This window comes from Pinus tabuliformis, chromosome 1_1, assembly GCF_031772625.1.
Source record: "Pinus tabuliformis cultivar Carrire ecotype Pingquan chromosome 1_1, CPIR1, whole genome shotgun sequence".
In the NCBI taxonomy this organism is placed as follows: Eukaryota; Viridiplantae; Streptophyta; class Pinopsida; order Pinales; family Pinaceae; genus Pinus; species Pinus tabuliformis.
The window spans coordinates 984,096,738-984,168,826 of record NC_142297.1 but is presented as its reverse complement, the minus strand read 5'-3'; the positions used below and the strand labels follow the sequence as shown (position 1 = coordinate 984,168,826).

Sequence of the window (72,089 nt, the reverse complement as noted above, 5' to 3'; positions counted from 1 at the left end):
CATAATTTAGCTTACCTTTCCAGAATCCATCGCTGCTGTTTCATTTTCTTTATGTAGATTCTATAACTTCCAAGGGTTTGAAGCTCCTTGCAGTCTATGATAAATCTACCAGGAGCTGGTCATGGATTGGTCCAGTGGTATGATCATATCTAGCTCCCCAAGGGATGAGTCCATGGAAGTCCAGAGTTCTCTAGAAGCATGGGACATTTCTCAAACTGTGCTTTTAAAATTAGTGGAAGCATTTGCAAATTGGATGAAAAATTGGAATGAAACTCTTCAGCAGATTGTTCTTCTTCCTACCCCACCACCACCATAAATGCCAACAAGTATATATGAAAAGGAAATATTTCAGGACTTTAGAGCTCAAAAAAGTTCAATCACTATCACCCCAAGTTCTGCTGATATGAAAGCCTATTTCTGTAGAGAAGAAGTTCTTCGATACTCTGTTCCTGACAGGGCTGTCTCTTACACTACTGTAGATGGGAGTAATGCAGTTGTTGCTCCACTAAGGAAATTTGGTTGCAAACCTACCATAATGCATACACCATAGTGCATTATGACTCTTATTGAAGGATTGTCATTAGGGAACACTAAAGGAGATTACTCATTGATAATGAGCCAAAATGGAAGTAATAAAATATCCATGTTGAGAGCTATTGCGGGTATGTGGTGTTTTGGTAAAGGAACTAATAGGTTCCATATTAAACACAAAAATAAAGAATCAAATAAATCTACTTTACCATAAGTTGTCAATCATATTCAGCGACTTAAGTCATGTTGTGATCTTGAAGTTACAGTGAATGACAAGGCCTGATCTCAAAATTTCATCTTAAGAATTGAAGGGGACTTAGGGGACAACAATAGCTTGAAACAATGGACATTTTCTTGCCTATCAATCCAAAAACTAAAGTATACATTTTCCATGTGCATACCCATCCTACAATTACTTTTAACAAGTATGAATATGTTCTTAGGAGAGGACACATATGCTCATGTTTTGTAATGGAGGAGACGTATGACCAGTGGCCCATGGAAGAAAATTTCTTTGGGTTTGATGCAAATTTTGAATCTATAAGTATAGGTGCATGCATGGTATTGGAAGCCCTCTTGTGCATCCTTTGGGAGTTGATATGGTAGCAAATTTTGCTTCAATGAAAAAACTTCTAGGAGTCAAGGGTTCGAAGCTCCTTGCAGTCTATGATAAATCTACCAGGAGCTGGTCATGGATTGGTCCAGTGGTATGATCATATCTAGCTCCCCAAGGGATGAGTCCATGGAAGTCGAGAGTTCTCTAGAAGCATGGGACATTTCTCAAAATGTGATTTTAAAATTGGTGGAAGCATTTTCAAATTGGATGAACAATTGGAATGAAACTCTTCAGCAGATTGTTCTTCTTCCTACCCCACCACCACCATAAATGCCAAAAAGTATATATGAAAAGGAAATATTTCAGGACTTTAGAGCTCAAAAAAGTTCAATCACTATCAACCCTAGTTTTGTTGATATGAAAGCCTATTTCTGTAGAGAAGAAGTTCTTCGATACTCTGTTCCTGAGAAGGCTATCTCTTACACTACTGCAGATGGGAGTAATGTAGTTGTTGCTCCACTAAGGAAATTTGGTTGCAAACCTACCATAATGCATACACCATAGTGCATTATGACTCTTATTGAAGGATTGTCATTGGGGAACACTAAAGGAGATTACTCATTCATAATGAGCCAAAATGGAAGTAATAAAATATCTATGTTGAGAGCTATTGCGGGGATGTGGTGTTTTGGTAAAGGAACTAATAGGTTCCATACTAGCAATTGTCCCAAAAGGTACAAAGAGAGGTCGATAGATTTATGAAGTTGGAATTGTTGAATTTTTATAAAAGGTCGGGCCAACTTCTAGGCTGCTATTGATATTGTATAGCTTATTAAATCTGAAATAGAGTAAAAGATATAGGAGACAGAATAGACTGGGAATGTAAGTCCTTTATACTGGAAGAGAAAAAGAGAACAGAGAAACATGTAAACGCAGAACATAAAGAAAACCACAAGAATTTCTGACTGAACATATGTTTATTGGGGTCCAGATTCATTCACATGTATTTAAAAATGTTGACATGCTTGAACCAAAAAATAGGAGAGCAGCAAGGGAGCAGCCAATAGGAATATCAAATGCACAATGCCTTCTTTGTTGGTATAAACAGATTTTGTTTGATGATGGTAATCATGTATTTTCTCTTGCAAATTTTTGGAATTGATTGATGTAGAGCATACAACAGACTTCTATAATCCAGCAAATTGTGATGGGTATGCTCCAGTTGGCAGTAGCTCAAATGCTTAAGAAATATGATGTTGCATTCAACTTTATCTATGATGATTTGTGTCGTTTGATTCATGAAGAAGGATTTTTTGAGGCAATGGTAGATCCAGAGGGTCTTTTTTGGCAGGTTTTTAATGCAGCTTGAAATGTTGGCATTCCTTTGGATAAGTGAAAATGCTTCTTTTTTTCCGTTTAATTAGTCAGGGATACAAAAGTTCTCGATAACGGAAAATTGTTCTTGCTAAAGCTAATTGTGGTATGGAAGTTCTAAAGTTTTAAAGATTCGGGGGAGACCGTTCGAGAGATTCCCGTCTCTCAACTGCTGGATTGTCAACATGAAATAAAACGAGGAGATTTCTAGCTTATCAATCCAAGGAGACTCCTTTCCTTTACATAAGGATCTGATCAATCCAAGACAAAGTGGGAAGGACTACAATGCATAGATGTATGTCATCATCTCGTGACACTCGATAATCATGAAAAAAAACATAAAGAAGCTCATAACATATAGAAATAGAAGAAAGATACTCCTTTACATGAGGAGTTGATCAATCAAGGACTCATGCAGAAGCGCTTTTTAATGCATATTAGACACACACATTGTCAATACACCAATCAGTCAAGAAAACGTGTCAATTAACAGACCACATGCCATGACAAATCTCAATCCCTTACAACATTTAATCAAGAAAACATTTCAATTAGCAAACCAGCCATGACAAATCTCAATCCCTAACAGCATTTAGTCAAGAAAACATGTCAATAAAAGGAAACGGTATATTTTTATGTTCAGATTGTTTTGTGAAGTTTTAGAAATTGTGCTGAGGATCGTTCCTAAATTTTAAAAATTATTACTCTGGCAAGTAGAGTGGAACTTGATCTGAGGTTAAAAATTTAATAGAAAGAGGGAGACTTAATGTTTAAGGGCTAAACAGTGAGGATTTAACGGAGGATTTTAACGTGCTCAAGTTTAATATGCAAAAACATTAAAGCACAAACACAAAATATGAGGAGATCCCGTGAAAATGGGTTGGGAGTATCAGAACGGTCTAATTGCACTGCTGAATCTGTTTTGAAATTCCAATCTCCAATAAATCTGGAAAAATAAAATAAAAATATTCAATTCTGAAAAAATAATGTATAATCTAATTCTAAAAATTTAAATAAAAGCATCCCATTCTGTAAAGGTAAAGTAAAAACATCTCATATTTACTACTAACGATAGTTTCCAACTGTTACATGTGTTTCTTCTAGTTCTGCCATCGTAGAGTTGAGAGTTATTTCTGTGTCGTTTTTCAGGTAATTCTGTTTCATCTCCAGTCAAACTACCGTGCCAATGTCGTGGTATATTTCCATTGATACGTGAAAGCCAATAACTGCCGTGCCCGATTTTTCAAGTGGACTATACTCATTAAGCACAACAGTTCTGCAAAGGCCAAGCAAGTAGCCAATTCTCATGGAATAATTACCACACAGAGCACCAAGGGAGCAGACAATAGGAATATCAAATGCACAATGCCTTCTTTGTTGGTATACACATATTTTGTTTGATGATGGTAATCATGTATTTTCTCTTGCAAATTTCAGGAATTGATTGATGCAGAGCATACAACAGGCTTCTATAATCCAGCAATTTGTGATGGGTATGCTCCAGTTGGCAGTAGCTCAAATGCTTAAGAAATACGATGTTGCATTCAACTTTATCTATGATGATTTGTGTCGTTTGATTCATGAAGAAGGATTTTCTGAGGCAATGGCAGATACAGAGGTTTTTGTTTGGCAGGTTTTTAATGCAGCTTGAAACGTTGGCATTCCTTTGGATAAGTGAAAATGCTTTTTTTTTGTTTAATTAGTCAGGGATACAAAAGTTCTCGATAACGAAAAAATGTTCTTGCTAAAGCTAACTGTGGTATGGAAGTTCTAAAGTTTTAAAGATTCGGGGGAGACCGTTCTAGAGATTCTCGTCTGTCAACTGCTGGATTGTAAACATGAAATAAAACGAGGAGACTCATAGCTTATCAATCCAAGGAGACTCCTTTCCTTTACATAAGGAGCTGATCAATCCAAGATAAAGTGGGAAGGACTACAATGCATAGATGTATGCCATCATCTCGTGACACTCAATAATCATGACAAAAAACATGAAGAATCTCATAACATATAGAAATAGAAGAAAGAGACTCATTTACATCAGTTGTTGATCAATCAAGGACTCACGCAGAAGCGCTTTTCAATGAGTATGAGCCACACACGTTGTCAATACCCCAATCAGTCAAGAAAACATGTCAATTAACAGACCATATGCCATGACAAATCTCAATCCCTTACAACATTTAATCAAGAAAACATTTTAATTAGCAAACCAACCATGACAAATCTCAATCCCTAACAGCATTTAGTCAAGAAACATGTCAATTAAAGGAAACGGTATATTTCTATGTTCAGATTGTTTTGTGAAGTTTTAGAAATTGTGCTGAGTATCGTTCCTAAATTTTAAAAACTATTACTCTGGCAAGTAGAGTGGAACTTGATCTGAGCTTAAACATTTAATAGAATGAGGGAGACTTAACGTTTAAGGGATTAACAGTGAGGATTTAACGGAGGATTTTAACATGCTCAAGTTTAAGATGAAAAACATTAAAGCACAAACACAAAATATGAGGAGAGCCCACAGCCTAACATTGAATACAAAACTGCCTTAAAAGAGTAAATACCTATATACACCCCAGCTATAAAATTCAAGGATTTTAACGTGCTCAAATTTAAGATGCAAAAACGGGTACAAGAAGAACAAGAATAGTGATAATTTAATATAACCAGTGATTGCCAACAACCAGAGAAGAAGAACAGCAACAACAACCGGCAGACCAAAGAAATGATTAACTCTGAGGGCAAACAGCCAGGGAAAAAGAACAACAACAACAACCGGGAGACCAAAGAAACGATTGACTCTAAGGCCAAGAGTGCAAGAAGATGGGGATGAAATATATGACTGTAGAAGATTTCACTAATAGCAGATCGCTTCCGTGACTGATGTGGCTTATATGACTGTATTATGCATTTAGTATGCAAACTATGAACACACATAAAATAGTAAAAATTGTTTGTTGTATAGTATGCAATTTAGAATGGCAAAGATGGAAAACGCATATAAAAATCTACAGCGGCTGCTCTTTCCTTGGTTGTTTGGTGGTGTTCCATGCAGAGGTAAAGCTGGATATTTTCTGTAACTGCCTAAAACACAGATCCTTCTATGTCGCTATGAGATTTTATGTAAGTTCCGGAAGCATGAGGGTTACGTGGACCACAGGTATTTAATTATTGCAGGCGGACAAAAACTACATCGGTTGCTGTTTCCATGGTTGTTTGGTGGTGTTCCATGCGGAGGGAGATAAAGCTGGATATTTTCTGCAACTGGCTAAAACACGCATCCTTCTATGGCGCTATGAGATTTTATGTAGGTTTCGGAAACCTGCGGTGCCACCTAATGAGGGTTACGTGTGCCACCTAATGAGGATTACGTGGACCATAAGTATATAATTTTCGCAGCGGAAAAAAATGGTAGGAAACCATGCCAGATGTCAACAGGAAATTGAAAGTGTTGACGACTGTGTTGATGCATAGGAAGGCCTATCGGCCTAATTAAACACAAAAATAAAGAATCAAATAAATCTACTTTACCAGAAGTTGTCAATCATATTCAGCGACTTAAGTCATGTTGTGATCTTGAAGTTACAGTGAATGACAAGGCCTGATCTCAAAATTTCATCTTAAGAATTGAAGGGGACTTAGGGGACAACAATAGCTTGAAACAATGGACATTTTCTTGCCTATCAATCCAAAAACTAAAGTATACATTTTCCATGTGCATACCCATCATACAATTACTTTTAACAAGTACACATATGTTCTTAGGAGAGAACACATATGCTCATGTTTTGTAATGGAGGAGACGTATGACCAGTGGCCCATGGAAGAAAATTTCTTTGGGTTTGATGCAAATTTTGAATTTATAAGTATAGGTGCATGCATGGTATTGGAAGCCCTCTTGTGCATCCTTTGGGAGTTGATATGGTAGCAAATTTTGCTTCAATGAGAAAACTTCTAGGAGTCAAGGGTTCGAAGCTCCTTGCAGTCTATGATAAATCTACCAGGAGCTGGTCATGGATTGGTCCAGTGGTATGATGATATCTAGCTCCCCAAGGGATGAGTCCATGGAAGTCCAGAGTTCTCTAGAAGCATGGGACATTTCTCAAAATGTGCTTTCAAAATTGGTGGAATCTAAGTCAGATGATCTTTGGTATCATAGAGATTTGTTCCTTTCACTTCTTCATAGGCACCTTACTAGCTAGTGCCAGTGAGAAGTATCAGTGAGTTCTGAGGGAGCAACATATCTTTTCTTACTATGCCAACTATATGCCCTAGACTAACGTAGAGGAACGTGTCAGTCGACCTGTGTGGTAATGTTATACATAATGCAGAGGAACAAAGTCTTATACATCGTGAGCCATATGAACTGTGTAGACCCAAGAGCCATCGGTAATAGATTTGGCAGTAACAACATACCACGCAGCTCTGCTATTGTTGTTTAATGAAGCTACGAAGCTGAGCTGTGTAGAAATTAAATCTCAACTAAATTTGGAAGATGAAGATCTTATTTGACTTCTGTATTTAGTTTCATGTGGCAAGAACAAGATTCTTCTAAAGGAACCTAGCACTACAACAATATCTACAAGTGATAATTTTGAATTCAATCCTCCCTTTTCGAACAAGTTGAAAAAAAATTAAGATTACACTTACAGATATGAATGCAAATGAGATGAATAGAGTGATTGAAAATGTAAAAGAAGACAGACATTTCTAAATAGATTCAACAATAGTTCTCATGATGAAGGCTAGAAAAATCTTACCTCAGCAACAACTACTGAGTGAGTGTGTTGAACAGCTCCAAAGCACATTCAAGACTGAACTTAAAGCAATAAAATCCAGAATTCAGGGCTTGACCTCAAAGGAGTACCTGGAACGTGACAATGAAAACAATAATTTATTGAGATATATAGCCTAATATCGTTGATTGAGATGCAAGTCAAAAACAAATCTGAAATGCAACTTATGATTAATTTTGTTTTATTTTAGAGAAATAAAACATATCACAGATTGGATTTTCCATGTGAGTTCGACTAACTAACATAGAAATACTCTGTTTTGTGATAGAGGATGAAGAAGATTTCTAGGTCACTTGCAAATCACTCACCCAGTTCTACCTTCAAGAGGAGGGACTTGTAAAATCTGCTGTTGTTTGTATTATGTAATTATGTAAAAATCTGCTGTTGTTTATGTTCTGTAATTAGATAAAGAAACATTTCAAAATTTGGTAAATCTAATTTCTAATTGCTAAAAATCTGTTGTTTTTATGACATAATACAAATAGCAGCAGTTTTTACCAATTAGAAATTTCTATTTTCTAAAAATAACATTTCTCTTTTTAACATCAGCATATTTTTATATAATTACATACAAACAGCAGCAGACTACTAGTAAAAATTTACCAATTAGAAATTAGAAATTAGAAAGAAATCTATAAGTATCTTTGGAAAGAAAAATCTACTAGTAAAAATTTATAAAATATTACTAAGGGACTAAGAAGGTGTTGTTCCTAGAAGGAAGAAGTCTATGCTCGAGAGTTGGTGATGCCTGCATGTTGGTTGGGAGGAACAAGCACTCTCCAATAGATTTCCCAAAGGAATTTGTAAGTTTTTATTTGTGCTTAATAACAGACTTAAGATTCTTTTGAAGTAGTATATTGGTTTGTTTTGACAACAAGGTTATTTTGGTCAAATCATTGTTGCGGTATTTAAAATTATATGAAACTTATATGAGTTTATTATCTGCATTAGGATTCCTTGGAAATCTACCCGTGTGAAAACCTTAATGTTGTAATATCTTCCCATTCTGACTTGAATTAATGTTTGGATCTTCATGCTGAAATGACACAGTTGTGTCTTTGCCTAAGGTGACTAAGGTGACTAAGGTTTCTATAAGCACTGATGTGGGGTCCCATAACCACCTCATGGATGGAGACTAGAATAAATAGTCCTTGTTTATTACTAAGATTGATAGAGTATATCTGCAATTGTAAATTAAAATAATGGATAATGATTGATTGATATGAATTTATTAAGGATGATATCGACATTGGGCCTCTTGACTGTGTATAGATATACAGTGATTGGTCACGAGGTGTGTGGCCTTTGACTTACGAATTGTTGTAAGTTAGGGTTTCACAGGATGTTTATTAAATTCACCATTTCCACAAAATGCAATGAGTAATCTATATCATGGCCATATCCTGGAAAGATCAGAATCCAAAACAACAACCCATGAATCCTGAAGTTAGGACCAATGGATACAGAAATATAGATCATTTACTCTTTCTATCCTAAAAACCTACTAAATTACTACCTGGAATCAGTGAACACACAAATTAGTCCAAAGAAACTGAAAGAAGCTTTTTATTGCGTTTCTTCTCAAAAAGGACTATAGTAATAATGTAACATACTTGTAACATGTAGATTATGGTGGGGTCATCAGCCTCCATCTGAGATCCTTGCAGGGTCATCAGCACATCCATCACCTGAAACAGACCATTTGACATCAAACTATTCACATAAGAGACATCAATCACTTTTAGAAGTTATGTTCTGAGGGTTTAAGAGGGGGACTGAACTAACAAAATTCAATGAGAAACCAAAGTTGGGTCTAAATTAATCCTTAATTCTAATGTTCCATTTCCATCAATTTTTTGTCCTTTCCTTTAGGTAAAAAAAAACAGTAACAAAAATTAAATCAACTGAACAAATAACTCATAACAAACCAAATAATGTCAAACACATGAAGAGTCTAGACATATTTCTTTGAAAAGATGCACCAGCATAAATCCATCATACCCCTGGGATTTATTAAGAACTAAGTGGGATAAAAAAAATCGAGACCCAAACCTCTCAATGCTTAAAAGATCTTGGGTAAAAATGGATCTATGATGGCATATTTTCATGTTACATTATTTTACATTGGGATAATGATCCAATTGCTTTTGTTAGCCCTTTTTTTAATATTGCAAACAAACTTCTTTTGCATTTTCATTTGTAAACAGTAAACATTATACACAGGACACATCTCACCCATACTGGGCTTTAGACTGCAACGTGAAAACAAAAATAGCAAGCAAGTCATTCTTTCTATTATTCTCATTTTATTTCCTGAGCTCCCACCAAAGCACACTTGTCTACTCTGTCCTGCTCCATAAAGGATACACCCTAGTCTATCTAGAAGAGATATCTACATGAAATCAGTGAGCTAACTGCCTTGCATTAATATTACCTCTTTAGCATCATTTCTGAATTTCTCTTTTCCCACGGCCATTCCAACCAGGCTAATGCATTCCATAGATTTGGCACGCAGCATACGGTTAGATTTGTCAGTGGCATTCATTAATATGGACTTCAGATAAGGCATAACTGCATCATAATACTTCTGAAAGTGCTCCTGTGGACCAGAAAATAACAACCTGAGGATCAGTTCTTCTAATAGGTTGATAACAAAATTGTCACAATGGAAGATATGCTTAAGTGTCATTGTGAAGCTTCTAGAAGTACCTGTGAGGAATCGGCAACAGATGCTAAAGCTGTTAAAGCACCCTCCTGCACCATCTGCCTTCCATTTTGAACAAGCGGAAGAACCAATAAAGTTTTTCATATAATTACTTGTCAAAAATGTCACAACTACAAGCAAAGAAACAAGTTAATACCTGCAAAAGAACAAGTAGCTTGCTCACTATACCATCCAAGTACGGCGTCAAAATTTCAGGTGTATAATTTTCACTGAAGTTGAGCACTGTTGAAGCTGCATGTGCCTGCACGGTTAAAAAAATACATTAAACTTATTGCATGATGTGAAAATTGACAGATACAAGGAATGATAAAATGGAGCAGGTGATGAATGCAGAATATTTTTGACAATGATAAAATGCAAAATTATTGACATCCATGAAAAATACTACAATGTTAGAAGTTTCAATAAGGAATCACCTTGATATTTGCATCATTACTAACAGCATAATTGTAAATGGTGCATCATATGTATTGGAAGACAGAACAAGGCAGGAAGATAGAATGAGTGTATTCAAACTAAGACAAAGTTGACTCGGACTCAGCCAACATGGTAGAATTGACCACTGCCCGTATTGACTTGACTAATAGATTCAGTTCAGAGTTGGTTTGGTACTGAACCAGACTAGTGGAAGTTAGACTCAACCAATTGAATAACATACTAGCCCTTCTTGGCCAAGTAGCTACTGAACCCCACTATCGCTTGAATCAGCAAGCAAAATTCAATTTTTTATATCAAGAAAAACAATAAAATATGAAAGCCTAACACATAAATCTGGCAATCACTGGTAATGTTATATTCTGAAAGGAAATATCATCTTTTACTTGAATTTTCAACATTGCCATTTAATTGTTTCAGGATGCTTGAGAGTCGTTCCAACCTCATCAGACTTCAAGGGGAAAAAGTAGAGTTTCATATCCCATTCAAAATTCAGTAGACTTGAAAACTTTCAGAATTGGTAAGATTGCAACATTTTCATTGATTCTATCACATATGTGGGTATGGGATTGGCATCTAATCAAAATCACCAAGCTCTTTATGTGCCTTGATGTTCGTAGTATTGATTGTTGAACTCCTCTGTCATGGCATTAGCAAAAAATGTACCCTTCACTCAAACCAAAACCATTGATTAGGCATGTTAAACGTTCTCTACTGTATCATAACGTTTGGATTAGGTAGTTTCACCAAGATGTTTGAAAGTCCTTCCAACCTCATCAGACTTGATTTTCAATATTTCCTAATCTGACAATTACTTTCCAATGAATCTTTAACCAATTCATCTCATGTCACATCCATCATTAAGCAATTATATATAGAAAATCTCAACAGTAAAACAATAATGACAGTAGGATCATGAAGAGCCAACCAAACACAAGAGAAACAAATTTTTACCTTAGGAAAACCCTAACTAGGGAAAAACAGAGCAACCTTTTCATTGATTCTATCACATATGAGGGTATGGGATTGGCATTTAATCAAAATCAGCAAGCCCTTTATGTGTCTTGATGTTGATAGTATTGACTGTTGAACTCCTCTGTCATGGCATTAGCAAAAATGTACCCTTCACTCAAACCAAAACCAATGGTTAGGCATGTTAAACTTTCTCTACCGTATCATAACACTTGAATCAGGTAGTTTCACCAAGATGTTTGAGAATGGTTCCAACCTCATCAGACTTTGATTTTTCCATATTTCCTAATATGACAATTACTTTCCAATTATTCTTTAACCAATTCATCTCATGTCACATGCATCATTAAGCAATTATATATAGAAAACCTCAACAGTAAAACAATAATGACAGTAGGATCATGAAGAGCCAACGAAACACAAGAGAAACAAATTTTTACCTTAGGAAAACCCTAACTAGGGAAAAACCCAGCAACCTTTTCTTAGAGAAATTGTCCAACTCAACAAGATATACAATTTGACTTTTCCAGTCAAATAAAGTAACTAGCCAGCAAACAAGCCCAGGTCAAATCTGGTCAAACAATGATATTTTCGGACTTCTGTAACAGCTGGTCAGCTTAGGTCAAATAGGCCAAATTTCAGCCTCCTGGAACTGCCTCAGAAACCCTAGTCAACTGTGGTCAAACTTCATGTGACCTGCAGTCAAACTGCCTCAGGCCTGCAATCAAACACCATTCGAATTTTGGTCAAACTATGCCTCAGACCTGCGGTCAAACATCCTCTGAGATCTGGTCAAACTGCTCCACAGAAAACTCAGTCAAACTAGTGGTTAACGTGAGTCAAATGCTGGTCAAGCTTCACTAGTCTGAACTCAGTCAAACTGTTTGGTAACGTGAGTCAAATGCTGGTCAAGCTTCACTGGTTAGACTAGGTCAAACTTCAATCTGCTTCTCTCCTCTTTCCCCCACACATGTGAACAGAAATCAGAAGATCTTGAGGTGATCCCAATTACTCCAAATGGGTGAGGATGAATGGCAATATATATTTGTTTAAGGAGCCGAATATTAAATCCTAGCTGCCCGATGCTCAACATACACTTTTAAAAACACAAAAAATTATGCTGCCAAACAATCCATCAGATCAAATATCAGAGGTGGACCCACCTAGTGGCTCTAAAGAAGAAATTTTAGCTGTGACTGTTGGCTTAAACAGAAAGAAATATATGGTGCACCTTAGAAGAGCAGCAAAAGAATACTTGTAGATTCCAACAGTACCCATAACTGTATAGACATCAACTAAGCTAATCAACTGAACCTAATTGTGTACCCCACTCCATAGTTAAAATCATTGATCGATAAAAGGTCAAGACAATAAAAAGATTCCATAAAGTCATGGTTCAAATACAAGAATTGGAACATTTAACACAACTCTATGCTCTTCAGCTCAATGAGATGGGTAGGGTACTAGGTGTTGAATAGTTGATGCAATGGGGTGCATATAACATTAAACTTGAAGAATAGTTCAAGTAATTTAACTAGAAAAGACAAAATTATGAACTATATGGGTTGAAAGTTCCCATCACAAATGATCTACAACTAATAGAAAGGGGGCAAGAAACACAGACAAACATATAACCACAAAGAAAGTATGTTACCATGGATTATCAAGGTTTCACATTGAATAATTAGGCCAAAAGACTTTAGAATATGATGTGCACACTGCAAAGGAACCTCACCATCACTCAAATCAAGAACTGAGTCAAACTCCCACAACTAAATAAAGATGATGCTACCAAGAAAGCATGCTCAGCAAGAGAAAATCTCATTTACTATGCTTTGAGGACAAAACATTCTTAAGAGGGCGGCAATGTAGTAGGAACAATACTAATTATGCCAATGAAAGGTGGCAGCTAGGATTTAATAACTTGCCATCTGGAGATGCAATTGCTGCATCGAACTACATTATGATGGAACCAAATCCAGGGGTTGAGACAGACATAGTAGCTCCAATATTGGATTTTGTGGGAAGTGATATTTATCTTGAATGTTACCCTGCAATGTTAATCACTCATAATGATGTTGTATCTAGCAAACATCAGTTCATCTTTGGAGACAGTAAGAATCATCCTTTATCTTATTCTCAACATCTAAAATGGCAATGTCCCTTTGATCTTAGAGACCCCATGCTCCTTTCCAAGAAAACACAGTGGGTATGGACAAGACAACATGGGAGGTATTTATTTCCTGTTGAGATTCTAAGGGTCGAAGATGTAATTCTTTTACCCGCAGTTGTTGTGGCTCCCATATATTTCACTGGCAAAAATAAAATTTTGAGTAATAAATTAATCCTATTTTGTTCCCAATCACATGTTAGGGGATTTCTCGATAATTATGCACTAGATACCTTTCATGGATTTCTTAGGCAAGTGCAGTGATATTATGGACCAAAGAAATAGCCTATTGGTAGAAAACTCAAAACCAAAGGGAGATTGTTTGGATATTGATCAATGTAATGGAGCTAATGCTTTTGAAGTTTGCAAAAACCTTTTAACAATGCGAACACCATAGTGCATTATGACTCTTATTGAAGGATTGTCATTAGGGAACACTAAAGGAGATTACTCATTGATAATGAGCCAAAATGGAAGTAATAAAATATCTATGTTGAGAGCTATTGCCGGGATGTGGTGTTTTGGTAAAGGAACTAATAGGTTCCATATTAAACACAAAAATAAAGAATCAAATAAATCTACTTTACCAGAAGTTGTCAATCATATTCAGTGACTTAAGTCATGTTGTGATCTTGAAGTTACAGTGAATGACAAGGCCTGATCTCAAAATTTCATCTTAAGAATTGAAGGGGACTTAGGGGACAACAATAGCTTGAAACAATGGACATTTTCTTTCCTATCAATCCAAAAACTAAAGTATACATTTTCCATGTGCATACCCATCCTACAATTGCCTTTAACAAGTACACATATGTTCTTAGGAGAGGACACATATGCTCAAGTTTTGTAATGGAGGAGACGTATGACCAGTGGCCCATGGAAGAAAATTTCTTTGGGTTTGATGCAAATTTTGAATCTATAAGTATAGGTGCATGCATGGTATTGGAAACCCTCTTGTGCATCCTTTGGGAGTTGATATGGTAGCAAATTTTGCTTCAATGAAAAAACTTCTAGGAGTCAAGGGTTCGAAGCTCCTTGCAGTCTATGATAAATCTACCAAGAGCTGGTCATGGATTGGTCCAGTGGTATGATCATATCTAGCTCCCCAAGGGATGAGTCCATGGAAGTCCAGAGTTCTCTAGAAGCATGGGACATTTCTCAAAATGTGCTTTTAAAATTGGTGGAAGCATTTGCAAATTGGATGAAAAATTGGAATGAAACTCTTCAGCAGATTGTTCTTTTTCCTACCCCACCACCACCATAAATGCCAACAAGTATATATGAAAAGGAAATATTTCAAGACTTTAGAGCTTAAAAAATTTCAATCACTATCACCCCAAGTTCTGCTGATATGAAAGCCTATTTCTGTAGAGAAGAAGTTCTTCGATACTCTATTCCTGACAGGGCTGTCTCTTACACTACTGTAGATGGGAGTAATGCAGTTGTTGCTCCACTAAGGAAATTTGGTTGCAAACCTACCTTAAAGGCTCATGACCATTTTATGTTGAAGCCTGATAGGCCCCCGCATATGACAATACTATGACTTGTGAGAGATGCAACTGCTAGATTTCCTAGGAGCATCGACACAAGGGAAAATGTTTGTACACTTATCAGGGATTCCCAGTACATTGTAGAAGATGTATCAGATGCACAGGTTAATCAGGTTATTAGTGGAGCATTGGATTACCTGCATTATGAGTGCGATCCTTGTGTGAAATTTTATGGACATAGAAAATTGTGGGTTTACTTACACTCTGAAAGAGTTGAAGAATATTTTGTCAATAACTATGTGATTCAATTTGATTTTAGTTTTGTACTATTCGATGTATTCTGGAGTACAAAATATCATGGAGAGTTCTTTTATACTCTAACTATCTAAATCATCATCGACAAAAACTCTAGTTGGAAATGATAGAAATCAATTTGCATAAACAAGAGGTAGTCTTAGAATCAGTTATACCTGAACAAGGGAACATATCCCACTGCCTCCCTGACCCGTGCACCTTCCTTCTCTCTTGCCACCAATATCTTCAATAACTTCAATCTAACGATGATCTGGTATTGCTGGCCCTTTTTCGTTCCCATCGCGTCCTTTTCTGTTTTTGGTAATCCTCCCAAGTCCCCTCCTTCCACCTTGTTTCCTATTTCAAATCAGGGTTTTCCCAGAGCGAATGTTCTATGGTCAGCATATTGAAGATGGAGGAGATCCATAGGTTCCAGCGCTGGCCCTTTTTCGTTCCCACCGCGTTTTTTCTGGTTATCCTCCCAATTCCCCTCCTTCCGCCTTTTTTCCTGTTCGAAATTGAGGTTTTCTGGAGCGAATCGGAGTTTCCTGCCGTGAATGATCTACGAAGTTTTCTGGAGCGAATCAGCGTTTTCGTGTGCGAATGATCTATGATCAGCACATCAAACATGGGAGTGAGATCCATAGGTTCCAGCACTGGCTTTTTTTTCATTCCCGCCGCCTCTTTTTCGGGTTATCCTCCCAATTCCCCTCCTTCCGCTTTCTTTCCTATTCGAAATCGGGGTTTCGTGGAGTGGATCGGTGTTTTCTGGAGTGAACGCTCTGGTCAGGCCATTGAACATGGAAATGAGGGGCGGATCGGGGTTTTCTGGAGCACGATTACCAGCTAATGAAGAAGCAGTTGAGGCCAGTGAAACTACACCATCCAACCCCTATCCTGTTGCAGTTGAGTAACCAAATGATCCGCCCACTAATTAAGAAGCGAGAGATTTCACACACCCATAAAGATATGGTATCGATGCACTACTACCGGCATCCGAGCATCCAGGTAAGAGTGGTTAACCCTCTCACGCATCCAAGCCTCCTGCTATAACCGCCTCAGAAAGAACTCTTTCTAAAGTTCATTTGTTAATAATACGCCTCCTGCTATAGCCGCCTCACAAAGAACTCTTTCTAAAGTTCATTTGTTAATAATACGTATAAAAATATATATATATATATATATATATATATATATATATATATATATATATATATATATATATATTGTTTTTGTCTGTTCTTTTCTTTCTTATTTCATCCTCCCAATTCCGGTTAAGTTGTTAATACGTATATAAGACATCCTATTAAATATATCATCTAACATATATTGAATATGCTGAACATGTATGACATGGTAGTATAATATGTTCAACATTTAATGTTCGCTAAATATTGAAATATCCATAGGATTCAAACAAGGCTATGTTCTTAATGTACATTCAAACTAGATAGGCAACTTGATATCCATGTTAAAAACTAGTATATATCCAAAATTCAATAGATATGACCCTAATAATCAGAAGTGTAGATCTGCATGAAAAGTTAAGACTTCAACTCGAGTTCAATCATTATCATAAGAGTGTCACAACAATGGTGGAGAATTTCATAATTGAAAATGCAAATAGCTAACATGAAAAATAGAATGGTTGAAACAATGGAATAAGAAATAAGGCTATAACAATTCCATAGATGACTTTAGTAAAAAAATTTATCATTGTTGTGTATTGCAGGTGCTAGGAGAGGCCATGGAAACAAATGAATTTATTTCCAATGAAGACACACAAAATGATTTAGGGCATCAGGTACTTGAATATTACATTAATTTATGAAATATAATAAAATGAAATTTAGTTCTGGATCCTTGTTTTCCTAAACCTAGTAATTTATATAGTTTATTATTCAAACTTGAAAAAAAATAATGCATGTCGTTGTTTCTTTTAGGTGGAAAATGTGTTTTCAACAAATACAAAGTTGAACCCTTTTACTGTAAAACAACCAAAATATGTACACAAGGGTGGACACCATACTGTTAAAGCACATCGCATGAGAAAGTGGGTGGAAGAAGATATGACAATTGACTCTACAAATACAATAGAAATTGGTGGCAATGAACAAGAGGTTAGTCATGATGATAATACATGGAATGAATACTTTGATTCAAGTGTTATACTTTGTGGGTGCTATAAATAAGTTCAGTTATAAATTAATGGACGATATAAGTACATCATATAGTCTAATCTCTAACCTTGGAAAAAATAATGCATGTATCAATTATTTTAGGTTGGCAATGGAATCAGAACAAATGAGGAGTTTAATCATTTTGATAGACCAATACAAATACCTGCATATGGACGTGGCCTACGCCGTACAATTAAATCACGCAAAAAGAAATGGGTGGAAGGGGATATGACAATGGAGTTTGTAAATGAAATAGAAAATCAACACAATGAACAAGAGGTTGGTCATGATGATACTACATGCATATATGAATAATTTGAGACAATTGTTGTTTTTGGATGTTCCTAAGCTAGAAAATCTAAGAATATGAAATTAATGTGGCTTGTTTTTAAAATAATGTGTTCAAAAATAATATTTTTAATTTATTGTATACATGTATAATGTTGTTTTGTTGAGTAATTTATTGCATATATCTTTGAAATGGATCCATGTTCTATACAGTAATTGCTATCTAACATTAAATAATGGTTGCATTTAATTATAGGTAAATGATGTTGATGATACACCTATTGATGATCAAGATCCAACTAGACCATTAAGAATTCAACGAGATGATCGAATTCATCCTTTAAACCATACTAGGAGAAGAAGAGAAGCATTGAAGAGAGCACTACCACGTGAAAAATTTGAGGAATTGATGAAATTAGCATACATTGATGACATGCCATCCACTACTCAGAGTAGAGATGTCGATGGAAATGTAATGCATGAATAAGGATTGAACGAAATGCTCACAAGTTTCTTTGGGGATGGAAACAATGATGAGGGCGATGATCCTATGCATAATAATGATGATGTTGATATAGAGGGAAACTACCACCAACATAATTATGATGATATCAACATCAATGCATCAATTAAGCAAGCAGAAAAGACAGTGGTGTTCAAATCGGGTGCAAGTAGAACATCCAAGCTTTCATGCACATTAATATTATTGGAAATCAAGTCATTATTTGGTTGGTCAGACAAGAGCTTCACTACCTTACTAAAGTAATTATTTGAATTATTTTTCTAGTTTTGCACTCTCAATTTGTGTCCTCAATCAGAATATAAGTACTAACTTCATTTAATTTAATTTGAGGTGGATTTTACATTATGGTATATAAACAACGTTATAAATGAGATTTTTAACGTGCAGGTTTGAAAAAAAAACTTGCAGGGCTCTAAAGTATAAAATATTCCCTGAAGATAATGTGTTGCCATCAACTTGTAGAGAAGCGCGTCAATTGTTAGTCAAGTTGGGGATTGAATATAAGCAAATTCATGCATGTAAAAATGATTGTATCTTATATAGAGATGAATATAAAGACAATGAAGAATGCCCTGTTTGCAAAGAGAAAAGATATCGTACGGATGTACAAGGTTCTATAGTTCCAAATAAGGTTTTACGACACATGCCAATTATTCTTAGACTACAACGGATGTTTCGTTGTAAATCTCTTGCACAATTGATGGATTGGCATGCAAAGAATAGGATTAAAGATGGATTCATGCGAATTTCTATGGACTCCAAAGCAATGAAACATATAGAGGAAAAATGGCCAAGAAAATTCAAGGATGAACCTCATAGTATTAGGTTAGGACTTGCAATGGATGGAGTGTGCCCTTTCTCTTTCCTAAGCTCAAATTATAGTGTTTGGCCAGTTGGACTGATAGTATACAATATTCCCCCATGGATGAGTGTTAGAAAGGAACACCTTATGCTAACTCTCATCGTTCCAGAAAAACATCAAGTGAAAAAAATGGATGTTTACATTGCACCTTTTATTGATGAGATTCAATTGTTATGGAAAGGCATAAGAATGTATGACATATCACGTCCTCCATCAAATAGGTCCTTCATGTTTTATGGCATACTATGTTGGAAAATTCATGATTTCCCAGGACTTGGTGTTTGTTCTGGTAAGAGATCAAATAATTTGCATATTCGTAGTACATCATAATTTATTTTCAATTCAAGTTGTATATAAGTATTACATTATTATTGTTTTCTTATGTAAGCTAGTTATTGATTATAGGGCTACAAACAAAAGGGATTTTTGCATGTCCAAGATGTGCATAACAATTTGAAGGGCGATATTCTAAAGATCTACACAAAGTTATATATGCAAACAATAGGGTTTTTCTACCACCTGACCATAAGTTCAGAAGCCGCCTAAAGAATCAATTTGATGGAAAAATTGAAAATAAACCTCCTCCCAAGGTTATGGGTCCAGCTGATTGGCTTAAAATGTATGGAGATGCTGAATCAAAAGCTTGGAACCATTTTTTTCGTCATGATCATTCAATTGAGGAACCAGAACAAGCTATGGTTGAAATGCCAAAAGGAATGAAAAGGAAATCCATATCTTATGATCTCCCTTACTGGAAGGATCTATTAATATCTCATTTAATAGATCCTATGCATGTTTTCAAAAATGTCCCTGATTCTATTTTTCGACATATATCTAGCAAAGATAAAGACACTTTGTCATCAAGGAGGGATATTGCTCTTTCACGTACCAAATTTGATAGAAGAAATTTGTGGCCAAGTAAGGAAAATGAATCATATGCAGAAGCTCCATGGATACTAAAAAGGAAAGAGTTAGATCAACTAAAAAATGTGATTCGTTCAATAAGAACACCCACTAGATATGGATCATCATTGAATAAAGCTTTTACATTAGAGGGACATATCACAGGATTCAAAACACATTATTATCACAATTTTATGAAGGTATTAACATCAATTAATTGTTATTCTTATCATTTACTTACTAAAACTTATTTTGATATATTATGATAAATCAATACTAATGAACTATAATAATTTGGTTTGATAACATATCATGCCACTAGCAATAAGAGGGGATTCATGCCTTACAACTGACTTAAGGAATGCCATATGTCGATTGTCAGCCTTTACGAGGTATGTGGTCGCTTGATATTTACAAGGTTTTACATGGTATGAAATGTTCCTCTATATGATACAATGATATATTATATCTCATTCTAAATGTCACTAAAAATTCATACTAACTTAATGACAATATCTAATTAGGTGGGTGACCTCTAAAGAGATCCATGAGTCTGAAGTTCCAAGATGGAAGAAAGAAATCACAAAAATTGTATGTGTATTTGAAAAGGAGCTCCCTACAAGTTTCATGGACCTAGAAGTCCATTTACTTATACATCTAGTTGATGACATTGAAATGGCAGGTATCATTTCAACAAGATGGATGTTTTTCTTTGAGAGATACATGAAAACCCTAAAAAGATATGTCCGACAGAAGGCACATCCAGAGGGTTGCATGGCTGAAGGGTATGTAGTAAATGAAGCATTTTTCTTCCTATGTGAATTCCTTGGTAAAGATTTTGAAGATGGTGCACAATTTTGGTATCAAGAACGTGCATCTGATATTATAGATGGAGAAAAGCCTCAAACTAATGGTGTTCAAGAAGTAATTGGTATGTAAAATATTCATTATTATAGTTATTTTAGAATCATTTACTATATCATTTTGAGCTTCCCGAATTGAAAGAATAATATTTTAAGTTTTAATTATACATGTTGATTTTTAATAGGTGTTGATGAAAGTGTTGCGCTCAACAAATTTGTCCTCTACCAAATGGAATTCATGAATAAATGGATTGATATGTATGATATAAAAAGGAAAGAAGTGTTAGAAGCAAGGAAACAATTTAAGATATCAAACCCAAGGAATACCCCACTTCCCACTAATATTTCCGGTCAATGGGGAAAAGAATGCACAATAGAATGGGTTTCTAAACAATTTCAAAACCAAATAGATGAGGAAGGAATAGATGCAAACATAATAGAAGATGAGATCAACATGTGCAGAGGATGTGAAAAAAAGGTAAATTTTGAATTATTACAAAATGTTGCTTGAATACATTAATCACATTGTTAACTATTAAACTTTGCACAATCATATTTAATTTCACTCAAGTAAATGGCTTGTCACAGGTGAGGAAGTATCCTGCAATGTGGGCATACGGTCATCATTATCGTGTAGAAAGAGTAGATGCAAAAAGATGATCCTTTGATTGTGGGGTCATGGCTGATTTCAAGCAATCAAGTCGAGCAAGTTCAAAAGATAAAAATGTTATTGAAGGGAATCTTCAATACGTTGGAAAAATACAAGAAATTATTGAGTTAGATTACCGCTCTTTCAAATGTATTATTTTTAAATGTAAATGGTATGAAGCATTTGACAGGACACGGAGACATGATATCCATAGTGGATTGTTTTCTATAGATTCATCAAAATACCTACCACTGGATAAGGAGCCCTATGTTCTACCAATTCATTATGAGCAGGTATTTTTTCACTAAAAAAATATAAGAAATAATGGTTGTATGTAATTTTGTAATTCATTCTTTATTGTGGATATATACCTTCTCATTGATAATAAAATTTGATACCACTGGAGATCTAATATATTTATCTTCTTCACATGCAGGTTTTTTTCTATGAAGATATTTTGGATCCAAAATGGATATTTGTCATTAATTGTGATACAAGATTAAGGCATATATTCGAAGATGCCTCAATCAATACAGAGAAAAGTAATGATGACCAACCAAATATAGTTCAAGAATCGAGGAACATAGAACAAATTAGCATCAATGATGATGTTCAAGATGATGATGTTCAACCAGAGGACTGTGAACTAGATGATGGTGACAACATTCCTTTAGCAGTATGGAGAAGCAGGGCTAGAGGTGTATTTTCACAAAATGATAAATTAGATGAGGCAATTCACCATGACAACCAACAATTTCCAAAGGTAAATGATCTTATAGAAGAAGGCAATATTGATGATATACAATATGAAGATCAAATTAATAGATCTGGTAACACTGATATTTTTTATGACGAAACAACTTTTATTGATACAGAATATGACGAAGGTGAAGATGAGGATGATCACAATATGACTTTAGCAGAATGGTTTAGGAAGAGTAATATTAATTTCTTGCAAGAACATATGAACATTGACAAGGAAGCATTGGAAGACATAGATGCAGATGATAACATAAATGAAGACTTCTAGATAATTTACAGGGTATGTCATTCATGTTTAAATAAGGACAATTATTATGTCCCATTTTGAAATGATTCATTGTTATTTGGTTGTAATAGTCATTTAATTACCATGTTTAGAAATCATAATCTAAATTGGTGTTTTGAATATTCTTATAGGTATACTCATTACTTGATGCAATTAATGTCATTAAAATGTATGTTAGTTAATATGGTTTGTTGGTTGGAAATAACAAGCTCAGCTAATTAGATAAGAGTTACTATGGTTAGTTTCATCTATTAGTTGAAAATGGTTAGAAATAATATGAAGTTATGACTGAGACAAAATGAAAATAATTTATGTGTGTATAAATTGTCACATATTGTGAATATAGACAAATATAGCTTAACACACAAATATAACTTGTTAAGTTGAATTTATGGAATTAATTAACACAAATATATTAAACTACACTACAATAAAAATTCGAATTATTAAGGATATTTGGATGGGTAATGAAGGTGATTCAAATTTTCTACTGAATTTATTCATTTTTGTGATCAATAATAAATTTCCCACACGCAGGTAATATTTTCCCCATATAGGGAATCCCTAATGGCATAGGGTCCCTATCATTGTATTGTTGTCATCGTTATCATCATTTAATCATCATCCTCATTGCCATTGTCATCGTCATCATATTCACCATCGCCACCACTATCATAGGTCATTTTTGATGATGATTATCATCATATCTTCCTTGGTTTCTAATATATATATGTATATGATGATGATGAGAAAAAAAAAATCATTGGTCATAAAAGGTTACCATACTAGACTATCTTTAAAGGTAGATCAAATTATTTTTTTGCACACTTCCAAAACATATGGTTTCTATTCCAAGGTAGATCTTGAACACATTGATGAATGCAACTTTGTCTTGGATGTATCATCCAAGCATTCTGTATATTTACAAGTTCACTTGTCATTTTCATTGTTTTTTAAAATGTTAAATATTTTCACGCATGATATATTGAATAGTTAATGGACACTACAAATAGTTTCCAGTATGATTGATATTATTCTACTTATATGCTCTTTGTAACTGAACAAAATTATTAATTTTGTCTTGAAAATTAGACTTGTAGCACAAAGAAAATGGTTGGGAATTATTTAATGACTATATCAATTCACAACTACTAATAATTGTTTTTGCTTTCTCCTTAAGTTTCGCAACCCAATTTGACTTAAATTTGCTTAACAGTGAAAAACCATTTGTCAATACTTCAGGTTTTACAAAATTCCTATAAACAACTATATCTACTTGGTAATCTAAAAAATATCAACAAATTCACAATCTCATATATTAGTCAGAAGAGGCCATCGTCAAAGTGAATCAAATACCAAGAATGATCTATGTCTGCTAAAACCTATAATCACATTGTTTCCTTAATAGCAACTAAAAACTTCTATACCCAGTTGTTGAAATTTTGCAACCAATTATAAACCTTCAACAAGAAGTAGTTTTCTAATGAGAATTATTGCCATATCTTCCTTGGTTTTACGAGGAAAAAGAAATAAAATTTCATTTGTTATCAAAGGTAAACCAAATTCATTATTTTCATACTTCCAAACCTAGGGTTTCGTATCCAAAGTAGATCCTAACCACATCAATGAAACAAACTTTGTTTTTATGTATCATCCAAACATTATGTACAATTACAGACTCACCTCTAATCCATTGTTTATAAAAATGTTGAATATTTTCATACATGATATACTGAACAGTTGGACAATGAAAATAGTTGTCATCGCTATTCTTCCATTTATATGCTTTTTGCAACTTATTTGAAAGACCAATTTTGTCCCAACAATTATACTTGTAGCATAAAGAACATGGTTAATACGTATGATTAGACCAAAAACTAGTTACTACCAAAATTCAACCAAAAAAAATATTACTTCATAAAAATAGAATTTAAAAAAAAAATTTCCCAAATCAAAAATAAATAAATGATAAACTTTTTTTACCAAAATTTAGTGATTTTTTTAGTGCTAATACTAACATCACCATTACAACAAGATATTTTTCTAGTGCTAATATTGCCATTACCACAAGATATAAGAGGGATATAATGCAAAAAGTTTAATAATAATATGTATGTAGAAGATGGTCTTCACACTGGTGAATTCATGATAATCAATGGGACTACAGTCAAAATAATTGGATGTTATTTACTTTTTTACATAGATTGTCAAAATAATTGCATAAATCGGTTTTTTTTTTAACCAAAATTTAACAAAAACTTTGCTAGTGCTAACATTAGAACCACCATTACAACAAGATATCTTTCTAGTGTTGACAACACCATTATAGTAAGATACCTCAAGAGAGACAGAAAATTTTAAAAGTATGATAGCAATATGTATCCAGAAGATGGTATTGAAACTAGTAATTGTTCACGAATCCATAAAATTGTAAGGTCATTCTCATTATCATAATCATTGTCATCATCATCACCATCATCCTTGTCATTGTTATTTCCATCATTACATTATCATCATGATAATCACCATTCATGCCATCATCATCATCATTACAGACATTGTTTGCAATTGTTCATAATTGTAGATGTTGTAAGAAATATCATCAACCCAATAACTGTGATCAGTGCTAGAAAAGGGTTGTTTAGGACACATTGATATACGTAAGAGAAATAACAACTCTATTTTTGACAGATGATCGATGATGATCATCATCACCACCATTATCATTGTCATTGTCATTTTTATCATCCCCATCATCATCATTAATGTAATTTCTATCGAAATTGTTGTAATCATGCATCATCATCATTCATGCCATTATTGTTTTTGATGATGACCTAGATGAAAATGATGATCATGACACCAAAGATAATGCTTATGATTATGACAATGACAACATCTAAAATTGGGAAGATTCGCCAACGTCATTAGCATCGTCATCATCATAATCATTGCCACCATCATCATTGTCATTGTAACCACTATCGTCTTTATCATCATAATCACAATTCATGTCATCGCCATCATCTTCATTTTCATCATTGTCAATATTATTGACATTGTCATCAATTGTTCATAATTTTCAATGCCATAAGGAATATCATCAATGCAGAAAATATGATGAGTGTTGGAAAAGGGATGCAAAAGCGAACATAGAAATGGGGGAAAAAATAAAAGTAAAATTGGATGAAAAGTGGATACAACATAAGTAGATGCACAACAACATGAAAAACCTGACACAAAAGTGGATGCAAAAGTAGATGCAGTTGTCAATGCAAACTTGGATGCAAACATGAAAGAAAAAGTGGAAGCAAACATGGGTCCAATGGTAGGTGTAAAACTTGGCACAAATTGTGGTGAAACAAATGCGGATGCAACAACGGAAACAAAAGTATATGCAAAAATGGATGAAACCAAAGTGGATGCAATAGGGGATGCAAACGTGGAAGCAAATTTGGTTGCAATGGTAGGCGCAAGATATGGTGCAACAAAAGTGGATGTAACAATAGACAAAAAATATGCAAAATAAGATGCAAAAATGGATGTAAAAGTGGAAGCAAACATTGATGGAACAGGCAAAACAAAATTGGATGCAAAAAATGGATATAATGTAAGTATATGCAAAAGTAGATACAAAACGAGATGCAAAACCCAATGCGTAAACCTGACATAAAAGTGGATGCAAAAATAGATGCAATATTTGATGCAAAAGAGGATGTGAACATGGTTGCAAAATTGGAAGAAAACGTGGATACAACAGTGAGTGCAAAACATGGTGCAAATTGTGGCATAACAAAAGTGGATGTAATGATAGATGCAAAAAAAGAATCAAAGTATGATGCAAATGGAGATGTAAAAAGGGATGCAAAAAGTGAAATTTAAAATGGGTGCAACAGTGGATGAAAAATTGTGTGCAAAAGTGGATGCAAAAGTAGATGCAAAACGAGACACAAAACCCGATGCAAATCCCGATCCAAAATTGGATACAAAAAGGGATGCAAAAATAGATGTAGTAGTTGATGAAAACCGAGACGCAAATGAGGATGCAAACGTGGATGCAAAATTATAATCAAAAGTGGGTGCAAAAGGAGGTGCCAAACTAGGTGCTAATTGTGGCACAAAAATATTAGATGCAATAGTGGGTACAATAATAGATGCAAAAGAGGATGTATATATGGATGCCAAACAAGAGGGAAAAGTGGATGCAACAAAAGTAGATGCAAAATTTTATGCAAAACTAGACACAAAAATCGATGTAAAACTTGGCACAAAAGGGATGCACAAATGGATGAAAAAATGGATGAAAAAAATGATTAAAAAAAGGATGCAAAAGTCGATGCAAAAGTTGATGCAAGTGTAGGTGCAAAAAGTGGATGCAAATGAGGATGCAAAAGTATGTCAAACAAAATTAGGTGCCAAACTTGATGCAAAACCTGGAACAAAACCTGGTGTAAAGGATGACAGAACACTTGGCATAAAATTTGGTGCAAAACGTGGTGCAAAACCTAATGCAATACCTGGTGCTAAACTTGGTGTAAGATTTGGTGCAAAACTTGATGCAAATTTTGTGTCAAGTTTTGCACCATATTTGATAAATGGATGCAAATAGCACCAAAAATGGGCTCTAGATGCAAAAAAAGAAGTAAAAAGGGACGATAATCGCTGGTTTTGTTGTAGTGTCACATTCGATCATGGTGGGTCGATATTCTACCTGATGATAATCCAGAGCATCGTTGATCCTGGGCATGATCCTCGCCACTTCTCCAGCTGTGGATTATTCTCACAAATTTGATATATGTTCTGTGCTTGCCTTATGCGGGAAATTTTTGTAATAGTGGGGTTCTCTGCATCCCCAGCATTGCAGCAACGGTTTTGACTGCTGGTCATTAGTAGATCTACTAACTCCTTCTGACTGTTTGGTTTCATAATAAGTAACTTTGGGTGGATTCGTTGCTGGGAATTTACTGAGAGGTTTTTGCTATATATTTCTGCCATTAGAAAATTTTGTGTGTCTGTTTGGAATCATGCTCCTTCCCTTCCTATTTGACCCTCCTTTAGACACTTCATTTTTCTGTTTCATTTGCTGGTAACATATGCGGGCTTTCCGCACTGCATCATCCATTGTTTTGGGGTAGTCAAACTCAAGTTTCTCCTTCATAAAATTGGGTAAGATACTAATGAAATGTTGAATCTTGGCCTTTTCCTCCTGTATATAAGGCACATAGCATAGTAAGGAGGTGAATCGTGCCACATATTCATCCATAGTTAAGGTTCCCAATCTTAACTCATGAAATTCCTTTGATTTTTCATCATATTAATGTTTAATTAAATACTTATATTTGAAATGTTTTTAGAATTCGTACCATGTCACTTGTTCCTCGTCAATTTTCCTTACTGTTTTGATTTCTTCCCACCCAAGGGTTGCCTTACCCCTTAACTAATAAACTAGCAATCATGCCTTCAGCTTATCAGTGTATTCGTAAATCTGAAAATATTGTCTCATATCAGTTAACCAAGCTTCCGCTACCTCTTCAGATTCCACTTAAAAGAGTGACAATTTAATCTTTTTGAGTTCTCCTTGTAATCCAAATTTCAGTATTTTTGTCTTGCGGTGGTCAGAAGCATTCTTTGAGCGTCCCTCTTTGTCCTCCCTGTGTCTTTCATCTGACTCAACATTTTCCTCGCTATGCTGAGCCTTTGGGGTCTCCTCTTTGTCTTCAACACTAGGTTCTGGATGTCGTTGGTTCTGTCGATTGGACAAACTTCGGAGAATCCTCTCATGTTCCAGATGTAACCGTTCATTGTTCATTCTTAAATTTGTCATATCAGCACACAACTGTTGAACGGTTTCAAGTAAAACTGCATTACCTTGACGAGCTTCCTCACCTAGCTGTATACAAATGTCAGGGTTAGCATTCACATAAGCTGGTTCTGGAGAATTGGGCAGTCCTAGGCTCCTCCGCATTCTGCCTTTTTGTATTGACATAGTCTCTGTGTTCACATATATATTTTATTTAGTTAGATTTAAGAAATCACAGTCATTGTATATATATATATATATATATATCCCAAAGAGTCTCAGTGTACGAACCTGAGCTCTGATACCATATGTAACTCCCTAAACATTACACATGACATAATAATAATAAAAAGAATTAACAAGGCCTAAACCTATGAATTATTACATTGATTATTTAATATGCCAAGGTGGCGGTGAGGTTTTCAATGGCACATTTGATTGATTTTATATATGTTATTAATTCCGCACAACCCGCATTATGGTCTTTGTCATGTATTAATGAGGCGCGTGGCCTTAGAGGGGGCATTAAGCCCATCACCCTACTCGGTAGTAAAAGCACCAGGTACATCTCTTCACGCAGCGTGATCTAGGGTTGTTCTCTAGCAGGGATCCATTCATCATTGAATCATCACCACAACACCTGTTCTTGCTTGCATACGTCGATCTGTCTGGGGGAATCCAACGATGGAGAGGGTTTAGGGTCTTTCCAACTACCTCGTCCACCGCCTTTGATTGGATGGAAGGTCATTTCATTCGAAGGGATGATGGTTTGGCCGCTTTGCAACGAATTCGGCCACTAGGTCTTCAATTGGTTGTGCAACTTGTTTATCAAGAGTTATGGTGTTGGTTGGCCGTCCTAATCAGGGAGGTAATGGAACACTTAACCTCTTTTTACATCCTTTTACATAACAATTACTTCTCTTACCTTCTTTACTACCTCAGATTGTAATGGCTTTTCAGGTAACCGTCCAATTTCAGGGGCATCACAAAGCTTCTCTGGTTCATTGAGGTTTAACGAGCATCGATGCCCGACTCCAGGAAGGTGAGCTTACATGCTTTGGCATCGTTTTACAATTCAAATTATTTCCACATACTACTTATACATAGATGATGCTTTCTTATGTAGGCAGACTACTCCCGGATGGAACCTTTGGTGCTCAATTGAGGTTTTAATCTCGATTGACTGGTCTTTAGTTGATTTCTTAAATAGAAGACATACCTTAGATAATGATATATTTATGATGTTGCAGGTAACGTGTTCCCTTTACTAGGGTCCTTATGGAGTCAGTCCCGTGCCCTCCAAGGTTATGAGAACTCATACCCTACTCGGCTGTCTACAGGTTGGAAACTACTCACCGAAGCTCACCTAGTTTGATTGCTATGGTTTAGATGTATGCGGAAAATCGCTTGGTAGAGGGTTTCTGCCGGAACCTACCTGGTTCTTATCTTTTATCTGGAAGACTTTATAAATAGTTAACTGCCATTTCTGTTAATTATCATGGTTGCAAAGTCGATAATGTTTCTTTGCTTTCTGGATTGAAAATACTATTTAATCTTTGTTTTTTTGTAAGTTAATGAGTACAGAACTCCTCTGGAATAGTTAGTTTTCGATGTATTACAAACTCGAGGATTTTTCCTCTTTTGGGTTTTACATCCATTTGGTTATATGTATATAGGCTGTCATACCCTCCTACTGTAAGATGTTGGAGATGAGCTTTTTTTATTTAGTTAATTTTTTTTTTTGCGTACGTGGTTCACGGACACCTTCGATCAACGGGTGGCGCTACATCCACTCGAAAAATCTAGGCTGACGCCCCTCGGATTATTGCAATACCTGACCCCAAGAGCTTTTTGGAATTGATCCTGTGACCTCCCATCTGGCGAGGCCCCGACTTGACCAGTTGAGCTAACCCTTGGGGCTTAATTTAGTTAAATTATAACTGCAAAGTTTTCATTAACTGACTATGAAAGGGTTTATATAATTGTTCTGGAATATTCATTGGTATATTCGTTTTCGATTTGATGCGTCTTTTCAATAATTTATGTAAATGTCTATGACTCAAGAGTCACCTTGCTATTTCTTTTATGCTTTGTTTAAGCGAAGTCTATTTCTCTTCAGTGATTGACTAAAAGATTTACTCACTCCAGTTAACGGGAGGAATTCCTCTATTACGGCTTAAAAATACGGTTTATTCTATCAGAAATAATACGATTGTTTCTCCAATTTACAACTGCATGTTTTGGCTAGAATAGTAGGAACCGAATGGTCATTTGGGGCTTCGCAATTTTCTAGCCTTACAGCTTTACTGTATAATTTCACTTGTTCCTGTGACATGAATTTCTTTCTGCTTCTATACTGAGCATCTGAATTATTCTGTTAGGGTAATAAGGAAATTTTTCTATTTTAATTTATTCTATTACTGTTTGAAGTAAATTTCCTATAATCCATATAATGAGCTACCCTATTACTGTAAGCAAGCATTTTTCTATTAATCCATCATCATCATTGCGTAAATAAAAGCTATATTAGTTATCTCATTAACTTATCAGCATAAAATTCCAAAATTATCTGGAAAGTCTCTCCTACCAGCCACGAGCTTGGGAATCACATCCAAACTCTCCCTCGAACACTTTCTCTCTTTAACCACTGGATTATATCTAGCTACAGTTAGTATCTTGGGCCTTAGGACTCATTGTTCAGCCTCAAATTCTATATTTTCTTTTCATTGTATTTGAGCAATTTTCCCATCGGAATCCTTTTTTCTCTTCTTCCCCCTTTATATTTCCCTTTTCAGACATAAGGGTAATTGTTTCTTTTAACTATTGCAAACAATTTATTTTTGTTAACATGAGAAAACTCTTAATTATTCATTAATTAGGTAACCAATTGTAATCTGAGCTTTCTAATATTAACCATTATCATAAAATAAAAGACATTAATGCATCAAGAAATAAAAACGAGCTTAATGACCACATTGATTCTTTCATGCAGCCTAGGGTGTTAGAGTGAGTGTGTTGGTTTATTCCCATCAATTGAACGGTGAGGAGGTGAAATAGGAGCGACGAAGATTAAAACACAAAGACATGAACCATAAAATATATTTCGTAATTTTACGCAAGCCATTTATAAGCTAGCGTCATTCGACACGCGTCTATGGTATCAGTTTTTCTATGTCAAATCAGCACCATGCAAGGAATATGTTTTTTTCTTACTGTCACTAGAATTTTTAAATCCATTTGTGGAAGATGAACCGATCATAACATTCTTCCCCTATGTTATTGCTTACTAATAGAAATTTCAATTCCATTTGTGGAATATATTCATCTAATTAAAATGTCCTTCCCACTAACTGCGGTAACAATTGCCTACCGCACTGGGTCAAATGACATCCCATCTTGACGCAAGCTGGCATGGAATTTCATCGCACTTTCATGGATATTTCCATGGTAACGCCCACCGCATGAATCAAATGACATCCAATCTTGAGGCAAGCTGGTATAGAATTTCCATGGTACGAAGTACTGACGTTATAGAGTTGTCGCCCGCTGACATAGGTGCACTAAGTTCTCTACAGCCATGAATTTCGTCAGCAAGTTCTCTACATACATACAATACGAAAGCGTGTGTAAACAAGTCGGAAAATGTTCCTAGGAATTGACCTCCAATTTCTACTTGACCCGAATCCCAGTGCAAGTCGAAATTGGACGTCAATTCCTAGGAACATTTTCCGACTTGTTACAAACGCTTTCGTATTGTATGTATGTAGAGAACTTGCTGACGAAATTCATGGATGTAGAGAACTTAGGGCAGGAAATCATATAAACGGTTCTTCATGAAGATAGAGGTGGCAATGCTGAATTAATATAGAATGGTTGGGATGTACACAAACATTCGTTAGAAATTATATCCGTGTATATGGATAGTATAAATTGTATAAATTATTTGATGTGTGTATTTAAGAGTTATAAATAAATATAATTACTATAATCATATTAATATTTTATTAATATGGGAAGGTTTCATAAGTTTTAAAATAGGGGAAGGTTTTATAAATTTTAAAATATGAATAATGCATTACTAATGTTACACATTTATCTAATTAATTATATATATATGGGTCAATTTTAATTTGAAAAAAAAAAATTTACAATCTTATTATAAAATGGATTATTTTGCTATATAAAATTTGCTTATATTAATTTCCTTATCTAATAAAATATGAACTTATTAAAATTAGAATAATCTCAATTTCTTGGAAATTAGTGGGTGGGGAGCCACATGACATGAATCTAATTTAACTTGACAAAAAAAAGAATTCCACATCTTATTGTCAAATTGATGATTTTTCTAAATAAGATTTGATTATATTAATTTCCCCATCTAATTAGAATACGGATTTATTAGAATTGGAATAATCTCAAATACCTAGGAAATTGGTGGGTAGGGAGCCACATAGCACAATTTATTTATTATTTTTCTTTTTTTACATTTATGAAAAGTCAATGCAGCCTAACAAACTCTTTAACACACTACACTATTAATAAGCATTGAGACGAAGTATAGGCTAAAAATATTCCCTTGAGAATCAATCTAGGATGCCAATTAAAAAAATAAAAATAAAAATCAACATATCCTCATCCAAATTAAGTTGAAATAAGAAGCCTTCGGCAATTATATTAATAATTGTGGTTGACATAGACTATCAACGTTATGCATAACTACATTAGTAAATGTAGTTAATATACACCTATAAGGGTATATCAAAAAACATGTATAGTAGAGTTTTAATATTGATATTAATTAATATATAATTGTAATAATTAGGTTTTAGCATTATTATATTATAATTATAACTATTAATGTAATTATATTATGATGATGATGATGATAGTGGTGGTTAACGTCCACTGAGACCAAACAATGATCTATCGTACCTAAAAAAACAAATTATTTATTTTTATTTAAGATTTTATTCCTATGCTCAAAAATCTTCGACAGAATCCTCCTGAGCTCACTATAATTTTGACATTGTAAAAGGCTAGGAAGGTCAATATTGTAACAAAGATTGTGAAACTGAGATCTAATGTGGTTGTACACAGGGCACTCTAAGAGGAAGTGGTTTTCATCCTCGATGCTTCTATTCTCACATATATGGTAGATCCTTTCCATCCATGGCGTTTTAGGAAATGCCCGACGACCTGTTTCACTATGGAGCTTATGAGAATTCGTTCTAATCTTTGCTATATTAATTTTCTTCTTTGAGCTAGTTAAAATAGAGAGATACTTTTGATCTTCTAGGGTGGGGTTGATGACCTTCTTATAATAACTTAATTTTCTTTTAGCCACTAAATCTTTCTCGCACCACAATTTTTCTTTGAACTTAGAAGTAAAAATATCTTTAATGTTATTTATGTTTTGCAATGCATCATTCTTGTTGATCTCCCAATAGTTTAACTAGGCCCTTGTGTCTTTATGCCACCCTCGATTGAGCCTTAGGTGGTTTTGGCTGGAATTTAAAGTTAGCTTAGGAAGTCTATGATCGTCTATGTTATTGAGTTTGTGCTTGTACAACAGAAACCTAAGCATCGCTAGCCTCTCAATAGGGGAAAGACCTACTTCTATAAGGAGAATAGGATAGGGTGTATTACTTTTAATTTTCAAGTTATAAGTTATAAAACGCTTCTGGATTTGCTCAATCTTTCTCCATGATTCTCTGAAGATGCTGGAACCCCAAACCTCACATCCATATAAGATAACAGGAGTGACTAAAGTTTCAAAGAGGAACTTCTTTTATCCCACATTACGAGTTTCGTTGTTTTACAATTATTTTCAAGACCAAAATAAGCTTTCCACCCCCCGTTAATCATTTTCTCAATGTTATGGTTCCAGTGGAGCTTGTGATGGATATCAATTCCTAGGTACTTGTAAGAATACACTTCCTCCAAGTTATTATTGTCATACATAAAATTAGTGTAAGTGTCCTTCTTGGATTTGATAATCATGTATAATAATATATTAATATTATAACATTTATATTAATTAATATATATTTATAATATAAGTAATTTAATTTCTTTTATCTGATTTCTATCTAAAGACTTTTCTTAATTTATTATGGATGGAAAAGATAAATTTTTTTTATCGTAACTTCACGGACCAATTTTATTTTATTTAAAAAATAATAATTCTTAACCCAAGATAAAAAATAATTTAAATTTAAATACACCAAAAAAGTATTTGTTGTAATCCTATTTAAAACTATAATAAAATTTTATCTTAGTCTTACTTATAAAAGTAAATCAATATACCATTGCTATTTAATCTTTCATTTATATATATTTTTTAACTTTTAAAATATATATATAAATAAATAAATGATATAAATTGATGATTACTCAACTTGCATCGGGGGCTTATATACTTTTTCAAATCTCGTTTCATGTCATAAATAAGGATTGTTTTTCCACACTTCTCATCTTCATAAAAACATAGTTTCATCTTTGTATATAAAGGTCAGCTTACAAATGCTCGTTTGATAAAGAACAAGTAATTTAGTTTTTAATAATAAAACTAAAATTTAAATTATATAATTAATATTTTTTAATTTTGAACCAAATTGATAAATATTTTTTATTGCGTTTAATTTTGATTTATTTTATATAAATAAATAATATTTACCTCCATAAGTTTAAATGGAAAGTAAATGTCTAAATATAAATTTCTAAGTTCAAAATCTTTGAGTTTACGTATTCCAAATATTTTATGCGATCCATCATAAACGATTTAATAGTTTCAACGTGATGGGTCAAAGGAGTGGCACCTTAAGAAAATAATTAGCGAAACAATTAAGATTTGAATGTCAAATCACCACTTGTAAGGAACACACATTCTCCCATAGTTACCTACTAATGACAGAACTTTTCAATCCATTCGTGGAAGAAAGTTAATTCCCGCGCTATATTATTACCGACTACCAGAAATTTTCAGTCGATTCGTTGAAGAAAATTATTATCATATCCGTACCACTCAAGTAAATCGAATCCAAACGAACCAAAAAATTGTTTTCCCAACGCACTAAATCAAAGACTTTCTTATTTTATATGTGTAGAGAACTTAGTGAGGCAACTCATAGAGTTGCAATGTTGGAAGAAGTATCGAAGGGCAGAGCAGGGAGACCTAAGTGTTATAAACAGAGGGTAGAGGTTAAATAATTAATGTAACTTTAATTTGTCGGATTCTAAAATATTCTTAGAATCTGCAATCGAATATCGAATTAAGTTGACAAAAAACCGGTTGTTCGGGTCCACGAATATCAGGAGTGGTGTCATTCAATCACTCTTATGTATAAAGTCTTAAACACCAATCACTCTTATGTATAAAGTCTTAAAAACCACTGGTTAAATATAAGACAAATGAGTGAAAATGGTTTTGAAGTCAAGTTTAAAAGTATTACTTACACGATTATTGATGGGACACCCATTAAAAAGTCATATCAAAATCTAAATGACCATGTTTCCATGAGAAATGTCAAGCATTCATTATCATAAGTTTAGTTCGTAGTAAGTTGGGATGAAATACAATTATGGTATTTTAGATATGATAATTTATTTTTAAACAATTTCTATCTTTAACAAAAAAATTCTATGGTTATAGGTTTACTTGCAATCTATGTCGATCATAATTTATGTGAAATTTTGTGTCTCTGCCAAAGATTAAGGAAATAGTTTTCTAATTCTTCTATTTATAGAGCCAAAAGTCCACTTGAACTAGTAGATAAAGACCTTTGTCATCCAATGCAAACTTAGTAAATAGGAGGAATTTTCTAGTTTATGATTTTTATTGATGATCTTAGTGATGACATTGGTCTTATTCATAAAAAAGAAAATATGGTACATTTGAAAATTTCAAGCATTTCAAAGCCCAAACAAAGGAGGGAAGTGGAAAGAAAATTAAAATATTAAGATTGTATGCAGAAGGTGAATATTATTCCAATGTATCACAATATCAAAATGCAATTTACGACAAGGTACACTCCACAGGAAAATGGAGTAGTAGAAAGGAAAAACCAAACCTTCATGAATATGGCAAGAAGCATGTTGAAGACAAATAATTTTCTAAATGAGTATTGGGAAGAAGAAGTGGCATGCTTAGCTTATATTTGAAGATATCTCCAACAAAAAGTGTGAAAGACGTAGTTCCATCATATGTTTAGAGTGGTGTGAAGATATGTGTATCATAATTGAGAATCTTTGGTTGTGAGATTTATGTACATGTTCTAGAAGAAATAAGGAGGAAATATGATGAGAGAAGTGAAAAGTGCATATTTGTTGGATATATTGAAGATTCCAAGACTTACAAATTGTATAATTCTATAACCAAGAAAACAATTATTACAAGAGATGCTAAATAACTTGAAAATGAAGTATAGAATGTTAAAGATAAAGGAGAAAATAGAAAGAAAATTTCTCCACATACATTTGAATCAGGTGATGCAATAGGAGTAGAAAAACCATGACAAGGATTTCCACACCTACAAGTTCTAGCTGAAAGTGCAAACCAAAGAGGATAAATTGAGCATAATTTAACCTCAAGAATTAAATCTAAATGCACCATTCTACACAAAATAAGAACTTTGAGAGAGATTTATGAACAAATCGATAATTAACAATACATTTTTGTTTATTGTCTTGCCAAGAAATACATTTTGAAGAAGAAATAAAAAAGAATGAGCATGTTGAAGATATTAATAAAGAAATTACAGCGAGAGAGATGAATGATAGATGGAGTCTTCTATAATATGAGAAGGAAAAACAATCATTGATGTTAAATGGGTTTATAAGACGAATTTTGATAAGAAGGAAAATTGAAAAAACATCAAGCTAGATTTGTAGCAAAACACTTTGCACAACAACCTCAAGTGGACTATGAAGAAATCTTTCCCCAATAGCAAGATTGAATATTGTAATAATAATATTAGCAATAGCAACAAATAACCATTTGCCAATTCTCCAAATGGATGCCAAATCATTGTTTTTAAATGGAATCTTGAAAGAAGTTTATGTAGATCAACCTCTACAGTATGAAATCAAGTTTCAAGAACATAATTTTTAGAGATTATAAATGTTTTTTTATGGGACAAAAAAATCCCCTACAACATGGTACAACATAATTGATTCATATATGTTTAAAAAAGGAGTCAAGCATGGCGCGAATGAACTCACTCTCTATCCATAAACATATCTACAAGGCAATATTTTTTTTTTTTTTGCACTTATCTTGATGATATGATTTACATAGGAGATTTGCAACTTTAAGATGTTCAAGAAACCATGGAGAATGAATTTGAAATGGACAATATTTTTCACATGAAATATTTTCTTGGGATAGAAGAAATTCAGTGCTCTGAAAAAAAATAAAAAAAAATAAATAAATAAAATAAAATAAATCTTCATTCTTCAATGAAATTGTGCAAGGGACATTTTGACAAGATTCCGTATGAGTGAATGCAAGGCAGTAGACAAACTAATTGTCTCATGAACCAAGCTAAGAAAAGATGACAACATTCCAGTTGACAGTTCCTCTTTGTACAAGTAGCTAGTAGGTAGCCTATTATATCTCACAACAATAAGGCCTAAAATAATGTATATAGTCTGTCTAATATCTAGGTTCATGAAGTCCCCAAAAGAAACACATTGGAAAGAAATACTTTTTCTTTCTAAGTTATACTACAGGAATAATACAATATGGATTTTTTTACGCTAATTCAAAGGATAGACATCTTGTTGGTTACATAAATAGTAATTTTTTAGGAAGTATTGATGACATAAAGTGTACTTTAGGTTACACATTTCACCTAGGTACAAGATTGATATAACGGGCATCCAAGAAACAAACCATTGTTTCCATTTCATCAACAAAAGTAGAGTATATAATGATAATAAGAGGAACATGCCAAACAATTTTGTTAAGAAATTTGATAGGTGATTTTGGGTTTGAAAGAAAATATGAGCCAACCCTTATTTTATGTCATAATACTTCAGCTATTGCACTTGCTAGAAATCATGTGTTTCACCCCAAATGTAAACACATTAATACTAGATATTACTTCATTCACGAGATTGTCAATAATGTGGATATATCTCTTCAATCTTTTGGATCTAGAGATTATATATGATATCTTCACCAAACCATTGTAAAGAAATGTTGCTTAGTTTTAGAAATCATCAATATTGATAAATGTAAGAGTTGAAATTAAAGAAGAACGCTGAAGTATAGTAATCTCTCTTATTAGATAGAGTAAGTACTTGGTTTCATGTAAAAGAATTAGTTGCATATTAACTCTAGTAAAACACATAGTTTTTTGTGTAAATTATTTTTAGATAACTAGTAATTTTAGAATTAATTAATTTTTTATATCTCTGAAATCCCACTGTTCTAATCTCTCTTATTAGCTAGAGAAAGTGCTTGGTTTCATGTAAAAGAATTAGTTGCATATTAACTCTAGTAAAACACTCAGTTTTTAGTGTAAATTATTTTTAGATAACTAGTAATTTTAGAATTAATTATTTCTTGATATCTGTAAAATCTCGCCGTTCTAATCTCTTTTATTAGCTAGAGTAAGTATTTGGTTTCATGTAAAAGAATTAGTTGCATATTAACTCTAATAAAACACTTCATTTTTAGTGTAAATTATTTTTAAATAACTAGTAATTTTAGAATTAATTAATTCTGGATATCTCTAAAATCCCACTGTTCTACATAATTTTAAAAAATTATTTATAGATTGTAAAAAACTATTTAATTACACAAGAAAAACAAATTATAATTTTTTTTTGAGTTCTATTCCTTCATTAGTATCTATGCCTATTCATTCTATCAGTTTTGTTTGTCTATTCCATCGCCATTCCAGATTTCCATAATTAAAATATCATTCAATGACTTCAAACTTACATTCGTTTTGAAAGGATGTTGATATTCCTCATTATGTTATACATATCCAAAAGCATGTATGTTGATTGTCGGAGTTGGATGCTATGGTATGCTTTCTTTTATTGTTTAGATATAGGATTCCTACGAAATATTTGAATTTTTTGTTTTAAATGGATTTTTACGTCGTTCAACTTCGACCCATCATTATGGATGGTATTAATAGTGGTTAGAATCTGATATAAATAGGTAGGACCATCAAAGGTTTTTCAAAGGAAATTAGATAGAAGAAAGTTTTAATAATACATTTATTTATCTTAATATATGGGGAATTATATAGTTAGTGGTAAATATTTAGAATATGGAATTTTGTATTTATAATCATTTTACATTTTCACTAATTTTGTATTTAAATATTTAAATTTTTTTATATAATTTATATTTATCTTTAAAAAATAATATATATTTATTATAGTTAACCAATTTTATATATCTAAAATGTATATATGTGTTGATATATTTCAAAAAAAATATATATTTACTTAAAAAATTATTATTAAAAATGTGTTTTTTTTTTTTTTAATTATTTTTGTTTTATATTTTAGTTTTTTAAAAACATATTTGTGAATTTTAACGTTATTATATTTTTATTATTTTAATAATATTATATAATTTAAAGTGTTATTTCAGTTTTTATTTTTTATTTTTGAAAAATAGATATATTTTTTTATAATAAATTTTATTAATTTAAATATATTTATATAAAAAATATACTATTGTATATTAAGTTATCTGAATTTAATATTGTAACAACTTTGTAGAAAAAACATCAAATGAAATAAAATAAAAAAATTATACTTAGAAAGTTGGGTGGTGATAAAATTAATACAAACTAATAGACCAAAGTCTAATATATAATACTCATGCTAATAAGGATGTTGGAATAGGATCATGGAAAAGAACATTGCCGCATTCCTCACAATGGGTGTCACGCTCCGTTCAAACATTGTTAAAAAAAAAAAAAATCTGTCTTTTGACAATAAATTTGTTCTTCAATTATTTTCTCTATAGGCATATTAAGATTGAGTATTGTTAAAATTGTTTGAATTGCGTTTAATTTTAATAAAATAAGATTGTAAATCATAATTTTAGAGTCAAATGATCTCTTTATCTAATTCATTACAAATATATAATTAACAAAAAAATGTGTATAATATTCCTCGTATTTCATTGCTTGGAGGACTCTTATAGGTAGCATCATCAACATAAGTTGAAAGCATAAAATTTTTATTATGCTCTCAACTCACCAGTTTTGAAAAAAAAATAGTTTTCTTTTTTTAAGGCTATTGAAACTTGAATAGTGAGGAGGAATTTTTCTTCAAATATATTAAGATTTTTTGACCGATAAATATTGTATGTAATAATAAAAATTAGAGATTTAAATATCTTAGTTGTGGAATTTCTAAGTCACCATATAAGCAACATCTCTATGGTGTTATCCCTTTATAAATTATTAAGACCCAGCTTGATTTCCATCTTTTACCAAACATTATTTGTGTATGAGCAAGCCATTATTAATTGAATGCTTGATTCTTGACATATTTTCACTAAACACATTTATGTGGATCTTACTTATTTCTCTTCTTCATATTTTTTTATATAGGATTCATCTTGTTCAAAAAACGCTCCACACAAATTTATGAATTTTATAAATATTCTTAAAGTTCTAAAAAAAATCACCACGAAGAGGATCCTTCAAGACTTCTGTAAAGAAAATGGATTTATAGCATAATTTTGAAGAATGTTGCCTTACAGGATTCATGGTACAAATAAGATTGTTCTCCTCATATGTTATCCTTACATGAATCAACCTCATGCTCTCTACATAGGCATTGTGATATATTATATCCACTCATTTTAAACCTAGCTACTCTATAGACTTCCAATGTTGCTTCTGAATGATGTAAAAACTAGATCCATAAAATGGAATACCTTATATAGACCAGTATTTCTTAATGTTCTATAGTATGGTCATATAGCTTTTATATTTTATTATTCCCAGCCCATGGATGTTCTCCAAGTCTTCCCACAAGTCTGATACCTAACCTTCTACATGAGGTTATCCTAATAACTAGGAATCATAAGTCAATAGCCTTTCAGATAATAGAAAAATGATTTCTAATCTTAGTCACAATCCAAGCGAGAAAATATTTAATATTTTTATCCCTCTCATTAAATCCCCTTCACTTGAATCAATCTCCGTGCAATCTTTGTACATAGTGATTTTGAAAAGGAAAAGATATTCTTTAACTTTTATCCCTACATTTCCTTTGGTATAGCAATTTTATACCATATCACCATGGAAAACTTCTATTTTTCCTTGTAGCTAGACCACAAATATATGAAGCATATACAACTTATGCATTCCATTATTTCTTTTATGATCCAACGAGGAAACATGTAGTAAACTAGAATTACCTCAAGAATAAATTTTATGAGGGAAAGTATTTCTCCCTTAAAAATATTATATAATCAATAATTTTGAATCCTTCTTTTACCTTTACTAATATCAATGGCACATATTTATTTTCATATTCACTATATTTTCATAAATGACCATGATATTGCAATCCATTATTCAAATCAATAAATTTAAAGAAAGAAGATATTATAATTAGCATCTTCCTCATCATAAGAGCTATCAAAAGATCCTAAGGACTTTTAATGATTGAATTCATACCTATTATTATGAAAAATAACTTTAATATATCCTTTAATTTTTCAACCTCCTTTCTACAACCTTCAAGAAATATAATATAATCAATAAAAGGAATGTATGATAAAAAAATGAATTCCCAATTCTTATACAGTTTAAGATTCACTTATGCCTCTTCTCAATCCCTATACAACTACTAAAAACAAGAGTTATAATAGAGGAAAAACCTCTCTTAATCCCCTTCTTGGATTAAAAGTCATATAGTTACTTCATTTACTAAAGCAACAATAAGGGAAAAGGTTACATAGTTCATTAACCAAGTAAAAAGGGCATTGTAAATCTTAAATGAAAAAATAGATTGATAAGTACAACGACTTAAACCTATCATAGGATTTTCAGGTTTACATTTACATCCTTTGCCTTGAGACCTTCAATATTAATCATATGCAAACCTTATTAATACACACCAATTTCCTTATGTATGTGTATGCCCTCTACCAACCTAAATTTCATTCCTATAATGACTTGAAATAAAATGTTTTTGGTATCTTCCCAATGACTATATATATGATTGCATAATGACATAGCTTATTTGAAATCCTCAAAGTGAGATTTCTGTATTCGAGAATTAAAGATATAATGTTGTGGATTTTTCACATCTATAAAAACCCTTCATTATTCAACCACTCTTTGTAAACATTTCTCTATAGATTTGGAGAAACCTAAAAGGAACTCAATAAACTTCCGATTTGTCCTTGGAATTTTATCTTTCTCAAAGTTACAAAACACAATTTAGAGTTCCTCTATTTTTATCTCTTCCATTAAATTTTCATTTCCCTCCCTCCCCACTACACTTAGAAATAAGCCTCTTATTATAACCACCCCTATTATGGTCGTTCTTCCTTCCACAATGAAAACATTTTTAAATCCTCACGCATTAATATTTTTCTATATATTGAAATTTATATACCTTTTCACCATATTTGTTGAATGCTTTCTATAGAGTGTTCATATTCTTCCAATTATTATCATTTTTACGAAAAACATTGAATTTTCATCACCTTCACTATGTCATGATTCTATACTATTTAGCCTCCAAATTATTTCCTTATCTACTAACAAATTGGTTCTCATGTGTTCCATTTTAATTAATTCCTTCATTATTTCCTTCCACATATATTCCATTCCATATCATATAAATTATCGATATTTTCTTCCTCCTCTACTAGCTCTTTAACATCCCTTAACATTTTTTGGTCTGCCTGAGAAATGACTACTTTCTTAACTTATTTTTCTTTCTTTTTAATTAATATATAGGTTCCTCTTAAAGAGTTTTCGAAGCAAAACTAATTTTCCTTAACAAATTTAAAGAAATCTTTCTCTTAAGTCCACCATGGATATACTTTAAAAGGACTTAGAGGTTTCCTTATAGTAAGAGCAACTTGTATTATCACTATAAAGTGATTAGATTACCTCATAAAATCACCCATTTACTAAAACTCATATTACTCTTCACTATATCTTCATATTAAATGAATCTATATTATTTTCTTACCACCTTTCTTGTACCATTTCTTTCACTCATCTAATTGCACTGATATTTTGCCTTTTATATGTAATAATGCTGATATTTTTTCTTTTATATGTAATAATGCTATTTCTTTTGGGTCCACAAATTTTGTTGGTCCTATACCTGATAATATCATTTATTTCAACTCTGTAATAAAATATTTTTTATTTTATATGCAATAATGCAATTTCTTTTAGCTGCACTAATTTTGTTGGTTATATACCTAACAATATCATTTATTTGAACTTTGTAATGAACTATTAGATAAAACATTTAGTCGGACACTAGGAATCCAATATTTATCAGAACCTAATGAGAAAACTTAGGTCTCAATAAAGAATTATATCCTCCTATCTAATCCATGGCTAATCCTATTTCCAACCCCATTGAAACATAAATGCAGTCTGACATGCAGGGAGTATAGCAGTTTCTTTGCATTTATATTTCTTTCAAAATTGACTTTGACGTTTTAGCAGCAAGAAAACTGTTATTTCCCTTGCATGTTAGAAGCATTTATGTTTCAATGGGGTTGGAAATAGGATTTGCCTCTAATCCATCATGCTACAAACATCCTTTTTCAATACTTTACAATTCTAAATTACGAAACATACATATATATAACATTTTTGATATATTTCATATCTCTGTGGAGTGGAGGACCATATATTTTCATGAAAAAATACCATTTATTAATACATTTGAAATATTTCCTAAACTAATGTGTTATCAAATCCCTAAATACCTGATACGTCTCTCCACGCGGCGTGATCTCGGGCTGTTGTCTGGCAGGCATCTGTTCCTCATTGAATCATCACCACGACACCTGTTCTTGCTTGCATCTGTCGATCTGTCTGGAGGAATCCAACGGTGGAGACGGTTTAGGGTTGTTCCAAGTACCCCGTCCACCGCCTCTGACTGGATGGAAGGTGATTTTTCATTCGGAGGGCTGATGGTTCGGCCGCTTTGCAACAAATTCGGCCACCAGGTCTTTAATTTGTTTTGCAACTTGTTTATCGAGAGTTATGGTGGGAGGTAATGGAACAGTTAACGTCTTTGTACATCATTTTACATAACAATTACTTCTCCTACCTTCTTTACTGCCTCACAGATTGTATTGGCTTTTCAAGTAACCCTCCAAGTTCAGGGGCACCATTGGCACCACAACGCTTCTCTGGTTCATCGAGGCTTAACGAGCTTCGGTGCCGACTCCAGGAAGGTGAGCTTACATGCTTTGGCATCGTTTTACAGTCCAAATTATTTCCACATACTACTTATATAGAGGTGATGCTTTCTTATGTAGGCGGACTGCTGCCGGATGGAACCTTCAGTGCTCAGTTGAGGTTTTAATCTAGGTTGCTCTGGTCTTTAGTAGATTTCTTAAATAGAAGACTTACCTTAGATAATGATATATTTATGATGTTGCAGTTAACGTGCTGCCTTTACCGGGGTCCTTATGGAGTCAGTCCCGTGTCCTCCAAGGTTATGACGACTGATACCCTACTCAGTTGTCTACAGGTTGGAAACTACTCACCGAAGCTCACCCAATTTGATTGCAATGGTTTATATGTATGCGGAAAATCGCTTGGCGGAGGGTTTCTTCTGGAACCTACCCGGTTCTTATCTTTTAACTGGAAGACTTTATAAATAGTTAACTTCCTTATATTTCTTTGCTTTCTGGATTCTAAAGACTATTTAATCTTTGTTTTTTTGTATGTTAATGAGTACAGAACTCCTCCGGAATAGTTAGGTTTCCATGAATAGTTAGAACTCCTCCTCATCCTGCTACTATAAGATGTTGGAGATGATCTTTACTTATTTAGTTAAATTATAACTACACAATTTTCATTAACCGACTATGAAAGGGTTTATATAATTGTTCTGGAATATTGGTTAGTATGTTCGTTTTCCATTTGATGCGTCTGTTAAATCATTTATGTAAATGTCTATGCCTGAGGAGTCACTTGGCTATTTCTTTTATGCTCTGTTTAAGCAAAATCTCTCTCTTGAGTGATTGACTAAAAGATTTACTCACACCAGTTGACGGGAGGAATTCCTTTGTAAAGGCTTAAAAATTCAGTTTATTCTATCAGAAATAATACGATTGCTTTTCCAGTTTACAAATGCATGTTTTGGCTACGATTGCTTTTCCAGTTTACAAATGCATGTTTTGGCTACGATTGCTTTTCCAGTTTACAAATGCATGTTTTGGCTAGTATAGCAGGATCCGAATCCTCATTTGGCGCTTCGTGATTTTCTAGCCTTACGGCTTTACTGTATAATTACACTTGTTCCTATGACATGAATTTCTTTCTTCTATACTGAGCATCTGAATTTTTCTGTTAGGGTAGTAAGAAATTTTTCTATTTTAATTTATTTTAAATTTCCTATTAACACTATTCATCATCATCATTGCTTAAATAAAAGCTATATTACTTATCTAATTAACTTATCAACTTAAAATTCCAAAGATAGAGAGAAAGTCTCTGGTGGCTCAGTCTCTCCTCCCAGCCATGTTACTCTAAGCAAGCATTTTTCTATTCATCATCATCATTGCTTAAATAAAAGCTATATTATTTATCTAATTAACTTATCAACATAAAATTCCAAAGTTATATGCAAAGTCTCTCGTGGCTCAGTCTCTCCTCGAGCCTAAGAAAAGGGCTATAAGAGATATAAGAGAAACAAGGATGCCTAAGTAGGCTGGACTTAGGCTCGATTGATAAGGAGAGGATTTGTACTGTTCATTGACTAGATCTAAGGCTATAAGAGGAACCAAGGATGCGTAAGCGATTGATAAGGAGAGGATCTGTACCGTTCATTGACTAGATGGAAGGAGGCTATCATCCCAATCCTAATGCAACTAGTTCGATGGCTCTTCAAGTCGTCCACATTAATGAAACTCCCTCACTTTATTGGCGGGTTTGAGCTTGTGAATTTTCAATTTACTTATTGGGTGGGGGGCTTATGGTCGAGCCTGCTTACGCATCCTCTGGTGTCATGCATTCAATCAAAGCGGGTATCTGACAATCATCTCATGGGGACTTGTTGATCCCTTCTTCCCTGTTATTCCTACCAGTATACAATTTCCCGACAAGCGAAGCGATCCAATTGAACCAATCTTTCTTCTTGGCCCTGTTCCTTTCTAGAAGCGATGGCGATCCAGGACTCCAAGACTCCCCTCCTGGCAAGCAAAGCGATCAAGCCCATCCCGAAAAGCTCCCCGGCAAGGGCTAGCGATCAACACCCAACAAGAAAGGCAATCGGTCATTAATGAAAGGTGTCAAATCTAGCTATGACATAGGTCCTCAGTGTTCAGCTCCCAGAGGGCACTCATGGGAGTGTTCGGCTACTAGAGGGGATCATGGGTCGATCTGGATCCTTAATCTAGTCTTGCATAAAGGTTTAGAGCAATATAGGAGACTCTTTTTTTGTCTTCCTTTGTGGGTATTGGTCAAGTCGTCATTTCCTAAATTTTCGTGGGTAGGTTGAAAAAAGAAGGCTTCAATGGTGAGGTCGAAACTGGCTCCCTTTTGATTTCCCCCATTGTAAAGCTCCCTGGTTAGGCCCTAACTATTAGTTAGCCCCCCTTGTGCTAGGTCGATATAAGCTTTGGTTTTAGGCCGGTCCTCTTTTGTAGGTCGAAAACAAGAAGGCTCCATGGTTAGGCCCTCCTTGTAAGGCCTCCATTGTTATACTCGTGTTGAATGCTTCTTCCTTTGAAGGCTAAGTCCCCGTTGTTAGGCCCTCTTCTTTTTAAGGCTCTCTTGTAAGGCTTTCTTTGATGATAGGTTGAAACTATGAGGCTTCCATTGTCCCTATTAGTTAGGTTGAACCCGGCCCCCTTTGAAGGCCTTTTCTTCTCCTTAACCATCCCCGAACACTTTCTCTCCTTAACCACTAGATTACAGTCAATAACCATCCCCAAACACTTTCTCTCCTTAACCACTAGATTAGAGTCAATACAGTCAATACCTCAGGCCTCAGGATTCAGTCAACACTTTCTCTCCTCTCCTTAACCACTAGATTACAGTCAATACAGTCAATACCTTAGGCCTTAGGATTCAGTCAACACTTTCTCTCCTCTCCTTAACCACTAGATTACAGTCAACACTTTCTCTCCTTAACCACTAGATTACAGTCAATACCTTAGGCCTCAGGATTCAGTCAATACCATAGGCTTCAAGACTCATTATTTAGCCTCAAGTTCTACTAGAACTTTCTTTTCTTTTGATACCTTAGGCCTCAGGATTCAGTCAATACCTTAGGCCTCAGGACTCATTGTTTAGCCTCAAGTTCTACTAGAACTTTCTTTTCTTTTGACTTTTGACTGTGTTTGAGCGATATTTTGACTGGTTTATTTGGCCGGATCCCTTTTTCTCCTCTTCCCCCCTCTATATTTCCCTTTCCAGACATGGGTAACTACCGGATCACTTTTTCTCCTCTTCCCCCCTCTATATTTCCCTTTCCAGACATGGGTAACTGCCGGCTGGATCCCTTTTTCTCCTCTTCCCCCTCTATATTTCCCTTTCCAATATATTTCCCTTTCCATACATGGGTAACTACAGGATCCCTTTTCTCCTCTTCCCCCCTCTATATTTCCCTTTCCATACATTCCCTTTCCAGACATGGGTAACTACCGAATCCCTTTTTCTCCTCTTCACCACTCTATATTTCCCTTTCCAAACATATTTCCAGACATGGGTAACTACTGGAACCTTTTTTCTCCTCTTCCTCACTCTATATTTCCCTTTCCAGACATGGGTAACTACCGGATGCCTTTTTCTCCTCTTCCCCCCTCTATATTTCCCTTTTTCAGACATGGGTAACTACTGTATCCCTTTTTCTCCTCTTCCCCACTCTATATTTCCCTTTCCAAACATATTTCCCTTTCCAGACATGGGTAACTACCTGAACCCTTTTTCTCCTCTTCCTCACTCTATATTTCCCTTTCCCTTTCCATACATGGGTAACTACCGGATGCCTTTTTCTCCTCTTTCCCCCTCTATATTTCCCTTTCCAGACATAGGGGTAACGGTTTCTTTTAAGTATGGCAAACAGTTTATTTTTCTCCTCTTCCCCCCTCTATATTTCCCTTTCCGGACATAGGGGTAACTGTTTCTTTTAAGTATTTCCCTTTCCAGAAATAGGGGTAACTGTTTCTTTTAAGTATTGCAAACAGTTTATTTGCGTTAACATGTGAGAATTCTTAATTACTCATTAATTAAGTAACCAATAGTAATTTGTCCTTTTTAATCTTAACCATCATCATAAAGTAAAAAGACATTAATACATCAAGACATAACAACGAACTTAATGAGCACAATGATTCTTTCACGTAGCCTAGGGTGTTAAAGTAAAAAGACATTAATACATCAAGACATAACAACGAACTTAATGAGCACAATGATTCTTTCACGTAGCCTAGGGTGTTACAGTGAGTATAGTGGTTTATTCCTATCAATTGAACGATGAGGAGTTGAAATAGGAGTGACCAAGATTCAAAACACAAAGACATGAACCATACAATATATTTCGTAATTTTACGCAATGCATTTATAAGCTAGCGTCATTCAACACGCGTCTATGGTGCGTCTATGGTATAAGTATTTCCGTGTCAAATCAGCACCATGCAAGGAATATGTTTTTTTCCTGCTGTCACTAGAAATTTTAAATCTATTCGCGGAAGATGATCCGATCATAACATTCTTCCCCTATGTTATTGCGTACTAATAGAAATTTCAATTCTATCTGTGGAATATAGTCATTTACTTCAAATGTCCTTCCCACTAATTGCCGTAACAATTGCCATCCGCACTGGGTCAAATGACATCCAATCTTGACGCAAGCTGGCATGGAATTTCACTAATTGCCGTAACAATTGCCATCCGCACTGGGTCAAATGACATCCAATCTTGACGCAAGCTGGCGTGGAATTTCATAGCACTTGCATGGATATTTCCATGGTAACGCCCACCGCAATGAATCAAATGATATCCAATCTTGAGGCAAGCTGGTAGAGAATTTCCATGATACGTAGTACTGACGTTATAAAGTGGTCGCCCGCGGACATAGGTGCAGATTCCCACTTATCGTTAGTCTCCTTGACCCGAATCCCAGTGCAAGTCGAATTGGACGTCAATTCCGACTTGTTACAAACGCTTTCGTATTGTATGCATGTATGTAGAGAACTGGCTGACGAAATTCATGGATGTAGAGAACTTTGTGCAGCAAATCATATAAACAATATAGAGGTGGCAATGCTGAATTAATATACAATGGTTGGGATGTACACAGACATTCGTTAGAAATTATATCCGTTTATATGGATAGTATACATTATTTGATGTGTGTATTTAAAGTTATAGATAAATATAATTACGATAATCATATTAATATTTTATTAATATGGGAAGGTTTCATAAACTTAACGATTTTTATTGAAATATGAATAATGCATTATTAATGTTACACATTTATCTGACTAATTATATAAAAAAATAAAATAAATAAAATAAAGAAGTTACAAGGTAATTTTACTTTCTGAAAAAAAAATTGCTTATATATTAATTTCTTAATCTAATTAGAATATATATTAATTTCCTCATCTAATTAAAATATGAACTTATTAGAATTAGAATAATCTCAATTTTCTAGGAAATTAGTGGGTGGGGAGCCACATGACAAGAATCTAATTTAAATTGAAAAAAAAAAAGAATTACTGTCAAATTAATCAGTTTTTTAAATAAAATTTGATTATATTAATTTCCCCATTTAATTAAAATATGGATTTATTAAAATTTGATTATATTAATTTCCCTATGTAATTAAAATATGGATTTTTATGGATTTATTAAAATTGGAATAACCTCAAATACCTAGAAAAATTGGTGGATAAAGAGCCTGTATTAATTTCCTCATCAAATTAAAATATGAACTTATTAGAATTAGAATAATCTCAGGAAATTAGTGGGTGGGGAGCCACATGACAGGAATCTAATTTAACTAGACAAAAAAAAAGAATTATTGTCAAATTAATCATTTTTCTAAATAAAATTTGATTATATTAATTTCCAGTTTAATTAAAATATGGATTTATTAGAATTGTAATAACTTCAAATACCTAGAAAATTGGTAGATAAAAAGCCACTCAGCACAAATCTTAGAAGAACAATCCAAATTTTGTAGATAAAGAGCCAAGCACAGGAATCTAATTTAACTAGACAAAAAAAAAGAATTATTGTCAAATTAATCATTTTTCTAAATAAAATTTGATTATATTAATTTCCAGTTTAATTAAAATATGGATTTATTAGAATAATATGGATTTATTAGAATTGGAATAACTTCAAATACCTAGAAAATTGGTAGATAAAAAGCCACTCAGCCAAATCTTAGAAGAACAATCCAAATTTAGTAGATAAAGAGCCAAGCAGCACAAATCTTAGAAGAACAATCCAAATTTGAATTTCAAAGCAGCACAAATCTTAGAAGAACAATCCAAATTTGAATTTCAAAGCAGCACAAATCTTTGAAGAACAATCCAAATTTGAATTTCAAATCATCAACCTGTAAGGCATACACTTTCTCCCATTCTCCCATAGTTACCTACTAATGACAGAACTTTTCAATTCGTTAGCGGAAGAAAGTTATTTCCCATAGTTACCTACTAATGACAGAACTTTTCAATTCGTTAGTGGAAGAAAGTTATTTCCCGCGCTATATTATTACCGACTACCAGAAATTTTCAATCCATTCGTGGAAGAAAATTATTATCATATCCGTCCCAGTCAACTAAATCGAATCCAAACGAACCAAAAAATTATTTTCCCAACGCACTAAATCAAATCAGATCCAAATACAAGCTGTCATGCAAGAAAGACAGTACAGCTATCACCATCACTAAGCAGAGGATCAGGTTACGATTCAAGAATGACTTTGAACGAGAAACCGTTTATGGACTGTAGTCCCCCTCCCATGCGTAGACATTTTCCCTTCTGCTACTTCCAATCCCATTGCATCTTTCAATCCACATTGGAAGTCCATTCTTTGAAACATTTTCCACCTTATCCATCCACATTTTGAAATGGACGTCAGAAGATTTTCCAACTTATTTATGGACGCTTTCATACTGTATTTGTGTACAGAACTCGTTAATTTTCTAGAATGTTTTCATCTTACCTACAAACACTTTCTTATTTTATATGTGTAGAGAACTTGGTGAGGGAGTTGCAATGCTGGAAGAAGTATCCAAGGGCAGAGCAGGGAGAACAGAGGGTAGAGGTTAAATAATTACATTAACATTAATTTGTCGGATTCTAAAATATTTCAACAATCTGCAATCGAATTAAGTTGAACAGTCGCTGACCTATGCACGGAAGTTTACATCTTATTTGTTTGGTGATCAATAATACCAGTGCAATACCAGTGATTTGCAGTAGAGTTAGGTAGTTATAATTTTGCATGACTCACTGTTTTTTTATTTTAATCCGTTAAGGTGATTAATATCACTGAACGGATTGTAGATTTGTGTAATGGTTTTTTAATGGCTTAAGCGTTAAACTGGGTTAGTTTTTATGATTCCTAATTGTCCTGAGTAGTGATTTGTAAAATATATCCGCTTGTGCGGTTGAAAGTGTTGGAACTACTACACACCTACATGTAGACTCTTAGTTAGAGCATGTGACTGCATGCAAGATTCCTTTTGCATGTTGGAACTACTACACATCTACATGCGGACTTTTAGTTAGAGCATGGGATTGCATGCAAAATTCCTTTTGCATGATTTACTCCTTCTTTAACTCCGCAACTGACTAGTTATCTCCGGAACTTGTTGTAGGTGTTGAGTCTTCTCATTGATCACCACTATAGTTATTACCTTGGGATCTTCACCTAGTAATGCTATATATCATGAGCATTGTAACATAATTTTGAATTCAATCATTCTTTTCTTCTTTCGATTTTCTTTTAGTGCTTTTGCTCTGCAAAGCTGTGTGTTCAACCTTTACTAGCTAGATTCATCTGTGCAGGTTTTCTAACACATTTACATGGTATCAGAGCCCACAGGTTGCTAGATAAAAGGCGCATCAGTACTTTATTTTGCAAGTATTACAGCTTGGAGATCGAAGATTGACAGAAAAATGGAGTTTCCCAAAGCATCGATCCTAACACCGTACAACTATCATGAATGGAAGGATCAAATGGCTCGATACCTTCGTCATAAAGGGTTGTACAGGATTACCATGGCTACAGAAGTGGAACCCACTTCAGCCATAGAGAAATCCAAGTACCTCAACCGTATGGATGAGGCCCACGGATCCATATGCATGTGCATCTCTCCAGAGTTGCAGTTTCATCTATCTGCCTGCAATACTCCCAATGAGATTTGGAAAAAGGTTGAAGAGCTCTACGGGAAACAGGATGAGATGAAAGGACATCTGCTCGAAGTGGAGCTGCTATCATTGGATCCACGGAACTATGACAGAATTCAAGATTTCTTCACCAAATATAATGATTTATTGCTGCAACTCAAGGGTTGTGGAATTGACAAATCCAAGGAGGAGAGTCACCAAGTTCTCTCTATTATGTCAAAGCTCGGACCGGAATACTCCGTCTTTGTGTCTACATTTCATTCAGTAAGGCTCGCAACAGGTAAATCCTACACTATGCCTTCTCTCAAAGAATTTATGGAGTCTCTTATTTTTGAGCAAGATAAACTCATTGGCATGGGGAAAATCAAACCTCCAAAAGCACATGCACTTGCTGTGCATGATGGAAGCCACAATAAAAATCACAGATCTGATTCAAATCAGAAAAATCAGCAGCAGAAAGACAAAGGAAAAGCACATTCCCATCCAAAGAAGGAAGGGTACACCAAGCCCTTCAATGACTCCTCCGGCTCGAGAAATGAGAAAGGGAAGAAAGGAAACAGATGCACCTACTGTCAAAGAGGATTCCATCCAGAATCCTCTTGCATGAAGAAACAAATTGACCAAATGGCAGAAATCCTTCAGAAGCATAACCTTGGGGACCACATCCCTCAGGGCGCCAAGAAGAAAACCGAGGATCCGCCACACGGAAAAGGTAACAATTTTCATGCTTTAGTTGCAATTAATTCTTCTCCTGATGCATGGATTATAGATTCTGGTGCATCACATCATATGGCTGCTGCAAAGGAAGTATATTCCTCTTTGGATGCATGCAAAGGACCTCCCATCCTCATGGGAGATGACTCACCTACTGAGGTCACCGGAAAAGGTAGAGTGGAACTTTTACACGGAAGCTTTGAAGATGTGCTTCATGTTCCAAAACTTTCGGTAAACCTGCTTTCAGTTTATCAGATCACTCATTCCGGCACCGGAAAGAGAGTGGAATTCACTCCAGATGCAGTGAACATATATGATCTACATAGCAATGCCAAAATTGCAACTGGTGAGGTAAACAATGGAGCGAGACTGTATACATTTTCTGAATTTATTGAATCAGAATCCTCCTTATTGCTTACACATGCTGATGATAGTAGTAGGCTTTGGCACGAGAGGTTTGGTCACTTAAATTACAGGTATATGCAGCAGCTAAGCAAGAATGAGATGGTGGAAGGCTTGCCAAATATCAGTTTCTCCAAAGGAGTTTGTGAAGGGTATGTTCTTGGCAAACATCCTAGAGAAAAGTTTGACACCAGCAAGACTCACAGAGCATCCTCTCCTCTAGATCTGATCCATAGTGATCTCATGGGGCCTTTTCCTCATCCTTCCATCAACAAAGCAAGGTATGTGCTTACATTTATTGATGATTTCTCACGGTATACTTGGGTGTATCTTCTCAGGAACAAATCTGAAGTTTTTGAGCACTTTGAAGATTTCAAAGCACTAGTTGAGACACAGTCAGAGAGAAAGATCAAAGCCCTCCGTACAGACAATGGGGGGGAATATGTTAACACAACACTTCAGAACCTTTGCCTTCAGTCCGGCATACAGTTGCAGTACACAGTTCCATACACTCCGCAGCAGAACGGAGTTGCTGAGAGAAAGAACCGATCTCTCAAAGAGATGGCTTCCTGCATGTTGCATGCCAAGTCACTGCCTCATAAGCTTTGGGCCGAAGCACTTAATTGTGCTAACTACATCCAGAACAGATCTCCTCATAGGTCTGTCAAGGACCAGACCCCCTTTGAGGCTTGGAGCGGCACTAAACCAGAGGTCACTCACCTCCGTGTTTTCGGCTCTCGAGCATGGGCCCGGATCCCCTCTGAAAAGAGGAAAGCTCTTGATCCACAGAGCATTGAGTGCATCTTTGTTGGATACCCTGATGGTGTGAAGGGATATCGACTCTTGATTCCCTCTACGGACAAGCTCATCATTGAGCGAAGTGTCAAATTTGAGGAAATTCTCTCGCATGCACTTCAACTGCCGCATGCAGACACTTTTTATCTACCTCATGTCCGAGATGATGACTCAGTACATTCAGATGCCGATACAGATCATGCAGATGCCGAGGAAGAGCATGCAGATGCAAAGACAGAGTCTTCAGATACAAATCTAATGCATGCAAATGATGATCCACATCCAAGCCGAAATCGGGCTTCCAGCAGTGAATCATATTCCCCTGTCATAAATCAGAGAACAAGGAGCTTACGTGAGATATATGCACAAGACCAACCAGCTGCTAGAAATGGTCTTGTGGGGGACAATTCTGATCTACATAGGACTAGCTCAGAGTTTATTGATCCTCCCCTTGTGCTCACTGCCGCTGAACCATCGCCCTCCTGGCATTGTCATTTGGTTCAATCTTCTGATCCACAGTCTTATGCTGAGGCTGTTGTGCATCCATCTTGGGAGTCCGCCATGGAGGAGGAGTATAACTCCCTCCTCGAGAACCAGACTTGGGATCTGGTCCCCCTTCCTTCAAGAAGGAAACTTGTCCGATGCAAATGGGTCTACAGGACCAAGAGTGCTGCAGATGGGCAAATCACCAGACGGAAAGCAAGGCTAGTAGCCAAAGGCTTCCAACAAGTGCATGGCATTGATTATGACGATACCTTTGCTCCAGTAGCAAAGATGGATTCCATACGCCTTACACTTGCCATTGCCGCTGCCCAGCGGTGGGAAGTACATCAGATGGATGTGAAGAATGCCTTTCTTCACGGAGACCTATCTGAGGAGATCTACATGGAGCAGCCACATGGTTTCATTCAGGATTCATCTTTGGTCTGCAGACTGAAGAAATCTCTCTACGGCCTTAAGCAAGCCCCGAGAGCTTGGTACGCGAAGATGGATTCTTTTCTCTTATCACAAAACTTTGAAAGATGTAAGTCTGATCCAAATGTTTACATGCTTAGGACACATGATTCTCTTCTTATCTTAGTTCTGTATGTAGATGATCTCCTAATCACTGGCAGCTCGGCTTCAGCCATTGCTACAGTCAAGAGGGCCTTGCATGATAGGTTCTTGATGACGGACATGGGTCCATTACACTTCTTTCTTGGTCTTAAGATTAGCCAGAATGCCACAGGCATCAAACTCTCTCAGGCTAAGTATGCACGGGATCTCCTCGAGAGATTTCGCATGACTGACTGCAAGCCAGCACCGACTCCTTTTTTGTCTGGGGTCCGCCTTGAGGATGGAGGTGACACTCCATTAGTTGACAGCACTCTCTACCGACAACTAGTGGGGAGCTTATTGTACCTCACCCACTCCAGACCAGATCTCTCATACGCAGTAGGGGCAGTTTCCAGATACATGCAGGAGCCGAATGAGCTACACTGGAATGCTGCCAAGCGCATCCTCCGATATGTGCAGGGCACCATCACCTTCGGCATTCACTATGCAGCAGACACTGCATTGAATCTCCTTGGCTTCACAGATTCTGATTGGGCGGGAGACAACATTGACCGCAAGTCCACCTCCGGATATTCACTCAGTCTAGGATCTGGCCCTATCTGTTGGTCGAGCAAGAAGCAGGCTGCTATTGCTCTCTCTTCAGCTGAGGCTGAGTACCGAGGAGTAGTCAACATCACCATTCAGGCTCTGTGGCTACAACACTTCCTCACTGAGTTGGGCGTCCAGTTCCACCAGCCCATTGTCATCTGGTGTGACAACCAGAGCACTCTCAAATTTTGCAGGGATCCAGTACAGCGGCAGTGGACGAAGCACATAGAGATCCATATGCACTATATCAGAGACTTAGTACATGATCGGGTCATTGATTTACAGTTCTGTCCTTCAGCAGAACAGACTGCAGACATCTTCACCAAGACATTCACTGAGCAGAAGTTTCGCTCTTTGCGTGATCGTCTTGGAGTGAAGGACACGATTTCTTAGCAACTGTATTTTTTTCTTCCTCTTCTCTTTTGATTACATTGTATTTTGAGGGGGGGTTTTTCCCACGAGGTTTTCCCTCTTTCCTCAATTTTAGTACAAGTTGCATTGTATTTTGGGTGACCTTTTGCCTTAGTTGCGAGGGCCCATTTTCTATTTTTCCCCATAGTGGTGTTCAGGGGGGGTGTTGGAACTACTACACACCTACATGTAGACTCTTAGTTAGAGCATGTGACTGCATGCAAGATTCCTTTTGCATGTTGGAACTACTACACATCTACATGCAGACTTTTAGTTAGAGCATGGGATTGCATGCAAAATTCCTTTTGCATGATTTACTCCTTGATTTGCTCCTTCTTTAACTCCGCAACTGACTAGTTATCTCCGGAACTTGTTGTAGGTGTTGAGTCTTCTCATTGATCACCACTATAGTTATTACCTTGGTATCTTCACCCAGTAATGTTATATATCATGAGCATTGTAACATAATTTTGAATTCAATCATTCTTTTCTTCTTTCGATTTTCTTTTAGTGCTTTTTCTCTGCAAAGCTGTGTGTTCAACCTTTACTAGCTAGATTCATCTGTGAAGGTTTTCTAACACATTTACAGAAAGATATGGTTTTATGTCGGATATACAGAAACGATGTCTCTCAAAACTCGATGGACGAAGGACCAAAACCAAATCCCGTTGACAAAAGCCGGTTGTTCGGGTCCACGAATATCAAGAGTCGTCTCTTTCAATCACTCTTATGTATAAAGTCTTAAACATGACTCGTTAAATATAAGACAAATGACAAATGAGTGAAAGTGGTTTTGAAGTCAAGTTTAAAGGTGTTACTTACACAATTATTGATGGGACACCCATTAAAAGGTCATATCAAAATCCAAATGACCATAAATAATATGTTTCCATGAGAAATGTCTGTTTAGTTTGTAGTAAGTTCGGATGACACAGAATTATGGCATTTTAGATATGACAATTTATAAACAAGTTTTTTCTTTTAAAAAAAAAAATTCTATGTTATAGGTTTACTTGCAATCTATGTCCATCATAATTTATGTTAAATTTGTACCTTTTCCAAAGATCAAGAAAATAGTTTTCCATGTCTTCTATTTATAGAGCCAAAATTCCACTTGAACTAGTAGATAGAGACCTTTGTCATCCCGTGCAAACTTAGTAAATAGAGGAATTTTCTAGTTTATGCTTTTTATTAAGGATTTCAGTGATGAAATTGGTCTTATTCATAAAAAACAATTATGATACATTTAAAAATTTCAAGCATTTCAAATCTCGGACAAAGGAGGGAAGTGAAAAGAAAATTAAAATATTAAGATTGTATGGAGAAGGTGAATATTATTCCAATGGACCACAATATCAAAATGCAATTTACAACAAGGTACACTCCACAGGAAAATGGAGTAGTAGAAAGGAAAAACCAAACCTTCGTGAATATGGAAAGAAGCATGTTGAAGACAAATAATTTTCTAAATGAGTATTAGGAAGAAGAAGTGGTGATGGGACCAGCCCAACTCTGTTTAGATTAGTCGCTGATTAAATGATATAAAGAATGATTAACTGTGGATTAGATTATAATTAATGACTCGACCTCAGGTATTTCTGGAACTTGATGTGGTGGCAATTATATGCGTAATTAATGTGTTGTGTTGTGCCTTGGATTGCATTTCCTACTCGTTCATGCCAAAGCCTTCCCTCTGACCATCACTCAGTCATTTGTGGTCTTTGCTCCTTGTTGTCGAGGGTTTGCTCTGGTAAGGTTATGCTGACTGTGCATGCAGCTGTGCTGCAACTGTTGGGCACGCTGTTCAGGGTTTCTTTGTCCGAGGGTTTGGCTCTTACATTTGCCTAAATGACTTTTGGTCCTGGTTGATTATGCAAACTAAGATGGTTCTGTCGCCTGTGTGAGTATATTCTCATACTTATTTTGCCACTGTTTTAATTGGTCTTTGCTCCACAGTCTCTGTTCTGGTATGAGGTCATCTTGTTGGTAAATCTCAGTGGTTTGGCATGCACTTAGGTTACAAAACAATGGTGCTCTCCGGTCTTCAGCTTCACTGTAGGTAACTTCATCTGTCCAGATTCAATTTGCTCTTTCTATTGTTCTACTTCAAATGTAGTTGCTCCTTTGTCTCAGTCGATGTCTCGGTTTCATGGCTCAATGGCCTATGCTCTGTTCTTGCTGCGAACCCTTTAGGTAAGGAAATGTATCCCTTCCTTGTATACGTTCATGCACTTTTGTTTCGTCCCATTGTCGACAGTTTTCTCATAGTTAGGTTTTGGTTCTTTTGTAGGTTATGGGGTTTGTAGTTGAGCGTGCTTGGAACGGTCACTTCGGCCTCTGCCTGGTAGGCTCTGTCAACGTAACCAATTTTCAGTTTTAGAATTAGGGCCTGTACGTTTTGAGGGTCTGGTTTCCTCAACGCCTTTTTCTTGGTATCTGTCAGCAATAGTCTAGCGCCTTGGTTTTGTTTTCAATGCGGGCTTCCTTAGTTACTATGCTTGTTGACTGTAAATTTATTTCAGATGGGAGCTGTTTCCCAAAACCCCTGTATAGGGTTTGTTGGTCGTTGGGCTTGTGACTGTTCGTAGTCTATATTCGAACTCTGCTATGTATATTTAGACATTTTATGTCATAATCGAAAAGTAATTTCAGGGAAATTGTTGGTTTTGAGTTACCTCTGGTTTTATGATAGTTGATGGCTGTTGTTGCTCTCGTTTAGGCTTGAACGTCCTCGAATTGTGCTTGTTATCTTGTGGTTGTATTTGTAATTTCTTCAATGACCTAAAAGCTCTATAGACACTCTTGTATTCGGTCTGGTGGATGGATTCGAAATTGGGAAAATGATATGTGGCTTGTATGTGTGTATGTGCTTAATTCGTCCGAATCTGCTTGCCTTCGTTCTTGTATATTCACTGTTGATTTCTTTTCATGAGTTACAAACCCTCATTCTGGAAATTCATTAGAGTCTTGCTGTTTGGACTCTGTTTCTTTAGGAAAAGGAAAATAGACAAACTAGTCTACACACACTGTGTCAATTACTTTGATTTTTTGCTGAATTAGGAAGCAATAAAGAAAATATTTTGGTTACACAGATGGATTCGAATAAGTCTGCTCTTTTATTAAGAATATTTGTATGATAAACACTGAACCTTTTTAATGATTTTCTCATGTACATTTATATTCTATGTTCACAGTTACCTTAACTGTGTAGTTACTTTTTCAGTTGTGATTCTTTATTAGTTACATAACTATGCTTGTATTCGGTTCTACCTATGCGACAAGATTTTACATTGAACATATTTGTTTTTTTCCTCTAAAATGACAGAACAGTTATTAACCTACTGTTGATTAAAGACAAACAAACTAGTGATCCTAACTGACCAAACTATCCCTAACTAATATTGAGGTTAAAAGAAAACAAAGTCTTACATCATACTTTGACAAACTGAACATAAAGAAACCAATTTGCTAACTCAAATTCCACCTTGGCGGAGATCAACACTCGGTCATGTGCCCTAGCTAGATGCTCCTGCATCAGGCTCCTGGGGTAAAAAGAAATCATGACTCCAGTCCATGAGCTTCTCGACTGAAGAACCCGCCTGCTCAATCTTCCTGGCATCAAGCCACGAACTATCCTTAATAGGATGGTTCTTCCACTTAACCAGGTATTGCAGATACTCCTTCCGCCAAGTTCGTTTAACCACCTGAGTGTCGAGGATTCTCTCAATCTCGCGAGGTTGAACATAAGGCATTTGTCTCATCCAAGTTTCTCCTCCATCCTGGGTATTCCGTGTAGGCCGTGTGGTTCTGTGTTCCTCTTCTGGGTCAGTAGTATAAGGAAACATGTCTACTACATTAAAGATGGGTGAAATGCCTATCCCTGGTGGGAGCTGTATCTCATAGGCATTCGTTGAAAATTTCTGGAGAACTTTGCAGGGACTTGTCTTCTTATACTTCAGCTTATTGTATGCATCTCTAGGGAAGCATTCCTTATGAAAATGCATGAGAACTTCATCTCCCACATTGAACTGTACTTCCCTTCTTTTCAAATCTGCTTGCTGTTTATTCTTTTGGCTGTTGTCCTGCAATTTACTTTTCATCTGCTCATGCAAATCTCTCATCGTGTTAGCGAAATCTTCTCCATTTGCGCTTCGCCTTTCTTGTTTTCTGAGATCTCGCAGCTCATGCACTCCGCGAGGATGTATGCTGCACAAGATCTGAAATGTACTGCAACCTATGCTCCGATTAGGCGAGTTGTTATAAGCGAACTCTACCTGGGCAAGCACTCGATCCCACATCAACAAATTTTCACCAATCAAGCTTCGTAGAAGGTTCCCCAGACTCCTATTTACCACCTATGTTTGTTCGTCGGTTTGTAGGTGATAAGCAGAGCTGTAACTCAACTGTGTATCCATCTTCTTCCACAGGGTGCACTAAAAGTGCCCTATAAACTTCACATCCCTATCTGAAAGAATAGACTTAGGCAAACCATGTAGCCTGATAATGTCTGTGAAGAACAAGTGGGCCACATGAGTGGCATTTGTGGTTTTTCTGCAAGGGATAAAATGTGCCATCTTTGAGAACCTGTCCACTACTACCATCACCGAGTCATAACCTCGCTGTGTCCTAGGTAGACCCAAGACAAAGTCCAAGCTAACTGAGTCCCATGGTCTGCTTGGAACCGGTAATGGTTTATATAGTCCCGTGTTCTAACTGTGACCCTTCGCTAACTGACACAATTTACATCTGGTCACAAATTGATGTACATCCCTTCGCATCTTTGGCCAAAATTAGAGATGATTGAGCTGCTCGAGTGTATTGTCTATGCTGAAATGTTTGGCTAGACCTCCACTATGCTTCTCCCGAATAATGTTCTCTCTCATCGAGCAGTCAGGAATGCATAACTGTCCTCCTCTAAATAACAGTTTCTCTTGTAAGTTGTAGTCCAACCATGTACTGTTATCTCTCACCAAGGGATTTTGACATGTCTCATAGGCCTCCTTAAAATCTGTGTCAGTCTTATATAAACCTTTCAAGTGCTCAAAACCCAGCACTTGTACAGTATTGTCTTGCAAAAGTAAGGCCCTCCTACTCAACACATCTGCCACCTTGTTGGCCTTCCCGCTAATGTGTTTCAAGAAAAGGTGAAATTCTGCAAATATTCCACCCACTTGGCATGTTTGTGGTTCAGCTTGTGCTGTTGCATCACATACTGCAGGGCATAATTATCCAAATACAACACAAATTCGTTTCCCAACAAATAGTGTCTCCAGTACTTCAGTGCCTAGATGACAGCATAGAACTCCTTGTTTTAGGACGAATATTTATGCCCACTTTCATTTAGCTTCTCGCTGAAAAATGCAACAGGTTTATCTTGCTAGCTAAGTGCAACTCCAATAGCCATACCACTAGCATCATAGCGAACCTGAAAGAGCTTTTTAAAATCTGGCAATCTCAAGATAGGTCTCTCTGTGATCTTCTTCTTTAGTAGCTGAAAATTCCTCTCCGCTGCATCAGTCCATTGAAAAGGCTAACTGGCCTTTTTAATAGTGTCCAACATAGGTGCGCAGATTTCACTAAAATTTCTTATGAATTTTTGGTAAAGACTCACCAGCCCATGAAAACTACGTATCTCAAATAAGCTTTTCGGGGATATCCAATTGAATATCACTGCAATATTTTCTAGATCCATCTTCAACTCGTTTTCTTCTATTACAAAGCCCAAATAAATCAACTCTTTTTGCAGAAAAGTACACTTTTTCAGAGTTATTAGCAGCTTGTTCTGCTGCAATTTTTCCAACACTTTCTGAACATGTCGAAGGTGCTCCTCCCTTGTCTTGCTGAAAATTAGTATGTCATCGAGGTACACTATCACAAATTTTCCGATGTATTCTTTCAGCATTTCATTCATTAACCGCATAAATGTATTGGGTGCATTGCTCAGTCCGAATGGCATAACCAGCCATTCACACAGTCCCTCATTAGTCTTGAAGGTTATCTTCCACTCATCCCCCTCTCGAATTCGGATCTGATGATACCTGCTCTTTAAATATATCTTAGAAAAATATGCTGCCCCACTTAGGCAATCCATCATGCCGTCCATTTGTGGCAGTGGAAACCTATACTAGATGGTAATTTTGTTGATGGCCCTCGAGTTTGTGCACATCCGCCATGCTCCTCCTTTCTTGGGAGCGAGAACCGTTGGAACTACGCAAGGGCTCAAACTCTCCCTTATCAATCCTTTGTCTAGCAGTTCCTGCACCTACTTTCTAATCTCCTCATTGTCCTTGGGGCTCATCCGATATGCTGCCGTATTTGGAAAGCTTGCTCTGGGTATGAAGTCAATATGGTGACTTATGCTTCTTTTTGTAAGAAGTTTATCTGGCAAGTCATCCACCACTATATCGTAAACTCCCGCAACATCTGCTAAATTTCTGCGGGAAAATCTGACACCTCTGTATGCAGCAACACCATCTTTTCTCTTCTTACAACAACATAACTCACCTCGTTGTCCTCAACTTGTTTCAGAAACTGTTTTCCACTCATTAACAATACTCTTGTCTCGCTTGTCCCTACTGTTTCTTCATCCTTGATAGGCACAAGTGTGTGCTTGATCCCATCCTTGACAAACTTATAGCAGTTTGTCATTCCGTCATGTACCACCTTCCTGTCATACTGCCATGGCCTGCCTAGCAGTATGTGACATACATCCATCAGCAATATGTCACAAATTATCTTATCCTTATACCCACCTATTTGAAACTACACCTCGCATTGCTCATCTACTAGCAACTGATGGACTTTTTGCAGCCATGAAACTTTGTAAGGGTTGGGATGTTTTAACCGCTTCAACCCCAACGTTTCCACCATCTTTGTGGCCACCAAGTTATCTGTACTACCGTTGTAAATAATTAGCTTACAACACTTACCATGTGACTTACAAACCGTCTGAAACAAAGCTTTCCACTAATTTTGTTTGGTGATTTCTTTGGCTAGTTTTAACAACACCTTGTTCAAAACCAGAGCTTCCCTCGTTTCTGGATCATTTTCTGCTTCTTGGGGAGGTGCCTTTGCTTCTTCTACGCACCCCTTTGTCCAGCTTGGTCTGCCTCACGACACTGAAATGATCTGTGTCCCCACTTATGACACCTGTAACATTTGTAACCAACTCCTCTGCCTCGACCGTTTCCCTTGCCTCGCTATATGGCCTACCACCTCTCATATTGTCACCTTTTTCTGCTGATATAAAATCTTTAGAACTGTTGCCTTCCTCATTACTGCTAGCATTTCACCCTTTGCCATAGGACTAGCCTCTTCCTCTTCTGGTTCCTCGTCCTCTCCTGGCATTCTGCTTTCTAGTAATTTTCTCTTCAGCTTTCATAGCGCTCTGATATGCTTCTTCAATATTCTTTGGAGAAAGAATACTAATTTCATCTAAAATTTCTAGCCTTAAACCATTTACATACCTGGTTGTCTTCTCCGGGGAATCTTCTGTATAACCGGCCCTTAAGTTCACTCGATAAAACTCCTCAGTGTACTCCCTTATTGTCATTCCTTTCTGTTTCAGATTCTGCACTTGCCTATGTAGTGCAATCTGATAATCTTTAGGCAGAAATCTGCCCTTCAACTTGGCCACCATCCTTGACTAGTTTTTGTTCGGCAACTTGTTCAATCTCCTTCTCTTTGTTTGGACACTGTCCCACCATAGTGCTCCGTGTCCCTTCAACTTTGTTGCTACGAACTTAACTCTATAGTCTTCACTAACCTCCTCACACTCGAAATACTTATCTAGCTTGCTGAACCAGTCCAACAGAACCTTTGTGGACAAGCTGCTGTCATAATTTGGGAGTTATGGTTTGGGTTTACTTCTTTCCATTAAGACCGATCTCAACAGTCTCCTTTCTGGGCCCTCTCCATCCGATCCATTTGTTGTCACTTCAACTTCCTCTTCGCTATCATCGCCTACCTCTGGATCCCTTCTTCTCCCTGCTTCAATTGCCTCCAAACGGGCAGTAAGAATATTGATATCCTCTCTCAGTCCTTCCTCTATTATCCTCCAAACACCTCTTGCACGACCTCTCCTTCCTACCTCCATTTCTTCAGCCAATTTCAATATATTGCTCTAATACCACTATGATGGGACCAACCCAACACTGTTTAGATTAGTCACTGATTAAATGATATAAAGAGTGATTAACTCTGGATTAGATTATAATTAATGACTCGACCTCGGATATTTCTAGAACTTGATGTGCTGGCAATTATGTGCTTAATTAATGTTTTGTATTGTGCCTTGGATTGCGTTTCTCACTCCTCGTTCATGCCAAAACCTTCCCTTTGACTATCACTTGGTCATTTTTGCTCTTTTCTCCTTGTTGTCGAGGGTTTTCTCTGGTAAGGTTATGCTGCCTGTGCATGTAGCTGCATTACAACTGTTGGGCACGCTGTTCAGGGTTTCTTTGTCCGAGGGTTTGGCACTTACATTCACCTGGATGACTTTTGGTCCTGGTTCATTACGCAAACTAAGATGGTTTTGTCGGTTGTGTGAGTATATTCTTGTACTTCTTCTACAACTGTTTTAACTGGTCTTTGCTCCACAGTCTCTGTTCTGGTATGAGGTCGTCTTGCTGGTAAATCTCAGTGGTTTGGCATGCACTCAAGTTACAAAACAATGACGCTCTCTGGTCTTCAGCTTCACTGCAGGTAACTTTGCCCGTCCATGATTCAATTTGCTCTTTCTGTTGTTCTTCTTCTAATGTAGTTGCTCCTTTGTCTTAGTCAATGTCTTGGTTTCGTGGCTCAATGGCATGTGCTCTATTCTTGCTGTGAACTCTTCAGGTAAGGAAATGTATCCCTTCCTTGAATATATTCATGCACTTCTATTTCCTCCCATTGTCAACAATTTGCTCACAGTTGGGTTTTGGTTCTTTTGCAGGTTATGGGGTTTGCAGTTGAGCGTGCTTAGAACGGTCACTTCGGCCTCTGCCTGGTAGGTTCTGTCAATGTAACCAATTTTCAGTTTCAGAATTAGGACCTGTATGTTTTGAGGGTCTTATTTCCTCAGTGATTGTTTCTTGGTGTCCCTTGGCAATAGTCCAGCGTCCTAGTTTTGTTTTCAATGTGGGCTTCCTTAGTTACTGTGCTTGTTGACTGTAAATTTATTTCAGATGGGAGTCGTTTCCCAAAACCCTTGTCTAGGGTTTGTTGGTCGTTGGGCTTGTGACTGTTTGTAGTCTATATTCGAACTCTGCTATGTATATTCAGACATTTTATGTCATAATCGAAAAGTAATTTCAGGGAAATTGTTGGCTTTGAGCTACCTCTGGTTTTATGATAGTTGATGGTTGATGTTGCTCTCGTTCAGGCTTGAACGTCCTAGAACTGTGCTTGTTATCTTGTGGTTGTATTTGCAATTTCTTCAATGACCTAAAAGCTCTGTAGACGCTCTTGTATTCGGTCTGGTGGATGGATTCGAAATTGGGAAAATGATATGTGGCTTGTATGTGTGTATGTTCTTAATTTGTTCGAATTTGCTTGTGTTTGTTCCTATATATTAGCTGTTGATTTCTTTTCATGAGTTACAAACCCTCATTCTGGAAATTCATTATAGTCTCGCTGTCTGGACTATGTTTCTTTAGGAAAAGGAAAATAAGCAAACTAGTCTGCATGCACTGTGTCAATTACTTTGATTATTCGGTGAATTAGGAAGCAATAAAGAAAATATTTTGGTTACACAGATGGATTCGAATAAATCTGCTCTTTTATTAAGAATATTTGTATGATAAATGCTGAACCTTTTTAATGATTTTCTCATGTACATTTATATCCTTTGTTCACAGTAACCTCAACTGTGTAGTTACTTTTTCAGTTGTAATTCTTTATTAGTTACATAACTATGATTGTATTCGGTTCTGCCTATGCAACAATATTTTACGTTGACCATATTTGTTTTTTCCTCTTAATGGCAGAACAGTTGTTAACTTATTGTTGATTAAAGACAAAGAAACTAGTGATCCTAACCAACCAAACTGTCCCTAACTAATACTGAGATTAAAAGAAAACAAAGTCTTACATCCTACTTTGACAAACTGAACATAAAGAAACCAATTTGCTAACTCAACTTCCACCTTGGCGGAGACCAACACCCGGTCATGGTGCCCTAGCTGGATGCTCTTGCATCAAGTGGCATGCTTAGCTTTTATTTGAAGATATCTCCAACCAAAAGTGTGAAAGACATAGTTCCATCATATTTTTTGAGTGGTGTGAAGATATGCGTATCATAATTGAGAATCTTTGGTTGTGTGGTCTATGTACATGTTCTAGAGGAAATGAGGTGGAAATAGGATGACAAAATTGAAAAGTGCATATTTGTTGGATATATTGAAGATTCCAGGACTTACAAATTGTATAATTCTATCACCAAGAAAACAATTATTACAAGAGATGCTAAATACCTTGAAGATGAAATATGGAATGTTAAAGATAGAGGAGAAAATAAGAATCAAATTTCTCCACGTTTATTTGAATAAGGTGATGCAATAGGAGTAGAAAAACCATGACAAGGATTTCCACACCTACAAGTCCTAGCTGAACATGCAAACCAAGGAGGATAAATTGTGCATAATTTATCCTCAAGCATTGAATCTAAATGCACCATTCTACACAAAACAAGAAGTTTGAGAGAGATTTATGAACAAATCGATAATTAACAATACATTTTTCTTTATTGTCTTGCCAAGAAACACATTTTGAAGAAGAAATAAAAAGGAATGAGCATGTTGAAGATATTGATAAAGAAATTACAGACATATAGATGAATGGTAGATGGAGTCTTCTATAATACAAGAAGGAAAAACAATCATTGATGTCAAATGGGTTTATAAGACGAATTTTGATAAGAAGGAAAATTGAAAAAGCATCAAGCTAGATTCGTAGCAAAAAACTTTGCACAACAACCTCAAGTAGAATATGAAGAAATCTTTCCCCAATAGCAAGATTGAATATTTTAATAATAATATTAGCAATAACAACAAAGAACCATTTGCCAATTTTCCAAATGAATGTCAAATCATTGTTTTTAAATGGAATCTTGAAAGAAGTTTATGTATATCAACCTCTAGGGTATGAAATCAAGTTTCAAGAACACAATTTTTAGAGATTAAAAACGGTTTTTTATGGGACAAAAAAATCCTCTATAGCATGGTACAACATACTTTGTTCATATATGTTTAATTCATATATGTTTAAGTATGAATGAACTCACTCTCTATCCATAAACATATCTACAAGGAAATATTTTATTTTTTTGCACATATGTTGATGATATGATTTACATATGAGATTTATAGGTTTAAGATGTTCAAGAGACCATGGAGAAGGAATTTGAAATGAACAATATTTTTCGCATCAAATATTTTCTTGGGATGGAAATTCAGTGCTCCGAAAAAAAAATCTTCATTTTTCAAAGAAATTATGCAAAGGACATTTTGACAAGATTCCATATGAATGAATGCAAGGCAGTAGACACACCAATTGTCTCAGGAACCAAGCTAAGCAAAGATGACAACAATCCAATTGTGAGTTCCTCTTTGTACAAGTATCTAGTAGGTAGCCTACTATATCTCACAACAATAAGGCCTAAAATAATGTATATAGTCTGTCTAATATCTAGTTTCATGAAGTTACCAAAAGAAACTCCTTGGAAAGCAAGAATTTTTCTTTCTAAGTTATACTATAGGAATAATACAATATGGATTTTTTTACACTGATTCAAAAGTGAGACATCTTGTTGGTTACATAAATAGTAATTTTTTTAGGAAGTATTTATGATATAAAGTGTACTTTAGGTTACACATTTCACCTAGGCACCCAACAAACAACTTGTTGTCGCTATTTCATCAACAAAAGTAGAGTATATAATGGTAATAAGAGGAACATATCAAACAATTTTGTTAAGAATCTTGATAGGTGATTTTGGGCCTGAAAGAAAACATGAGTCAACCCTTATTTTATGTGATAAGACTTCAGCTATTGCACTTGCTAGAAATCATGTGTTTCACCACAAAAGTAAACACATTAATACTAGATATCACTTCATTCACGAGATTGTCAATAATGTGGATATATCTATTCAATTTTGTGGATCTAGATATTATATATAATATCTCACCAAACCATTGTAAAGAAATGTTGTTTAGTTTTAGAAATCATCAATATTAATAAATGTAAGAGTTGAAATTAAAGAGGAGAGCTGAAGCATAGTAATCTCTCTTCTTAGCTAGAGTAAATAGTTGGCTTCATGTTAAAAAATTAATTGCATATTAACTTTAGTAAAACACTTAGTTTTTAATGTTAATTATTTTTAAATAGCTAATAATTTTAGAATTAATTAATTCTTGATATCTCTAAAATCCACTGTTCTAAATAATAATAAAAAAAATCTTTATACATTCTAAAAAACTATTTAATTACACAAGAAAAAACAATTATAATTTTTTTTTGAATTCTATTCCTTCATTAGTATCCATGCCTATTCATTCTATCAGGTTTGTCTGTCTATTCCATGGCCATGCCAGATTTCCGTAATTAAAATATCATTCAATGACTTCAAACTTACATTCTTTTTAAAGGATGTTGATATTCCTCATTATGTTGTACATATCCAAAAGTATGTGTGTTGATTATCGGGGTTGGATCCTATGGTATGCTTTATTTTATTGTTTAGATATAGGATTCCCATGAAATATTTGAATGTTTTGTTTTAAATGGATTTTTACGTCGTTCAACTTCGACCCATCTTTATGGACGGTATTAATAGTGGTTAGAATCTGATATAAATAGGTAGGACCATCAAAGGTTTTTAAAAGGAAATTATATAAAAGAAAGTTTCAATAATACATTTATTTATGTTAATACAGGGGGAATTATATAGTTAGTGGTAAATATTTGGAATATGGAATTTTGTATTTATAATTATTTTACATTTTCAATTTTGTATTTAAGTTTTTACCATTTTTATAATAATTTATATTTACTTTAAAAATATATATATATATATATATATATATATATATATATATAATAATTATATTTACTTTATATATATATATATATTTATTATGGTTAACGAATTTTATATACCTAAAATGGTGTATATATATTGAAATATTTAAAAAAATATATATTTATTATAAAACTTATTATTATTTTTTTTTTATTATTTTGTTATTATCTATTATATTTTTATTTTTTTAAAAACTATTTTTAAATTTTAATGTTATTATATTTTTTTATTATTTTAATGTTATTATATAATTTAAATTATTATTTCAGTTTTTCATTTTTATTTTTTAAAAATAGATATAATTTTTATTAATTTAAATATATTTATATAAAAAAAATTATAATATTTAAATATTAAGTTTTTTTTTTGTAAGTAAGAAGATTATATTATATAAAAAGTATAATACAAAAAACTGCATAGGCAGTGAGAGCAGGGATGTACAATATTCCTGGGCTAATCACCTGCTCAGAAGGCATATTACATGAGCACCATAACGAAGTCCACCACGCAGGGTGACAAGAGACAGAACAAAATATTACTGAGTCATGGGAACTACCAGGAGGGGAAGGTAGTAGTAATATCCTAGCAACAGAGACATACATAAAGTCGAACGACCAGAGTGAAAGGAAGACAAAGAAACGAGAACTCGGGCCAAAACAGGAGCAGACGACAAGCTTTAGAGGCGGTAGTTACCCAACTGGGTGTTAGTGTCCAGTCCTCTGTTCCGTGCATGGCTGCCGATCCTTTTTTGCAGCTCTTCCAGCGTGGTGGGCTGAAACGCTGCGGAGGTAGAAGGCTGGGCAGCATAGTTCACGCTGGAGTTTGCTTGCTGCGTCACAGGAGCTGGATCTATGGAGTTCTTGAGAAGCTGAATGAGCAGCATTATCAGACGGTTCTGGGTTTTGATTGATTCATTTACTGCAGTCAATTTGCTGTCCAGGGAGCTGTTGTAATCGGTGATCCTGGCCATCTGTTCTGTGGTGAGATTGACTTGAGTGGTAAGATTGACCTCTGTTACAGACTCCAGAGCTTTCGCAATTAAGGTTTTCATGCGCCAGCATTCCGCCTTGGTACGCACATACTGAGTTGCCCTCTTCGCAGGCGTGCCAGGGTCTGTGACCCAGTCGACCTCAGCAGCGATTTCCTTCTCCGAGCGACCACCCTCCTCACGCTTCGCCTCAGCCTCCAGTTCTGCCATTTTGCGCTTGATGCGGGTTACAGTTCTAGTTTCGTAACCCCTTCTTGCAGCCTGAAGTTCCTTGTTAGCTGCCTCGCAGCGACTGTTCCCCTCTTTCATGGTGAGCCTCTCGTGACTTGCCTGAGTAGAAACAGAATTGAAGACTAGACCCTTCTTCATACAGATGTTGAAAACAATGAGGCGAACAGGGCATTTGCCCCTGTTTTTATAGTGAAGCAGGTGACGTTGCCTCATGGGAGGGGAGTAACTGCCTGCCATGTTTGTGGTACCTTGTTGGTAGATGACCTGAGACATCGCACAAGCGGGCTTGTCCCTGGAGGAGTTGGAGCTAATGATGAGATTGCTAGGTTGACGAGCCAGGTGCCAAGTGTTTGGTGCGATCCTTCGCCAAGGGTGGTGGCGCGTGAGGTTGGGTGTGCGCTCTGAGCTATCGTGCCTAAGACTGATCCATCGAGCGTTGTACCACCGTCTTCCACTCAGAATTACCATTAATGGTTGAGGATCCTTACCATGCGTATCCGCTCCGTGCGTGCCGAAGGGACGGTGTTTTATGTGCCGTATCCCTAAACTTAAATTGGTTTGATCTTCATTCCAGATGGGCTGGTGCCGCAATAAGTGCTGCCGTTCCCTACATCCAATCATCCCGTTATGAGCTTGGGGATGATATTCCCTCCTTGTCTTCTTATGATTACACGAATGTTGCCAGATGCCAACCTGGATTAGGGTTGGGTGGCCTGAGTCAGATCGTTCGCTGCCAGATGAATGCATTCTTCTTTTATGGCTCGGTCATCAAAATCCCGCCAGCATTTATCAATAGCAATG

The 72,089-nt window shown here is 35.3% G+C and overlaps 1 protein-coding gene and 2 long non-coding RNA genes across 5 annotated transcripts; 2 read left to right on the top strand and 1 right to left on the bottom strand.

Annotated features, from left to right (window-relative positions):
* Positions 1-8,795: 8,795 nt before the first annotated feature.
* On the bottom strand, positions 8,796-15,644 carry LOC149217817 (uncharacterized). Its single transcript, XM_089390367.1, has 5 exons — positions 15,555-15,644; positions 10,119-10,223; positions 9,967-10,032; positions 9,692-9,856; positions 8,796-8,945 (listed from the first exon to the last, which is right to left on the bottom strand). The coding sequence occupies exons 1-5, from the start codon at positions 15,642-15,644 to the stop codon at positions 8,796-8,798; spliced, it is 576 nt and encodes a 191-aa protein (XP_089246493.1).
* A 28,814-nt stretch (positions 15,645-44,458) lies between these two features.
* On the top strand, positions 44,459-45,487 carry LOC149217816 (uncharacterized). Of its 3 annotated transcripts, none has more exons than XR_016250694.1 (3): positions 44,459-44,888; positions 44,973-45,006; positions 45,098-45,221. It is a non-coding gene; the product is annotated as an uncharacterized LOC149217816 (long non-coding RNA). The 3 variants fall into 3 exon arrangements; XR_016250693.1 differs by having other exon boundaries at positions 44,973-45,012; XR_016250692.1 differs by lacking the exon at positions 44,973-45,006 and having other exon boundaries at positions 45,098-45,487.
* Positions 45,488-59,294: 13,807 nt separating this feature from the next.
* Positions 59,295-59,593, top strand: LOC149217815 (uncharacterized). Its single transcript, XR_016250691.1, has 2 exons — positions 59,295-59,350; positions 59,529-59,593. It is a non-coding gene; the product is annotated as an uncharacterized LOC149217815 (long non-coding RNA).
* Positions 59,594-72,089: the final 12,496 nt, after the last annotated feature.

Bases quoted from the DNA above. Each gene is read 5' to 3' on its own strand.
- LOC149217817 (XM_089390367.1), bottom strand. From the start codon at position 15,644: ATGGGAACGAAAAAGGGCCAGCAATACCAGATCATCGTTAGATTGAAG. The intron at 10,033-10,118 runs GTATTAACTTGT...CCGCTTGTTCAA, and splicing joins AGCTACTTGTTCTTTTGCAG to AATGGAAGGCAGATGGTGCA. The intron at 9,857-9,966 runs GTACTTCTAGAA...TCTGGTCCACAG, and splicing joins CTGTTGCCGATTCCTCACAG to GAGCACTTTCAGAAGTATTA.